This window comes from Danio rerio, chromosome 10, assembly GCF_049306965.1.
Source record: "Danio rerio strain Tuebingen ecotype United States chromosome 10, GRCz12tu, whole genome shotgun sequence".
NCBI lineage: Eukaryota > Metazoa > Chordata > Actinopteri > Cypriniformes > Danionidae > Danio > Danio rerio.
Genome location: NC_133185.1, coordinates 554,605 through 626,336, shown reverse-complemented (window position 1 = coordinate 626,336; position 71,732 = coordinate 554,605). Strand labels below are relative to the sequence as shown.

At 42.3% G+C, this 71,732-nt stretch overlaps 3 protein-coding genes, 1 long non-coding RNA gene and 1 pseudogene across 61 annotated transcripts in view; 4 read left to right on the top strand and 1 right to left on the bottom strand.

Moving 5' to 3' along the window:
* Positions 1-3,726, top strand: part of akt2l (v-akt murine thymoma viral oncogene homolog 2, like) — a 9,121-nt gene extending 5,395 nt beyond the window's left edge. For 4 of the 6 annotated variants that reach the window (XM_073913687.1, XM_073913689.1, XM_073913688.1 and 1 more), the window contains 8 exons: positions 1-65; positions 156-224; positions 661-783; positions 1,270-1,398; positions 1,752-1,966; positions 2,098-2,185; positions 3,051-3,153; positions 3,448-3,721. The exon at positions 1-65 is cut by the window's left edge and continues 1 nt beyond it. In XM_073913687.1, coding sequence (XP_073769788.1) covers positions 1-65; positions 156-224; positions 661-783; positions 1,270-1,398; positions 1,752-1,966; positions 2,098-2,185; positions 3,051-3,153; positions 3,448-3,527 — 872 coding nt within the window. In that variant the 3' untranslated portion in view covers positions 3,528-3,721. 6 annotated transcript variants of the gene reach the window in all.
* A 1,867-nt stretch (positions 3,727-5,593) lies between these two features.
* wu:fj39h09 lies at positions 5,594-7,598 on the top strand (annotated as a pseudogene). The gene is given in 4 exon segments (NR_023334.2): positions 5,594-5,636; positions 6,657-6,812; positions 7,067-7,217; positions 7,347-7,598. The product of NR_023334.2 is annotated as a wu:fj39h09 (transcript).
* A 5,234-nt stretch (positions 7,599-12,832) lies between these two features.
* Positions 12,833-33,125, top strand: emsy (EMSY transcriptional repressor, BRCA2 interacting). Of its 50 annotated transcripts, none has more exons than XR_012385825.1 (22): positions 12,833-12,887; positions 14,402-14,460; positions 15,629-15,734; positions 17,209-17,308; positions 17,813-17,887; positions 18,877-19,052; positions 20,689-20,841; positions 21,037-21,302; positions 21,687-21,924; positions 23,200-23,421; positions 23,629-23,778; positions 23,923-24,093; positions 26,638-26,774; positions 27,294-27,470; positions 27,552-27,765; positions 27,861-28,025; positions 28,164-28,319; positions 28,430-28,548; positions 28,769-29,170; positions 30,486-30,827; positions 31,340-31,814; positions 31,944-33,125. XR_012385825.1 is itself a non-coding variant. In XM_073913534.1 (21 exons), the coding sequence occupies exons 3-21, from the start codon at positions 15,632-15,634 to the stop codon at positions 31,514-31,516; spliced, it is 3,543 nt and encodes a 1,180-aa protein (XP_073769635.1). In that variant the 5' UTR covers positions 12,833-12,887; positions 14,402-14,460; positions 15,629-15,631; the 3' UTR covers positions 31,517-33,125. The 50 variants fall into 50 exon arrangements, 31 of the variants coding, with proteins under 31 accessions (XP_073769635.1, XP_009303312.1, XP_009303314.1 ...); XR_012385826.1 differs by having other exon boundaries at positions 31,340-31,833; positions 32,165-33,125; XR_012385828.1 differs by having other exon boundaries at positions 31,340-32,747; positions 32,801-33,125.
* Positions 33,126-33,176: 51 nt separating this feature from the next.
* LOC141376279 (uncharacterized) lies at positions 33,177-43,108 on the top strand. 3 transcript variants are annotated; one of them, XR_012386045.1, is made up of 3 exons: positions 33,177-33,247; positions 42,697-42,871; positions 43,007-43,108. It is a non-coding gene; the product is annotated as an uncharacterized lncRNA (long non-coding RNA). The 3 variants fall into 3 exon arrangements; XR_012386044.1 differs by lacking the exons at positions 42,697-42,871; positions 43,007-43,108 and adding an exon at positions 37,113-38,539; XR_012386043.1 differs by lacking the exons at positions 33,177-33,247; positions 42,697-42,871; positions 43,007-43,108 and adding exons at positions 33,407-34,824; positions 37,113-38,539.
* Positions 43,109-57,807: 14,699 nt separating this feature from the next.
* Positions 57,808-67,933, bottom strand: lrrc32 (leucine rich repeat containing 32). Its single transcript, XM_001920541.8, has 3 exons — positions 67,859-67,933; positions 64,352-64,442; positions 57,808-61,712 (listed from the first exon to the last, which is right to left on the bottom strand). Exons 2-3 carry the CDS (start codon positions 64,436-64,438, stop codon positions 59,820-59,822), a joined length of 1,980 nt encoding a protein of 659 aa, XP_001920576.2. The 5' UTR covers positions 64,439-64,442; positions 67,859-67,933; the 3' UTR covers positions 57,808-59,819.
* Positions 67,934-71,732: the final 3,799 nt, after the last annotated feature.

Sequence of the window (71,732 nt, the reverse complement as noted above, 5' to 3'; positions counted from 1 at the left end):
ATGAAGTGGCGCACACAGTCACAGAGAGTCGAGTGCTGCAGAACACTAGACACCCCTTCCTTACGGTCAGCTGTGTGTGTGTGTGTGTGTGTGTGTGTGTGTCAGGTGTCTCTGTGTGACACACTCCTTCATTCTGTCATGTGTTTGTGTCGCAGACCCTCAAATACGCCTTCCAGACTCATGACCGTCTGTGTTTCGTGATGGAGTACGCCAACGGTGGAGAGGTACATCATGCTGGCTTCACACTAACAATTTTCTGTGTGTGTGTGTGTGTGTGTGTGTGTGTGAGTATTTTTGTTTATATGAGTGTATGAGAGTGTTTGTGTTTATGTATGTGTGTGTGTGTATTTGTGTTTTTGATGGTTTCTGTTTATATGAGTGTGTTTGTGTATTTGTGCATGTGTGTGTGTGTATTTGTGTGTGTGCGTGTGTGTGTGTGCATGTGTGTGTATTTGTGTGTGTGTGTGTGCATGTGTGCATGTGTGTGTATTTGTGTGTGTATTTGTGTGTGCGTGTGTGCGTGTGTGAGTGTGTGTGTGTGTGTGTGTATTTGTGTATTTGTGTGTGTGTGTGCGCGTGTGTATTTGTGTCTCTGAAAATCTGTTTATATAAGTGTCTGAGATTGTGTGTGTGTGTGTGTGTGTGTGTGTGCGCGCGCAGCTATTCTTCCATCTGTCTCGTGAGCGTGTGTTCTCTGAGGATAGAGCTCGCTTCTACGGCGCTGAGATCGTCTCTGCTCTGGACTATCTGCACTCACAGAACGTGGTCTACAGAGACCTGAAGGTGAAACACACACACACACACACACACACACACCCCTTCTCGCCTCTCGTTCTGCCTCTCAGTCTGCTTTGGTCATTTGCTCATCTCATATGATTCAGTTTGTTACTGATTCAATTTGGTGCTGATTCAGTTTAGTGCTGATTCAGTTCATTGAGATGTTGATTCAGTTCAGTGAAATGTTGGTTCAGTGAGGATTCATTTCAGTTAGATGATGGTTTAGCATTGATTCAGTTCAGTGTTGGTTCAGTTCAGTGCCGATTCAGTTCGGTGCTGATTCAGTTCAGTGTTGATTCAGTTCAGTGCCAATTCAGTTCGGTGCTGATTCAGTTCAGTGTTGATTCAGTTCGGTGCTGATTCAGTTCAGTGTTGATTCAGTTCGGTGCTGATTCAGTTCAGTGTTGATTCAGTTCAGTGTTGGTTCAGTTCAGTGTTGATTCAGTTCAGTGTTGATTCAGTTGCTGATAATGCTGTTCTCTGTTGCCTCAGCTGGAGAACCTCATGCTGGATAATGACGGACACATTAAAATCACAGACTTCGGTCTCTGTAAAGAGGGAATCACAGACGAGGCCACCATGAGGACCTTCTGCGGGACCCCAGAATACCTTGCGCCGGAGGTACTGAACACACACAAACACACTCAGATGGACGCAGAGGTCCATCATGGAGTCAGGATGATGCATTCAGTTCATTAAATCTATCTAAACGATACGGTGTTTGAGCTGCTCAGCAACTGTAGACATCTGTGGAGATCCAGGATCCACCGTCTGAGTGATGGAGGACGAGTCCAGCTGTCCTTTCTGAACACACTCTAAACATGTTTCCAGCATCATCAACAACATTTCAATGGATTTTCTTCTGATTACTGTTGTGTGTGCGTGTTTGTGTGTGTGTGTTTGTGTGTGCGTGCATGCATGTTTGTGTGTGTGTGTGTGTGCGTGCGTGCATGCGTGTGTGTGTGTTGGTGCAGGTGCTGGAGGACAATGATTACGGCCGTGCGGTGGACTGGTGGGGTCTGGGTGTGGTGATGTATGAGATGATGTGTGGCCGTCTGCCGTTCTACAGTCAAGACCACGAGCGTCTGTTCGAGCAGATCGTGATGGAGGAGATCCGCTTCCCCCGCAGCCTGAGCACACACGCCAGAGCACTGCTGACCGGCCTGCTGAGGAAAGAGCCCAAGCAGAGGTACACACACACACACACACACACACACACACACACACTGTAACTAGTAAACTGTGCGATCTTTAAATAAAACATGTGTATGTCAGATATTTATAATTAGATATGTGTGTAAAATGCTCTGTTTCCCCCAGGCTCGGCGGAGGCCCAGATGATGCCAGAGATGTGATGATGCACAAGTTCTTCAGCGGCGTTCAGTGGGACGATGTGCTGCAGAAGAAGGTGAATAACAACAAGAAGAAACAGCATCACCACATACAGATCAAGACAGAACTATCAGCCCTCCTGTGCAGCTTTTCATTATTTCCCAAGAGTCTTAATGCAGAGGAGATTTCAACACATCTCTGATCAGAACAGTGTTCATAACTCATCTCTGATAGCTGATGTGTTTCCTCTTCTCCATGATGACAGTAAATAATATTAGACTAGATATTCTTCAAGACACTAGTGTTCAGCTTACAGTGGCATGTAAAGGCTTCACTAGGGTAATTAGGGTAAAGTTAGGGTAATTAGGCAAGTCATTGTAGAACAGTGGTTTGTTCTGGAGACGATTTAAAACAACAATATGCAGGACGCTGACCCTTCAGGATCGAGATTTGAACAAAACCAAAGCTAACAGCATCTCAGTTTTAAACGTAGTATACTGCCTGAAACACACACACACACACACACACCAAACTATTAACAAACAAACAAACAGTCCAACTGCTTACCAACTGTTTAAGCAAACAAGCCAAAACTCCTTGTGTAAGTTGGACACCTAGTGGTTGAACTGGGTATTGCACTCCTGCTTCAAATCACATGCAAGCGCAGGTTGCCAGATTGAGGACACCAACAGGAGTGTGCCTGACTGCCGAGCCTCAAGGCTGATTCAAACCGTGTTCTGAATAGAACGGGGCACACGACAGAAGGATTTTTTGTCCTAACTAACAGCTGAAATGGATATATTAGAAACAGCTTCTATTTCTCACAGACTTTTCTATTTCTCTGACTGTGTGTGTGTGTGTGTGTGTGTGTGTGTGTGTGTGTGTGTGTGTGTGTGTGTGTGTGTGTGTGTGTGTGTGTGTGTGTTTCTGTGTGTCTTCAGCTGCTGCCGCCCTTTAAACCGCAGGTGACGTCAGAGACGGACACACGCTACTTTGATGATGAGTTCACTGCGCAGAGCATCACTGTGACCCCTCCAGACAAGCGTGAGTGTGTGTGTGTGTGTGTGTGTACTCAATCTCCGTCCTGATTTCTTCTGTCTCATGTCTTAACTATAATTATACAAACTAAAAGACTTTTAAAACGTGTAAAAGACGATAAAATACAGTCGAATTTAAAAACAAAGTGCTCATGGAAGCCTAATGGATCAAACTTGACACGCACTCAGCCTGTTTCATACAGTACAAGTACAGTATAAATGTTTATTTGTGTGTGTTTGTGTGTGTGTGTGTGTGTGTGTGTGTGCGTGTGCGTGTGTGTGTGTGTGTGTGTGTTTTCAGTGAGCTGTCAGGACGTGGAGGAGTCTGGGCCGATCGCACATTTCCCTCAGTTCTCCTACTCCGCCAGCGTCCGAGAGTGACGCCTCATCCCCAGGACCTCCTATTATGCATCATGATGGATTCCCATAATGCACTGCACTCTGAGGGAAGCATAAAGTTGGATGTGTGTTGTGTTTAAACGCTGCCGAACACAGCGCTGTCAATAATCAGCAGGAAAACTCTTTCTGTCAGGATCACAGTCAGACATGGGCAGGTATTAAAGACTATCAGCTGCTGTCAGACTCCGCCTCTTCCTGCACACGCACAACTACACTGTGTGTTAGGGATACAGTACATCCAGTGCAGATTATTACACGGCTGTCAGGAATACTGAACTCTGAGTGGCCAGTCTGCACTTACTAGATCTGTAATTCCCAGATAACAACTGCTAAATAACACAGACTCATGCAGGAACTGAGAATCACCATCAGAGTGTACGTTCATGACACTAGATGGAGACAAACAGTCAGAAACAGCTGATGGAGTATACACTAACCTGCGCATTATTCAGACACTAGATGGAGACAAACAGTCAGAAACACAACAGAAACTAAAACAGCTAATGGAGTATACACTAACCTGCACATTATTCAGACACTAGATGGAGACACACAGTCAGAAACAGCTGATGGAGTATACACTAACCTGCATATTATTCACACACTAGATGGCGCCAAACAGTCAAAAACACAACAGAAACTAAAACAGCTGATGGAGTATACACTAACTTGCGCATTATTCAGACACTAGATGGAGATAAACATTCAAAAAGCACAGTGTGACAGACAAGCAAATACATATGAATGTGTATGTGAGTATATTTACATTTAAATTTAGTCATTTAGCAGACGCTTTTATCCAAAGCGACTTACAAATGAGGACAAGGAAGCAATTTACACAACTATAAGAGCAACAATGAATAAGCGCTGTTGGCAAGTTTTATGTGTGTAAAGTCTAAGAAGGAAAGCATTAGTAATGTAAGAATTTATTTATTTATTATTTTATTTATTATTTTTTTTTAATATGGAGTGTATTACTGACAATGATTCTCAGTACACAGATGAACCGGTGTTATTCAGCAGTTGCCATCTGGGAATAACAGTCCTTGGAATGTAGCGACTGACCAATCAGAATCCAGTATTCCAGTCAGCCGTGTAATAAATAAATGTGAACCACTATTATTAAAAAAACATTTGTCAAATTAGTGTACTAAAATAACTCAAACTCAATGAAAGAGCAGAATATGGAGTTTTAAAAAACATCTATATTTTTAATAACACATTTCAAATGAAAACTTCTTTAAACTCTTTATGTCAAATCAGATTTTCTCAGTGACACTGATTTGCACGCATGAGCTTTTGGCCAATCAGGTGACATATGCAAATGCATATTTTTCCATGATAAATGATCCTCACAGACTCTAAGGGCCAGTGTGATTTGGATCACATTTATGCACGTACATCTTTCATAGTTCGTGTAATTAAAGCGACAGTTCACTTTACAAAAAAAATATACAACATTTTTTTAATTCACACTGAATTGTTTGCAGTCCTTTATGCATTTGTTTTCTCTGCTGAACATAAAAGAAGATATGTTAAAGAATGTTCAAAAACCTGTAACCATTGACTTCTAAAGTAGTAAAAACAAATACTGGAAGTCAAAGGTTACAGGTTTCCTTAATGTTTAAAACATCTTTTGTTTTCAGCAGAGTATAGAAACTCAAACAGGTTTAAACAAGTGAAGAGAGAGTAAATATTGACAGAATTCACATCTCTTTACCCTTGTAAAACTAATCTATCATGTTATGCATTAATATCTAAGGCCTCTAACTTTATTCCACTTAAACACCATGATATCAGCTAAATGACTACATCTTTATAAATAAACACAGAAATAAATGACTTGAGGTAAACGCGTCTGATTGAGAAGCAGCGATGACAGATTTCTCCGCCCACCTGACCTCACCGCTGTCAGTGTGGACCAATGAGAGAGCGAGCGGAGTGGCGGTCATGTGATGAAAACAGGAAGCGCCGATTTTTGGTTATCGATCATCTTCATCGATCTCTATGAGGAGGCGCAGTTTCTGCTGTATCTTTGCTGGGATCATGGTTCTGCTCTTCATCATCTTCATCTGCACATTCAGCTCTCACGTGAGTCTCATCGATCAATCCACCGATTAATGATCCGCGCTGCCTGAGAGAGTCACAAACATCAACACTCGTATCAGGCTGACAGTGATTAGCAGACCGTGGTACATGTCTGATAACAGGGTGTTTTACTGTGGTACACTAATATCAGGCTGACAGTGTTTAGCAGACCGCTTTAAACCGCGGTACATGCCTCTTTTACTGTAGTAACGTTACTATAATATCAGTCTGACACAGCGATTAGCATACAGCTTATAACAGTTAAATACTGCAGTACAGTTCTGATAACAGGGTGTTTTACTATGGTACAGTAATAATATCAGGCTGACAGTGGTTAGCAGACCGCTGATACCACGGTACATGTCTCTTTTACTGTGGTACAGTAATATCAGTCTGATACAGTGATTAGCATACAGCTTTAATCAGGTAAATAATGTGGTACATGTCTTAAAAACACGGTGTTTTATTGTGGTAGCATTACACAAATATCAGTCTGACTGTGATTAGTATACCACCTGATTAAATACCGTAGTACATGTCCGAAAACAGGGTGTTTTACTGAGGTGTTATTATGGAAGACACATCAGCAGACTGTAGGAGAGCTATAGTGCATTACCATGGTGTTCAGGCTGATGCTGAAACATTCTAGGATGAGATCCAGGCAGTCTGAGAGTTACAGTATTTCAAATCATGGTTTTATTTGAAGATACTAAAGGATAATCAATAAACAGGTTTGCTTAAACGACATTAAATGTATATTATAAGTACATAATATTCATATTCATATGCATTTTTAGATATTAATTTTATGCATTTAAAAATCTAAATAATTTCAGCAATGTTTCATATATAGAGTTGAAAGCAGAAGTTTACATGCATTTTGTTTAAATGTCTGAATCTTACTAAACGCTTCCTCTTTTAGCTCAGTTGGGATGATTTATATTTGTTAAATGCTGCAGTAATGACTCTGATATATATTCAGCTCTGCAGCTGTTTGAGTGTGTGAGTGTGTGCTGTTCTCAGGTCAGTGTGGCGTGGAGATCTCAGACTGAGTTCAGTGTTTCTGGACGAGCGCTCTACAAACTGGACCTGTCCTGGCCCAAGTACCCAGAGTTCTTCACTGGACAGGTGTTTGCGGTGGCCGTCAATCATCTGGCGGGGCTGGTGTACGTGGCGCAGGTCAGCATGATTCTTGGTTCATTACAAGTTTATTACAAGACAGGTCTAAACTGGGGTGGGGGGGGATTCACTCTGCAATTATTATTGGATGTGAAAAATCTACACTCACCGGCCACTTTATTAGGTACACCTCACTAGTAGCAGGTCGGACCCCCTCTTGTCTTCAGAACTGCCGTAATCCTTCATGGCAGAGATTCAACAAGCGTGTGTGTGTGTGTGTGTGTGTGTGTGTGTGTGTGTGAGTGTGTGTTCAGAGAGGTGAGAATGTCCCTAAAGTGTTAGTGTTCAGCACAGACGGAGAGTTTCTTCAGGCCTGGAACTCCAGCACTCTGGAAATGCCTCATGGAATCTTCCTGGCCGATGCGTCCACCGAGCCCACACTCTGGGTCACCGATGTGGGGAACGGTGGGTGTGTGTGTGTGTGTCAGTGTTGGATGTTTATTGTTACAAAGCCACTAGTTACTCTAAGTAAATGACCTTTCTGTGTGTGTGTGTGTGTGTGTGTGTGTGTGTGTGTGTGTGTGTGTGTTGCAGGGCCGTTCGGGCACACTGTAAAGCAGTACTCTCCATCTGGGAAGCTGCTGCAGGTTTTGGGAACTCCAGGTACAGCAGGATCGTCTCTCAGTCCGCTTCAGTTCGATCAGCCGGCAGAGATATTCGTCCACAGCTCTGGAGAAATCTACATCGTGGACGGAGACGGAGGAATGAATAACCGCCTCATCAAACTCTCCAAAGGTGACACTAACTAAAATATGAATCATTTATTAAAACATGCCGGTTTACCTTAAGTTAGGAGTGAGTGGTGTGACCAAGTTCAGATTTAGGGATTGAGTGATTTAATTTCCTCAGTGCTGTGATCCTCATTGTGGCGTTTTGGTGACTGTCCCTTTAAATGCAAATGAGATTGTGCTCTTTTCAGAAGAGGGCGGAGCTACAGACAGCTGTGCGTCAGCATAACAACAGATGTAAAACAGCACTGGTGTTCTCAGGCCACCAAAAAAACATGTTTAGAGCCAGGTGCAAAGAACGATTTTGGTTCATATAGCTGATATTACCCTTCATGACAGCTGTGAGGGGGTGAATTTCTTTATAACTCGTGCGTTTCATTTATATTAGGTCTGCATAATTAAGGGTGTGGCCACTTGAGTGACACCTAGGTCTCGCTGGTCGTCGTCACCTCAGCTGATTCCGGCTGATTAGCTGCTGAACTCGGCATATTCATTGTGTTTTTGTGTTGTTGTTGTATGTGGCTTTACACAGTCAGTCGCCTTTTGGAATTATTTCCTACAATTTTCAGATGATATAGCATGCTGTGTGCACTAAACTGGGCTCAAACCATTCACGTGGCCTCCATTTCCCAGCTGAGTGAAGTTATATACTCATACACCTTCTCTATAAGTGTGTTTGTTTTATTTAAGATCATTTATAATGTTCTTTAGAGCTGTAATGCGCTCCAGAATCTGACAGATTGATGAGCTGTGGGCTCTAGATCAGTCATCTGAAGTGTTGTCAGACAGTGTTCTGCTGGAGTTCATCAATAGTCCTGCATTTACTAACACACACACTATATCTGAAGTGTTTGGAAGTAATTCAAAAAACCTATGGGTGACTTCACGGGTACTACATCTATATCTTTTACAGTCTATGGTTTAAACCCCACGTAACAGTGAGTTCTGCATAATAGGTGGCTTTTAAAGGGGTCGTTCACCCAAAACTGAACATGTCCTGTTAGGTTACTCACCCTCAGCTCATCTACGATGTAGATCTATTTCCTCCAGGCTGTGGATTAAAGCTAATAATATTATAAATAATATTACATTTCTAACACTAGCTAATAATTTTGCTTCAAAAGACGTTTCCAGTGGACATTTTTGTAAACATTACAGGTGTTTGGGTTTCCCTCTAGTGTTAGCATGTGACACTGCATTCAGAGACTGACTGAAAGAGAACAAGGAGTCCGTCTACATATAACAGCAACACAAACATCACTCAGACAGAAGTGAGGGCTGAACAGGGAACAGCTGTATGCTAAACCAACAGTGAAGCGGAACACAGACGGCTGAGCAGGGGGAACAGCACTACAGCATGTTGACTTTAATACCGGACGAGCCGGAGCAGCCATTGTGGCTCCAGACGTGCGCTCTCATTCACTGCCCTTCAGTTTTAGACAGTATTAGAGCTCGTTCTGCTGCTTGATGAGGAAAACTGCTGTTGTCCAGCTATAATATTACTCTTTTGTGTGTATAGTTGTGAACACACTTGTTTGTAGAGCGAGTCGTTTGACTGTTTGTTATTCCAACTGATTTCTTCTGCAGGCGACTGAATCAGAAGTACTAAACCAATCACAGATATAAGCACACTTCCACATCGCAGAATAAGCTCAATAAGGGCTTTACTAATGACAGTGTTTGTGTGTGTGTGTGTGTGTGTGTGTGTCTCAGATCTGCAGGTGCTGTGGATGCATGGAGAGAAGGGTCAGGGTCTGGCTCAGTTCTACATCCCTCACAGTGTGGCGGTGGACAGCTCTCAGAGGGTGTGTGTGTGTGTGTGTGTGTGTGTGTGTGTGTGTGTGTGTCTGCTCATTCTGCTGCAGCTCTCATCGACTAATCTACTGTTGACTGTAATGTGTGTGTGCGTGTGTTTCTGTGTGTGTACATATGTGTATTGTGTTGAATTGTGTGTGTGTGAGTGCGTGTGTGTGTGTGTGTGTGTGTGTGTGCACAATGTGTGATTGTGCTTGTGTCTGAATTATCTGTGTTTGTGTGTGTGCGCACATGCTTAATGGGTGTGTGCATGCATGTCTGTGCACTTTGATGTGTGTGTGTGTGTTTTGTATGTGTGTGTGTGTGTGTGTGTGTGTGTGTGTGTGTTTTGTGTGTATTGTGTGTGTGTGTTTGTGTGTGTGTTTGTGTGCATGAATTTTTGTGTGTATGTGTATTGTTTGTGCATGCCTGTGTGTGTGTGTGTGTGTGTGTGTGTGTGTGTGTCTCTCTGTGTGCATGCATGTGTTTTTAGCATGTATTGTGTGTGTGTGTGTGTGTGTGTGTGTGTGTTCCTGTGTGTATATGTGTGGGCGTGTGTGTGTATCCTTAATTGTGTATAAGTGTATTATGCGTGTGTGTGTGTGTGTGTGCGCATAAGTGTATTGGGTGTGTGTGTACATGCATGTCTGTATTATTTGTGTTTTTTAGCATGTATTGCGCGCGCGTGTGTGCGTGCGTTTGTGTGCATGTGTGTGTGTGTGTGCATGAGTTTCTGTGAGTTTGGGTGTGAGTTTGGGTTTGTGTGTGCGCACCCTTGATTGTGCATAAGTGTGTGTGTGTGTAGTTCTATATATGTTTTATGCCTGTTTTTTACTAAGTGTGTGTGTCTATATATGTATTATGTGTGTTTTTTAGTAAGTAAGTAAGTGTGTGTGTGTGTGTGTGTGTGTGTGTGTGTGTGTGTGTGTGTGTGTGTGTGTGTGTGTGTGTGTGTGTGTGTGTGTGTGTGTGTGTGTGTGTGTGTGTGTGTGTGTGTGTGTGTGTGTGTGTGTGTGTGTGTGTGTGTGTGTGTCAGGTGTGGGTGGCTGACAGAGGGAACAAGCGTATCCAGGTGTTTAACTCCGTGACGGGGGATTGGCTGGGCTCGTGGGGCAGCTGCTTTAAAGAGGACGCGCCGTACTCCGTCAGGTACCCCAGTACACACACACACACACACACACACACACACACACACACACACACACTCACCCCATAATTAAAAGGATAGTTCACGCAAAACTGAATGTCCTGTCATCATTTCCTCATCCAACACTTGTCCAAACCTTTATGAGTTTCTTTCTTATGAGTTGATATTTTCCTGGAAATCGGTAACCATTGACTTCTGTAGCGTTCGTTTTTTCTACAATGGAAGTCAATGGTTACAGGATTTCAGCATTGTTCTAACAAAAGAAAGCAGCTCATCAGGGTTCCACACCTCTCCATGGAGAGTAATTGGAGTAGATGCTCATGTAATGTTCATGTTCAACACACAGACTCACTCCTGATCAGAAGTACCTGGTCGTGGCTCAGCTGAACACTAATCAGGTGACGCTGCTGGAGGCTCCACCAGTGGGCATCATCGGTCAGTGTCAGGTGATCAGCTCCATCCACCTGCCCGAGGACGTCAAACCACACCTGGTGGAGCTGGACCTGAAGAGCGCAGCGCTGTACGTGGCAGAGATCGGGGCCAATCAGGCGCAGAGGTTCATCCCGCTGACAACCAGCAGCGTGTAGATGCTCAGAGCTACAGCAGAGAGAAGAGCTGATGAGAAGATCCAGACGCTTCATCTGTCCGCAACACTGAGCTCATCTGCACTCTCAACACAATCACAATCAGACATAGCTCCTGGAGTTCAGATGGTTATCAGAGCATTAAAGGGGCAGAGTAATTGTGGGTTGCTGCACTGTGTTTGGTGTTTGTGTTTACGACTCGTGACTCAGTCCTGTGTTTTTAATGTCTATCAGATTCTATATGATCATAATTTAAGCTCGGTGAATGGTGTTTACATGTGTTCTTGTCCTCTCGAATGTCAATTTCTCATGATTTGAATGATTTTTGGGGCCAATGGCGTAGCTCAAAATGTGCAGGGATCACTGACGGGGCCCCCTGGTGAAGTGATCACAAACTGCGGAGCAGGTCCACTGTTTGGGGTGTCACGGTGGCGCAGTGGGTTGAACAGTCAATGGGTTGCAGCTGAAAGGGCATCCACTGTGTAAAACATATGCTGGAATAGTTGGCGGTTCATTCCGCTGTGGTGACCCCTGATTAATAAAGAGACCAAGCCGAAAGAAAATGAATGAATGAACGATGCTTGTGTGTGTTTATGAGGACACTGATTTGTACATCATGGGTATGATCTAGGTCAGGGGTGCCCAAACTTGCTCCTGGAGGCTCAGTGTGCTGGATATTTCAGTTCCAACCTCAATTAAACACACCTGAACCAGTTAACCAAGCTCCTTCTAGGTAAACTAAAACTTCCAGGCAGGTGTGTTGAAGGAAGTTGGAGCTAAACTACGCAGGACACGAGCCCTCCAGGACTGAGTTTGGACACCCCTGACCTCAGTTTTACAACATTGAGGTGGTTTATGAGGACATGTTTTGTGTCTTCATAATTCAGGACTGTTAAAATCATAACTGGGGTTTTTTCTATTCATATTTTGCTCAGTTTTCAGGGAGGGTTGGGTTTAACCCCATAATATAATCAGTTTTACAGTATAAAATACACTATGGCTTTGGAGAGCCCTCTTAAACCACCATTATCCACATGTGTGTGTGTGTTCTGTGAAGAACTGTTCATATCCTGCAATGTGCCATGATGACTTTACTATCATTTGAATAGTTTGATTCTCTCATTGATGTACAGTGTCGCTGTGCTCAGATCAGTCATTATTATGATCAGTGATTGTGGTGTAAGTCAGATCGTATAACTGAAACGCATGCGAGGTTTACATCCAGTAAACAGTGTTGATGTGGAAAGTGTTCATCACTCCTGAATTGTATGTGGTGTAAATAAAGACATTTGGGTATTTGAGTCTGTATGTGTGATTTATCCCAGAATTAATAAGCTTTATTAGCATTCAGCTACACTGTCAGCTTGTCCTGGATACACTATAGAAATGACGAATGAAAGCTGAAGGTTAAATGAAACGCACATGAACCAAAATATGAAGTGTGTCATCTCCTGTCAATCTGACAACGCGCATACACAAAACAATGAAGAGCGCGCGCCCTTGTGAACGCGCGTCTTTCCTGCGCACAAAAGAATGTCAACAATGACGGCGGACCCCTTTTGCGAGCTGCCCGCAACTCTGCCTGATCAGTCTCATGCGCATGCGGGTGCTCTATTTGTACTCACCAACGTTAACCAACAATATAATAAACTGCATTAGCAGCGTTCAACATGCATAGATCGCTTCCGCTTATTTAATATCATCCTTTGTAGTCTCAGCTCCTCCGGTGTGTCAGGTGTTTCCTTCGGGCAGGCGTGCGCGCGACCCAAGTGTTTTGGCGTCGGATAAACATGGCGGAGCTGAAGGACTGTACAGAACTGAAGTAGGTGCAGATTTAAACACACAGCAGGCTTTCTGAATGACACGCTGAGGTCTGCACGGATAATAAGCGCTGCTTTAACACACATATCCGGCGGATTTGTGGAAGCGGCGGCTCGGGTATGTGTGTGTTTGTTTGTGTTGAGGGAAACTCCACCGAGGCTAACGGCTAAAGCTAACCCTTCACTGAGAATAAAACACAAACACCAGTGCGGTACTGCAGAAGCGTTAATGTGTGTGTGTGAAACATCACGGCTGTTCCTCATCAGCATATCTGCACAACTGCTCTGAGTTGACGAGATGGAATGTAGCGGATGACGGTTATGTTATTGATTGGCTTCGATCACTTCAGATCTGATCAGATGATTGTCTAATTGTAAACGTCACTGATCGTAACGTCAGCGTATCACCGATAAGCACTATAGCGACTTCTTACATGTTAATCAAGCACCTGTAATAAGCTCATGTTTATGTATTAGTGGGCGGGGCTGGCTGTGATGATGCGCAGGTGTGGGCGAGAATATGTTAATGAGCTCAGAAGACAAACGATGTAAATCTGTTCGTTCATTTTCCTTCAGCATAGTCTATTTAATTATCACGGGTCGCCACAGCAGAATGAACCGCCAACTATTCCAGCATATGTTTGATACAGTGGATGCTCTTCCAGCTGCAACTCAGTACTGGGAAACGTCCACACACTCATACACTACGGCCAGTGTAGTTGATCAGTTCCCCTATAGCACATGTGTTTGGACTGTGGGGGAAACCGGAGCACCCGGAGGAAACCCACGCCAACACAGGGAGAACATGCAAACTCCACACAGAAAAACCAACTGAGCCAGCCGGGACTCGAACCAGAGACCTTCTTGCTGTAAGGCAACAGTTCTGACCACTGAGCCACCGTGCCACCCATTAAATTTGTTAATTTTGTAAAAAAAAAAAAAACTAATGAAAATAGGTGACAATATTCTCTATTTTTAATTTAAAGCTAATTTGCGACTCTGACTGGTTTTTGGACTGGTGTAAGCAAGTTCCAGCCTTGAAGAGTGATTCACTGAATGATTCGTTTAAAGCAACTGATTCATTCAGGAACTGATTCATTCCGTGTTGATCTGTGATGCACAAGCGTTCTGCTCCGCTTTTGCTTGAACTATTTTCATTGAAAAAAACCCCACAAAGCTATTATAATGTCTAAAATGTGAGCGACTCAATGTGAATTTCATATGTTCAACAGTTATCGAGATATTGCATATCATAAAAATCACACAATCCTAATGAAGCTGTTTAGAAATGCTGAATATCTTCTGAAAGATCGGTCTTGTCGACATCTGTCCAGCTGCTGCTTTCACACTCGAGTTCAATGAATTTCTATTGAGTGTGAAAAGAGGAAGAGGTGTGTTGAAGAAGTGTTGTTTTGCTCATCAGTAGTCTTGTTCGTGTGTGTGTGTGTGTGTGTGTGTGTGTGTGTGTGTGTGTGTGTGTGTGTGTGTGTGTGTGTGTGTGTGTGTGTTGAAGTAGATCCTGAAGATCGCTGGCTCTTCCAGATCAGAGGGAGTGTGTGTGTGTGTCTGTCAGAGGTGAGTGTTTCTCAGACCGAGCAGAGCTTTTCATATATTGAGGTACAGTTGGTCTTATAATAATAATACGTTTTATTTATAACATTCTTTTCTAAAACCCAAAGCGCATACAAGAAAGTAAAAACTTCAGACTAAGCTGAGAGTCCAGGAGAACACCGAGATTACGCACGTGCAGAGATGGTGATAAGACAGACCCATCAACCGTTAACCCAAATTCTCTACACCTCTTGACGTTAAAAGGAGTGCCAACCAATAAAATCTCTGTTTTCGAACTATTTAGTTTAAGATAATTAAGTTGCATCCAAGCTTTAATTTCAGTTAAGCAAGCGTTAAGCGATGTCATTGATGCTGATGAATAAGGAGAAGTGTTAATACAGATCTGTGTGTCATCGGCATAACAATGATATCTAATCCCAAATTTTTGCAGGATTTGACCAAGAGGCAACATATAAATACTAAATAGAAGTGGACCAAGTACTGACCCTTGGGGGACACCATGAGATAAAGGAACAGTGCGTGATCTGTGACCCCCCATTTAGATAAACTGTGGACGTCCAGAAAGATAGAATTTAAAATAATTTAGCACAATCCCATCCACACCAACCCAGTTATGATCGCACACTCAGAATTTCTCCTTAATAATATAGTTTTTGTAAAATATTCTTTGCTGAAGCTTAAAAGTGCAATCATATCCGCAGCCAACGTCTGTCTGGGCGTTCACTGACCAACTACACCTCCCTTTCTTCATGTGTTCAACACTTCTTCCCTGCATCATTAGTTTCATTACACAGAACTTCATTTGTAAACTGATTAGATGTGTTTTCTTTGCATATATGGATTTCTTTGGATTTTAATCAACATCCAGTGAAAATTTCAAGTCAGCAGCACCTTTAGGAATATGTTTTCTGAGAGAAATGGTGACGTGTTCAACACTTATTTTCCCCACTGTATGATGCAATTTGGGCTCTTAAAAGTACTTCAGGATAATTCATTTTAATTGGCCTTTTTTTTATTCTGCTTTACTATTTTATTAAACACAAAAGTCAGAATGTGTGAATATAAATCCAACTTTATTTCAGTAGTTATAATGTCTTCATGACACTTGTGTGGGTGTCTGTCTCTCTCTCTCTCTGTCTGTGTGTGTGTGTGTGTGCGCGCGTGTGCGCAGTTGATGATTCAGCAGGAGAAACCGCTGGCGGGCAGCATGCCGGTGGTTTGGCCCACGCTGCTTGACCTCAGCAGAGATGAATGCAAACGGATCCTCCGTAAACTGGGTGAGTCCTCTGACCTTTATAATAAACTGAACTTCCACAGTGACATTCAGAATAGACTGAGCTGGAGCGCTTTTCAATGACTAGACCCACACCAGCATTATCAGGGTGTCCAGGGCTTTCAAAAAGTCTCAAATGTCTTGAATTCCTAAAGCTAAATGTTAGGCCTTAGAAAGTCTTAAATAGACTGAAATCTTGTGTTGCAGGTCTTACATCATTTTAAACAGGTCTCCGTTTTCTTATGTCCGTGAAAAGCTTCTCATTCAGGCTGACATCATCCAATCCCCAGCAACCCATTCCAGTACAACTCTTGCCAAATAGTTTAATTTTAACTCTATTTACAGGTATAGTTTAATTATCTTCCTTACAATAACATCTGTTTAAGAGTCATTTATTTATGGTGATCTGGAGAGACAGTTGTTGCGTAAATTTAACTTTTTTTTTTTCATAGAAATGCTATGTTAGCTGCGTCCCAAATGGCACAGTATGCACTTACACACTCAACAGAACATGTGTGTAGTGTCGTCCCAAATGGAGCACTGATGTTTTTTTACTAAGCGGAAATTCAAACCGTTTTCCCGATGATGTCTGACGGTTGCCAAATCAGTGAAATAAATGACCAAACTACTAAATAAAACCTGCCATGAGTATTACTGCATTCACCATCAGGAGGCGCTATAATCACTCTCGTAGGAGAATACTGCTCTTACAATTAAAAATAAATGAAGCAATCAAACATGTGCGCGCGATAGCTCCGCTACATGAGCAAAGCTGCGGTCATTGTGTGTGAAGTGTCCAACATTACACACTTCATTTTACCGGTTGAATAAGTGCATCATCTGAGTAATTAAAGTGCATTTATTATTCTTAGAGTGTGAACTCACTACTCACACTATTTACACTACAAAATGGCGTAGAATACTGTGTAAGTATATGATTTGGGATGCACCTGTAGGAAATAAGTGCATCTATGAAAGCTGAGTGAACTTGTTTTGTTAAATTATTTAAAATATGTGGCTAAGCAATAAGTCAACTAGAATGTCTTTGATGAGGATAGTAAACATCTTTTCCATTAGAAAAAAAATCCTCATAGTGTTCATCCCTGTATAAGTCTTTAATATAATTGAATACGGCCCTAAAATGTCTTCGATTGGACTTCATGAACGTTGCAGAAACCCTGATTATACAGCACTCTCCTGCCTGCCCGAGCTGCTGGAGTGTTCCACTGATTGAATATTAGTGTGGCGTTTACTCACTGTTCTTCAACTGTGTTCAGCTGCTGTCTAATCTACATCGTGAACAGTGCTACAGAAATAAAGATGAAATGAATTGAACTGAGATGATGCGTGTATTTCTGCTGTACTGATGTGTGTCTGTGTGTGTGTGTGTGTGTGTGTGTGTGTGTGTGTGTGTGTGTGTGTGTGTGTGTGTGTGTGTGTGTGTGTGTGTGTGTGTGTGTGTGTGTGTGTGTGTTCAGAGCTGGAGGCGTACGCCGGGGTGATCAGCGCTCTGAGAGCTCAAGGAGATCTCACTAAAGACAAGAAGGAGCTGCTGGGAGAACTGACACGAGTGCTCAGGTGCTCACACACACACACACACACACACACACACACAGTCACTCTTCACACACATGATCAAGTTCATTTTCATGCACTCATCACATAAGGTCAGCTTTATACACACGCTGACTAGTCAGTACCAAAGACAGAATTGATCAACTAATCTAACAAAAACACTGAAGGTCACAGTCCCAAATGCCCACACCCATATTATAATGTTGGGGGAAAATCTAAAATCACATTTAATAAACAGGACAAATCTGGAAAACATAAAAAAATAACTGGTTTGAATGTGAATGTATGATCTCTCTATTGCTCAAGATGTTTGGTGAGCAAACCCTTATTATAATGAATACAGCTGTTTAATAAAACTGATCTGTTTTCTTCCACCTCCATATATAGCCCATATTCACTGAGAAATAAGAACTGGGAAAAGAATAATGATTTAATAAAGGCGGTGTGTGTGTGTGTGTATATGCAGATTGTGGATGTTGAATGTTGTGTTTGTTTGTGTGTTTTCAGCATCTCCACAGAGCGCCATCGGGCAGAGGTGCGCAGAGCCGTCAATGATGAGCGCCTGACCACCATCGCACACCAGTGAGTCTCTCTCTCTGTCTCTCTCTCTCTCTCTCTCTCTCTCTCTCTCTCTGTCTCTCTCTGTCTCTCTCTCTCTCTCTCTCTGTCTCTCTCTCTCTATTTCTCTCTCTCTCTCTCTCTCTCTCTCTGTCTCTCTCTCTCTCTCTCTCTGTCTCTCTCTCTCTATTTCTCTCTCTCTCTCTCTCTCTCTCTCTGTCTCTCTCTGTCTCTCTCTCTCTCTCTCTCTCTCTCTCTCTCTCTCTCTCTCTCTCTCTCTCTCATTGAATTTCAATTCAATTCAATAATTGCTTTATTGGCATGACAAATGTTACAAATGTGTTGCCAAAGCACTTATAAAGTAACATATATAATAAAAACAGTACAAACAGTAAATAGTAGTAAAAAAAAGATATTTATATATCATAATTAAATAAAAAATATCAACAATACATCATATTATTCAATATATCACATTAACATTCAATATATTACATTATTAGTCAATATATCATATTATTGATACAAATCAATACAAAAATAGATCAGAACAATCTGTACATTTGACAATCAACATTTTAGGATAAAACAGTAATAATTATCTCTCTTTATATATGGATAATTGTCTGAATTATTCATGTTTACCTTGTCATGTTTTGGCTTCATTGTTTTTTCAGGCTAATGTTTTATTTTTATTTCTCATATTTCTGCAGGAGTGTGAATATAAGCTTTTAAACCGTAAACTCTGCTCTGGTCACTCTGATAAACTACAATTACTGAAACCGAATATATAAAAGCGAAGCGCACAATAAAGACTGAAGTAAACCATTTATCAAACAAACTGAAACTGAACTGACGTTTACAGCAAATTAAAAAATAGTATTGAAATAAAAAACTATAATAACTGAGTGTGTGTGCGCTGAGTGCTAATGCTGACCTGTGTGTGTGTGTGTGTGTGTGTGTGTGTGTGTGTGTGTGTGTGTGTGTGTGTGTGTGTGTGTGTGTGTGTGCAGCATGTCAGGGCCGAACAGCTCCTCTGAGTGGTCGATTGAGGGCCGTCGGCTGGTTCCTCTGATGCCTCGGCTGGTTCCTCAAACAGCTTTCACGGTGATGGCTAATGCGGTGGCTAACGCTACAGCGCACCAGAACGCCTCGCTGCCACTACCAGCAGAGACCGCCAACAAAGAAGGTACAGATAATTCACAAGTGTATTAGTGAAGTGCTTTTCACAGTAGTTATTGTTTGTGTACAGAGTCAACACCTGCTCACCGGACACACCTCAGCTCATGCATATTCATGAGTTCATTATACATGCATTTGAGCAATTCCAGCCCTATATTTGCAGACAGAAACATAAATTCACAAACTTATAAATAAATTCACATAAGAAGTTATGGATTTGATCAACTGGTCTCTGAATTGAAACCATCCTCTGAGTTCGGGGGAACCCAACTGATGCACGGGTGGGAGAAGTGGTGCATCTTGTGTCGGGCTGCTCTGTCCCTGGAGGAGGTTGAAATTTATTTGGAACTTTGATTACAGGGTTTCAGCTGATGGGCTTAGGCGGAGCTCTGAGGTATGGACAATTGATAAAAGTGGTCAGTGCGGCTCAAAACCCCACCAAGCTGGCCTGCTGTATTAAAACAGTGGTGAGCTGAGCTGTTAGTCCTCAGATACACAGCTACACATAGACAATCACTGGCTCCCCCCGCATCTCAAATAAAAGCTCATCATCTTCACAAGTATACATTCAGAATGTACAGTTGATCTCTGAATTAGCAACCTCCTGTGACTATATATTTTATTAATTTCCCAAGTGACGTTCACCAGAGAAAAGCCATCTTTACCATATTTTTTATTACTTTTTTTAAAGTTTAAACTTTTAAAAACAAATTATTTGGTTATTATTATTATTATTCAAATATTATTATTATTATTATTATTTGAATATTTTTATTGATTTCCAGTAGTCTTCAATTTTCCCACAACACACATATTGAACAATTATTACTATTACATAGCTACAAACATACACTCCGTAAAAAAAGAGGGAAAAAAATAAAATTAATTAGGAAATAAGGGATACCCTACTGAAAAAAAAACTGCTTAAACCAGCCTAGGCTGGTTTTCTGGTTTTAGGTGGTCAACCAGGCTGGTATTAGAGGGGTTTTGGCCATTTCCAGGCTGGTCTTAGCTGGTCAGGCTGGGAGATGACCAGCCAAAACCAGCTATGTCCAGCCTAAACCAGGCTGGTCAAGCTGGTTTTAGCTGGATTTAGCTGGTCATTTTCCAGCCTGACCAGCTAAGACCAGCCTGGAAATGGCCAAAACCCCTCTAAAACCAGCCTGGTTGACCACCTAAAACCAGAAAACCAGCCAAAGTTTGGGAACCCCTGGTCTAATAGATATGGTTAATATTATTAGCCCCTTTATTAAATGTAATTTGTTGGTTGTATGACAGTGGTTTGTTCGGTAGACAATGGCTTGCCTAATTACCCTAGTTAGCCCTTTACCGTTGTGCTGTTTTCATCCACTCTGAGGTGATTTTGAGTCTTAATTTGGCCTCGTCTTTCTCTGTGTTCCAGCAAATGGGATGATTTTTACTGACAGATCTATATTTTGGGAAAAGCTCTGGGCAGATTGAGTCCGCTTTAGTTCTGTTGGTGCTGTTTTCCCTATTGACTTCCATTATAATCTCTGTCTTTGATTGTAAAGCCGGGACCGCATATAATCATGCATTCTTGATTGTTGCTGGTTCTTCCTGTTGGTAAATTTGTCATTTTTTACTGCTGAACTGTTGTTGTGTGTGTGTGTGTTGTGTTGCAGTGGTAGTGTGTTACTCCTACACCAGCACCACCTCCACTCCCCCCAGTGCTTCAGCTCCCAGCAGCAGCAGCGCAGCCGTCAAATCACCCAGACCCGCCAGCCCTGCGTCTAATGTGGTGGTGCTGCCCAGCGGGAGTACAGTCTACGTCAAGAGTACGACACACACACACACGCACACACGCATGCATGCATGCTGGAGTATAATCTACGTCAAGAGTACGGCACACGCACTTGTGTATATAAGCACACACACACACACAATTTGTCCAGTGTTATCTGTTTCTGTCACACACACACACACACATACACACAGTCTCCAGTATGAACTCTCTCTGTCTCTCTCTGCAGGTGTGAGCTGCTCGGATGAGGATGAGAAGCCCCGTAAGCGGCGCAGGACCAGCTCCTCCAGCTCATCCCCTGTGCTGCTGAAGGAGGTCCCCAAAGTGGCGGTGACGGCCCCAGGCCCCAAGACCATCACGCTACCCGTCAGCGGCGGCCCCAAGATCAGCAACCTCATGCAGAGCATCGCCAACTCCCTGCCGCCGCACATGTCTCCGGTCAAGATCACCTTCACCAAACCCTCCACACAGACCACCAACACCACCACACAGAAGGTCAGACTCCCCCCGCGACCTTACTGGAGTGAAATTAACGGCTGAATATTGATTTGAAGTGTACATGACTAGATACTGTGAAAGAAGCCTGTATTCAGTGCCTTAAGCCAGGGGTGTCCAAACTCGGTCCCGGAGGGCCGGTGTCCTACATATCTTAGTTCCAACCTCAATTAGACACACCGGAACCAGCTAATCCAGCTCTTTCTAGAAACCAGGCAGGTGTGTTGAAGCAAGTTGGAGCTAAACTCAGCAGGACACCGGCCCTCCAGGACCGAGTTTGGACATCCCTGCCTTAAGCATTACATTGAATTAAATAATGCAACTCATGGACACTGATGGCACTGAATGGTGTGTGTAAAGCTGACGGTGTGTGTGTGTGTGCAGGTGATAATCGTGACGACGTCTCCCAGCTCTAACTTTGTGCCGAACATCTTGTCGAAGTCTCATAATTACGCGGCGGTGTCGAAGCTGGTGTCGAGCGCAGCACTGACGGCCTCCAGCCAGAAGCAGACCATGGTGATCTCAGCCGGCGGCTCCAGCGTTGCCCCGGGACCCGGACCTGTGGCCGTCACCACTGTAGTGTCCTCCACACCCTCTGTGGTCATGTCCACCGTCGCACAGGGTCAGTGTGTATGTCTGTATGTGAAATGCTGTGGTGTTTGTATACACTCACCGGCCACTTTATTAGGTACACCTTACATGTACCGGGTTGGACCCCTTTTGCCATCAGATCCTTTGTGGCAGAGATTCAACAAGCTGCTGGAAATATTCCTCAGAGATTTTGCTCCATCACACAGCTGCTGCAGATTTGTCGGCTGCACATCCATGATGCCAATCTCCCGTTCCACCACATCCCAAAGCTGCTCTATTGGATTGAGCTCTGGTGACTGTGGAGGCCATTTGAGTACAGTGAACTCATCGTCATGTTCCAGAAACCAGTCTGAGATGATTGAGCTTTATGACATGCTGCGTTATCCTGCTGGAAGTAGCCATCAGAAGATGGAGACACTGTGCTCATAAAGGGATGGACATGGTCAGCAGCAATACTCAGGTAGGCTGTGGCGTTGATGCTCAATTGGTACTAATGGAGCCAAAGAAAATCTCCCCCACACCATTACACCACCACCACCAGCCTGAACCGCTGATACAAGGCAGGATGATCCATGCTTTCATGTTGTCTGAGCCGAGCATCCGAATGTGTGAGCAGAAATGGAGACTCATCAGAGCAGCAACGTTTCTCCAATCTTCTATTGTCCAGTTTTGGTGAGTCTGTGTGAATTGTAGCCTCAGTTTCCTGTTCTTAGCTGACAGGAGCGGCACCCGGTGTGCTCTTCTGCTGCTGTAGCCCATCCGCCTCAAGGTTGGCCGTGTTGTGTGTTCAGAGATGCTCTTCTGCAGAGCTCGGTTGTAGCGAGTGCTTATTTGAGTTACTGTTGCCTTTCTATCAGCTGGAATCAGTCTGGCCATTCTCCTCTGACCTCATCAACAAGGCATTTGCGCCCACAGAACTGCCGCTCACTGGAGATTTCCTCTTTGTCGGAGCATTCTCTGTAAACCCTAGAGATGGTTGTGCGCGAAAATCCCAGTAGATCAGCAGTTTCTGAAATACTCAGAGCAGCCCGTCTGGCAGCAACAACCATGCCACGTTCAAAGTCTCTCAAATCCCCTTTCTTCTCCATTCTGATGCTCGCTTTGACCTGCAGCAGACCATGTCTACATGCCTAAATGCAGTGAGCTGCTGCCATGTGATTGGCTGATTAGAAATGTGCGTTAACGGACAGCTGTACCTAATAAAGTGGCCGGCGAGTGTATGTGTCTGGGTGTGTGTGAGATGCTGCAGTGTTTGTGTACTCATTTATATCTGTGCGTGCGTGCGTGTGTGTGTGTGTGTGTGTAGCCGGCTCCGCTGCAGTGAAGGTGGCCTCTACGCGTCTGCCGTCCCCAAAGGCTCTGATTGGCTCCCCGTCTCAGATCCTGCAGATCCCCAAAGCGCAGCAGGCGGTGCTTCAGTCTGCGGCTCCTAAAGCTCTGCAGGGCTCCATCAGCACTGCACAGAGCACAGCGCTGGCGGCAGCGGGCCCCGGGGCCAAACCCACCATTCAGATCAAGCAGGAGTCCGGTCAGAGCACACACACACACAGGCACACACAGACACACACACACACACACACACACTCACACACACACACAAACTGTTTTAGATTTGTATATTCTGTTGTGTTTATACTATTCATACATAACGTCATTTATGAACTGTAAATGTCATGTTTTTGCCATAAATTGTGTGTGTGTGTGTGTGTGTGTGTGTGTGTGTGTGTGTGTTCAGGTGTGAAGATCATCACGCAGCAGATGCAGCCCAGTAAGATTCTGCCCAAACCCTCCAGTGCGGCGCTGCCCAGCAGTAGCTCCGCCCCCATCATGGTGGTCAGCAGCAATGGAGCCATCATGACCACTAAACTGGTGTCCACTCCAACAGGTACACACACACACACACACACAAACACACACACATCAGCTGTTGTGTGTTTTAGGCAGTGCCTCCATGTGCACTCGTCTCTCAATGAACCCCACGGGTACACACACACACACACTCACACTCATCAGCTGTTGTGTGTTTCAGGCAGTGCCTCCACATACACTCGTCCCACAGTGAGCCCCATGGGTACTCGTGTGGCCACTTCTCCTGCTGGAGCCACGTATGTAAAGACCACCAGCGGCAGCATCATCACCGTCGTGCCCAAAGCTCTGGCCACGCTCGGGGGCAAGATCATCACCACCAGCATGGTGTCCGGTAAGTGTCATTACCACACTGTCATTAATTAGTGACTTACCATATTTATCAGTCAGGGGTGCGTTTCAGAAAACCATCATGAGGTCGCAGGTTCCATCGTCACAGTTGTAGCCACAGCCATATCACCCTGCAGCGGGAAGCTCACTGAAGCTAAGCAGGGCTGAACCTGGTCGGTATCTGGATGGGAGACGACATGGGAACACTAGGCTGCTGTTGGCAGTGGTGTCAGTGAGCAGGCAGGGGGCGCTCAACCTGTGGTCTGTGTGTGTCCTAATGGCCCAGTATAGTGAAGGGGACACTATACTGTCAGTGAGCGCCGTCTATCTGATGAGCTGTTAAACTGAGCTCCTGCCTCTCTGTGCTTATTAATAACCTCGTGGCACTTCTGGTAAAGAGTAGGGGTGTAACCAAACCCCCTCCATCAGCCCTTACCCATCATGGCCTCCCAATCATCTCCATCCACTGATTGGCTCCATCACTGTCTCTCCAATCCACCTATAGCTGGTGTGTGGTGAAGCTCTGGCGCTGTTGTCCTGTGGCTGCCGGAGCATCATCCAACTGGAGCTGCACTGGTGGTGTTGTGGAGAGACCCCCGTGTTTTTAAAGTGCTTTGAGTGTATGGCTATATAAATACACACATTACATTACATGCTTTAGTCCAGTGATTGGGCTCTCTGACATTAATGCAGAGATGCTCCATATTCATCAGACAGGTGGATTATCAGGCCACAGGAGTCAGAAAGTATGACATGTAAATGATATTTAACATTATACATAGGCTAGGGTTGTTACACTGACACTGTAAAGCATTGATTTTCATGCACAACACTTTGTTTTCGCAATGAAAGAAAAAACATGTCAAGTTCTTGTTGTAATCATTACTCTAAAATGCCTTATGATCATGATGTGTGCACTGGTTTCACTTCCGAGTGCGGCTCATGGCTGCTGTCACTGTGAGAAAAACACACACATGCAAATCAAACCTCCCTCACGGCTCTCAAACGATCGCTCTGTGCAACAAACTGAACGTTATTTACAACTTCATCACCTGTTATTCACAGCATGCGTGCACATGCACGTTCTCGGAAGTAAACAAACAGCTGGCGGTGATTTCGCGACCGTAAATACATCATTACATGAAGCCAGAATTGACATTTCTAGGTGAATTATACCTTATAAATAGAATATGTGACACTTTTAATGCATTTGAAGGTGTCAGTGTTGCTGTTAAGACTTGTTCGACTGCATTGCTTCTCTTCTGATCGTGAAAATATAATTGGCTGAATCGTAGAAAAGCTGAATTATGATCGTGTGTAGGGTTGAATCGAGATTGTGATCTTTTTTCGATTAATCGTACTGCAAGAAAAACACAACGCTATTGGCTGTTTTTTAAGAAGGGGAGGAGCTATTCGATGTCCCGTCCTCTCTTCATGTTTCAGTTTAGATTACGTCAAACATCAAATTAAAAAAAGCACATTTCAAAGCACTTCAGGGGACCTTTGAAACTGTTTATACGTGTATTTTGGACGTATAAGTGTGTGGCTTATTTTGTTTATCTTCCTCATTCTAAAGCACTAGTGATTGAAGAAATGCTTATTATTTTGTTTTGAAGTACTTGAATCCAAATAAACTTCTTTTATTTGTAGTAGTAGTAGTAATTTAATGGACGATGCAGTACAATTATTAATTCATTTTCTTGTCGGCTTAGTCCCTTTATTAATCCGGGGTCGCCACAGCGGAATGAACCGTAAACTTATCCAGCACGTTTTTACGCAGCGGATGCCCTTCCAGCAGCAACCCATCTCTGGGAAACATCCACACACACACACACTTATACACTATGGACAATTTAGCCTACCCAATTTCCCTATAGTGCATGTGTTTGGACTGTGGGGGAAACCAGAGCACCCGGAGGAAACCCACGCCAACACAGGGAGAACATGCAAACTCCACACAGAAATCCCAACTACAATGCAACCTTCTTGCTGTGAGGCGACAGCACTACCTACTGCGCCACTGCGTCGCCTGATGCAGTATAATATATCTGCAATTAGCTATAGTCGATGCACCACGTTTAGACTTTTATCCAAAGCTTAATTCACAGCCCAGGTGCCTTTTTAGGCTGTTTATACAGTAATGAAACAAACACAAATATCTTGAAAATATCTTTTGAACAGTGACTATAGTTTAGCCAGAGCTGCTAAAATATCAGTTTTAATTGTTTTTATTCTCCAGGGTGAAAAACTGCAGATTATGTGAACATTATTATATTAAAACATGAATTATTGATTATCGGAATCTGCCACGAGAAGGACTTAATTATCAGCTATCAGTATCAGTTAAACTCTTTCATATCTCTAGCGTTTAGTGTAATTTTGAATATGACAAGAGCTGATGTGCACTGCTGAGTGTGTGGATTAAAAGAGAGCGTTTCATGATGTAAATGAATTAGAGTTTCAGTGTGTAGAAGCATCCAGAGACTGATGTTTGTGTGCGTTTGTGTGTGTGTGTGCGTGTGTGTGTGTGTGTGTGTAACATTCACAGGAACCACTACTAAGATCACCACCATCCCCATGACGTCCAAACCCAATGTGATCGTGGTGCAGAAGACCACCGGGAAAGGAACCACCATACAGGGTCTGCCGGGGAAAAACGTGGTGACGACACTGCTGAACGCCGGGGTGAGACACGCATGAGTGTTTGTGTCTCTTTGTCTCTCTTTGGTGTCTCCAAAATGTGTCCGTAAAGTTTCAGCTCAAAATCCCCATCAGATCATTTATTATACCCTGGGGTCAAAGGAAAGTGTAGCTGTTTTTGTAGCCTGTGCCTTTAAATGCAAACGAGTTTGTCCCCGCCCACAATGTGTGTGTTTCTCCTGCGTTACATCAGATAAACAGCAGTCAGTGACAGAGACAGACACTGATTAATCCCAGTATCTTTGCAACGTCCTGTGTTATGGACATGTGTATACGTGTTACTATAGAGACATGTTAATTTACGCCTGTCAGTCAATTCAGTGGGCGGGGAAACTGCACTCCTACATCACATTGCGGTGAGCTTCAAAATGGGAGGGGTTTGGATCCTTTAAAGGATTGTCAAAATGATATAAAAATAAAAGTGTTTGTGTGTGTGTGTGTGTGTGTGTGTGTGTGTGTGTGTTTGTTTGTTTGTTTGTTTGTTTGTTTGTTTGTTTGTTTTAGGGGGAGAAGACCCTGCAGGCCATCCCCGGAGCGAAGCCTGCCATCATCACAGCCTCTCGACCCATCACTAAAATGATTGTGACGCAGCCCAAGAGCCTCGGCGCAGGAGTGCAGCCCTCCACCACCACCAAGATCATCCCCACTAAGATCGTCTACGGCCAGCAGGGGAAAACACAGGTCAGAGACACGCTGCGAAGCCTGCACACAGAACAACACACACTGCAGATTAGTTCGACATCATGTGTGTTTGGTGCGCAGGTGCTGATCAAGCCCAAGCCCATGGCCTTCCAGACGGCGGTGGTGAGTGAACAGACCCGTCAGCTGGTCAGCGAGACGCTCCAGCAGGTCAACCGCAGCGCAGAGAACAACACCACCAGCACACACACCAGCGCTGCTGCTGCGGGACTGGAGAACAGAGACGACACACACACGTACACTGAGGGAAGCCCAGTGCCCAGCGACAGCACTCACGGTCAGTACACACACACACACACATACATATAAATATAGTCACAGACACACACACTCTCTCTCACACACTCATACACACTTGTGTGTGTGCTGCAGACGCTCCTCCAGTGGTGCACCTGATCAGCAGCAGGGGGCAGGAGTGGGCGGAGCAAGAAGTGTCTGTAGAGTCAAGCCCCGCCCTCATTTACCAGGAGCTGACGGCGGAGTCTCAGTCGGCCACGTCCACCATCAAAGCCCTGCTGGAGCTGCAGCAGACCAGTGGTGTGTGTGTGTGTGTGTGTGTGTGTTAGGACTGTTTGTGTGTGTGTGTGTGTCATGATAATGCTGCTTTAACATCTCTCTCTCTCTGTGTGTGTGTGTGTGTGTGTGTGTGTGTGTGTGTGTGTGTGTGTGTCACAGTGAAGGAGAAGAGCGAGGCTAAGCCGCGTCAGCACACTATAGACCTGAGTCAGATGGCGGTGCCGATCCCGGTGTCAGCGGAGCAGCGGGAGTCTCCAGAGCCGTCGGGTCAGAGCGCAGCGGAGAGCGACGCACACACAGAGTTCATCCCCATCGGTAACACAACACACACACACTCACAGAGTTCATCGCCATCTGTAACATAACACACACACACACAGTTCATTGCCATTGTGGGTCCAGAGTGTGGTGTGTGTCTGTTTCAGGTAAAGTGAGTAAGGCAGCAGAGGTCTCCGCCTCCAGCACTCCGGGTCAGTCAGCATCTGCGGTGTCAGCAGCGCCTCATGTGGTCAAGATCAGCACTGCAGCCGTCACCACACAACAGGTCAGTCACATGACCCTGAGCCACCGCACACACTTTACACACCCTCCAGCATCTATACTCTTTGTGCGTGTCATCAGACTGGGAAAGCCCCGCCCTCTAGTCTCCCTCATTAGCATAAACATTAGCCATAAACCATGTGATCTGAACCGTGAGATGTGTGATGCGTTACACCACTACACACAGGTGTTTGTGTGTGGAGCTGATGTGTGTGTGTGCGCAGGTGGAGGCGCAGGTGAAGCCGCAGCAGGAGCAGGTGTTGGTGGAGGAGTGTGAGCTGGAGGGAGACACTCTGGACCCTCAGACGGGCCTGTTCTACCGCTCGTCCCCGCAGCAGCAGCTCAGCAGAGTGTGTGAAGCAGCATCATCTTCATCATCATCATCATCTTCCTCCTCCAGGAGAGCAGAGCCGCCGCTGACAGTCAAAATCCTCACACACAGATCATCCTCCAGCGCCCCTGCAACCGCAGCCTCCGCAAACACTCCACACACACCGCAGCTGCCCCGGCTGCAGCAGGCGCCCACCACACACAACAGACCCAACACACACACACAGCTGTCACAGCCGCCGCCGCTGCAGGCGCATCACCCTGTGGGCTCCAGCAAGACCAGCAGCGGTGCTCAGGTCAGACACACACACACTGCTCATCACACACACACACACACATCACAAAATAACTACACATTGTGTGTAGCATCTGTGTGTGCATGCATTTCTGCATGTGTGTGTGCACATCTGTGTGTGCATGCATTTCTGTATGTGTGTATCTGTGTTTGCGTGAATCTGCACATTTGTGTGTGCAACTCTAGTTGCAACTTCATGTGTGTGTTGTATGTGTGCAACAGTGTGTGTGGTGTATGTGTATGCGTGCATCTGTGTGTTTGTATGTGCGTGTACTTTTGTGTGTGCACAAACATCTGTATCTGCATCTGCATGTGTGTGTGTGTGCGCATCTGTTTGTACATGGGTGTCTGTGCGCGTGTATGTGTGTGTGTGTTTATGTTTATGTGTGTGTGTGTATTTGTGTGTGTGCATGCATCTTTGTGTATGCATGCATCTCTGTGTGTGTGCGCATATGCATCTGTGTGGGTGTGTGTGTTTGTGTGCGTGCATCTTTGGGTCTTTGTGTGTGCACATGCATCTGTGTGTGTGTGTGTGTGTGTGTGTGTGTGTGCGTGCACACATGCATCTGTGTGTGTGTGTGTGTGCGTGCGTGTGCACATGCATCTGTGTGTGTTTGTGTGTGCGTGCGTGTGCACATGCATCTGTGTGTGTGTGTGTGTGTGTGTGTGCATGCATCTTTGTGTCTGTTTGTGTGTGCATGCATTGTGTGTGTGTGTGTGTGTGTGTGTGTGTGTGCGCGCATGCATATATGTGTGTGTGTTTGTGCATGCAACTTTTTAAGTGTGTGCATGGATCTGTGTGTGTACGCGTGCATCTGTTTGTGCATGAATGTGTGTGCGCGTGTGTGTGTGCGTGTAACTGTTTGTGTGTGTGCATCTGTGTGTGCATGCATCTTTGTGTGTGTGTGTGTGTGTGTGTGTGTGTGTGCATGCAACTCTGTGTTTGTGTGTGTGTGTGCATTCATCTCTGTGTGTGTGTGTGCATGCATCTTTGTGTGTGTGTGTGTGTGTGTGTGTGTGTACGCGCATGCATATATATGTGTGTGTGTTTGTGCATGCAACTTTTTGAGTGTGTGCATGGACCTGTGTGCATCTGTTTGTGCATGGATGGATGTGTGTGTGTGTGCGTAACTGTTTGTGTGTGTGCATGCATCTTTGTGTGTGTGTGTGTGTGTGCATGCAACTGTGTTTGTGTGTGTGTGTGCATTCATCTGTGTGTGTTTGTGTGTGCATGCATCTTTGTGTGTGTGTGTGCGCATTCATCTGTGTGCGTGTGTGTGTGTGCATTCATCTGTGTGTGTCTCTGTGTGTGTCAGGTGCAGCAGCCGATCATCACACAGGGCGCGACGGTCACCAAGATCACGTTTGGCGCTCCGCATGTCCCGCGGGCTCCAGTGTCCAGCAGCAGCAGCAGTGAGGCGGCCCTGAAGCTGCAGGCCGAGTCCAGCTCAGAGAAGCCCTCGGTCTCAGACATCCTGAAGATCTCCATGATGGAGGCGGAGATCGACCCCGGGGCCGAGCCCATGCTGGTGGACTCCTCCAGCGACTGCGGACCCCTCACCAAGGCCCCCGCCGGCCCCTCGCTCATCAGCAGCTCCAAGCAGACGCTGGCACACGGGCCCTTCAGCCGCAAGAGCAAAGAGCTGGACATCATACAGGTGCGTCTGCTGTAGGACATGGCGGAGGAGTGATCATGATCTCACACACCGCTGCTGAAGACCGCTCACACCACGCAGGATCACTGCACACTCTACACTGATATAAACACTGACACGGGATATTACTGAGTGCTCAATACTGACGTGTGTGTGCGTGTGTGTCTCTGTGTGTGTCTCTGTGTGTGTGTGTGTGTGTGTGTGTGTGTGTGTATGTGTGTGTGTGAATGTGTTTGTGTGTATGTGTTTACATTTGTGCATGCATGTCTGTTTGTGTGTGCTCATGTATGATTGTATGTCTGTGCGTGCGTGTGCGTGCGTGCATGGGTGTGTGTGTGTGTGTATGTGCATGTATCTGTCTGTGTGTACATGCATGTACGTGTGTGTCTCTGTGTGTGTGTTTGCACGTTTGCAATTGTGTGTGTGTGTATTTGCATGCTTGTATGTCTGTGCATGTGTGTGTGTGTGTGTGTGTGTGTGTGTGTATGTGTGCGTGCGCTCAGGTGATCCCGCAGTACTCCATCATGCCGGACTCCAGTCAGTCTAATGTAGTGGTGGAGCCCAGCGGTTTCCTGGAGATCAGCGACTACACCAGCCAGCGTCTGGACGAGGAGCAGGCCATGGAGCAGGAGGTGGACAGCAGCAACGACGAGGGGGCGGCGGCCAGCCCCAGCGCTGACCAATCACAGTGAAGCACCCGGCCGCATCATCCCTGCTCCATCATCATCATCATCACTGTATAATAATAATAGAGACACATGGAGTGAGTTTGTGCTTTAGAGAGAAACGTTACTTCAATCCCACCGGGAACCCTCGCGGGCTTTGTGTTCATTTCTACTTAAAGGGTCAGTTCACGCAAAACATGAACGCTCTGTCATCATATACTCTCCCTTTACGCGATACAAACCTCTAGAGTTTCTGTCTTCTGTTCAGCACTGAAGACATTATTTTAGAAGAATGTTAGAAACTGGTAACCATTGACATCCATTAGTTTTTCCTACTATGGAAGGTAACCATGACCTCCATTTGTTTTTCTTCTTTTTGGAAGACAATGGTTACCGATAACCATTGACTTTCATAGTAAAAAAACAAATGCAAGTCAATGTTTACCTTCCATAGTAGGAAAAACAAATAGATGTCAATGGTTACCGATAACCATTGACTTCCATTTATGTTTCTTTCTATGAAAGTCATTGGTTTCTGGTACCCATTACCTTCCATTTAATTTTTCTACTATGTAAGTGTTACAGGTAACCATTAACTTCCATTTGTTTTCCTTCTATAGAAGACAATGTTTACCGGTAACCATTGACATCTATTTGTTTTTCCTACTATGGAAGGTAACCATTGACTTGCATTTGTTTTTTTTACCATGAAAGTCACTGGTAACCGGTAACCATTGACTTCCATTTGTTTTTCCCTCTATGCATGGTAACCATTGACTTCCATTTGCTTTTCTTACTATGGAAGACAGTGGTTACCGGTAACCATTGACTACCATTTATTTTTCATCAACTTCCATTTGTTTCTCCTACTATGGAAGGTAACCATTGACCTACATGTTTTTTTTTACAATGGAAGTCAATAGTTTTCGGTAACCATTGACATCCATTTCTTTTGTTTTGTTTTTACTATGGAAGGTAACCATTGACTTCCATTTGTTTTTCATACTATGGAAGTCAATGGTTACTGGTAACCATTGACTTCAATTAGTTTTTCCAACTATTAAAGGTAACCATTGACTTCCATTTATTTTTCTTTCTATGAAAGTCATTGGTTTCTGGAATTTTCTACTGTGGGAGTGTTACAGGTAACCATTGACTTCCATTTGTTTTTTTCTACTATGGAAGTCAATGGTTACCGGTTACCTTTGACTTCTATTTGTTTCTCATTCACTTCTATTTATTTTACCTACTATGAAAGGTAACCATTGACTTCCATTTGTTTTTCCTACTATGGAAGTCAATGGTTACCAGTTTCCAACATTCTTCAAAACATCTCCTTTAGTGTTCAACGGATAAAAGAGTCTCAAACATGTTCGACAGCACATGCAGGCGATTAAAGTTGAGTTAATATAACTTTTGAGTGAACTGTCCCTTTAATTTATAGTTTTAAGCAGAGCAGATGACGACTGATGATGATGATGAAGATTGCTGGCTCAGCGTCTGGACTCTCTCAGAGAAGCTGTAAATAGCGCTGCTGTCAGTGTGCCGTGCTCTCACTCATGTCTCCATCTCGTCTCATTGTGCTCTCGATGTAATGCTCAGCATTTTAACTGTATAAACTTTACTACAAAGCCGCTTTGCCGGTGTGTTATTGTGTGTTATTGTGTGTGTGTGTGTGTTTGCACAGGTGACAGTCTGCAGTATTGAGGACATTCATGCACGCTCGGGTTACACAGCTTTGACTGGGAGTGTCAACAGGTGCGTTCACAAAACACCTGAGCACATGTGTGTGTGTGTGTGTGTGTGTGTGTGTGTGTGTGTGTGTGTGTGGAAAGTACCATTGCAGTGTGATTATAGAGGGCTGAGTTTCCCTCTTTGTGTTGAGTGAATGCACTTGTGTTTCTGGGTGGATTCCAGTGTGTGTTGCTGTCAAACAGCAGAGGACGCTCGCGCACACACATACACACACACACACACACAGGGCTGGGACTTTCCTGTGATCCATGCGGGATGGAGAGCTCCTCTGGGACTTCTCTTGATTTCAGTGCTCATTCAGGCTTTCCAGGTCGATCCGTTTCATTTTCTCAGAAGAGCCTCGTTTATGTAACAGCTCATTAGACTAATTTGTTTTCCCCGAAATAATTGAGGTGTTGTGTAATGCGTATGTTTGCTGGGGTGGAGCGTCAGTGAAGGCCCATTCACAGCCAGAACAATCACATTTAACAATCGTCCTTCTTTCAGGATGGAGAACGATAACAATTCATGGTAAAGTTTGAGAGAAAACTAACTCTAAAAACACAACTATAATGATATCGACACAGAGGAGCGATCAAAAACACTGAATCCATACTGCTTTTAAGAGCTCAAGCATTCAAAGAGACTGACGATAATATTGGTTATAATTGAGATATAGTCATTAAATAGTTATCGTCCACTGATATAGTTATAGTTTTCATTAAGGTTATCGTTTGTTATAGTTATCGTCCACTAATATAGTTTTCGTTATAGTTATCGTCCACTGATATAGGTACAGTTTTCATTAAAGTTATCGTCCACTGATATAGTTACAGTTTTAGTTATAGTTATTGTCCGCTGATGTAGTTATAGTTATCCTTATAGTTATCGTCCACCGATGTAGTTATAGTTATCGTCCCCTGATGTAGTTATAGTTATCGTTATAGTTATCGTCCACTGATATAGGTACAGTTTTCGTTATAGTTATTGTCCACTAATGTAGTTATAGTTTTCGTTATAGTTATCGTCCGCTGATATAGTTATAGTTTTCGTTATAGTTATCGTCCACTGATGTAGTTATAGTTTTCGTTATAGTTATCGTCCGCTAATATAGTTACAGTTTTCGTTATAGTTATCGTCCACTGATGTAGTTATAGTTATCGCTTTAGTCATTGGTCTGCTTATACAAGTTCAAATGTTGACTGACGAAATTAGTTGAGTGTTCACTTTATTCATTCATTCATTTTCTTTTCGGCTTAGTCTCTTTATTAATATGGGGTTGCCACAGCGAAATGATCCGCCAACTTATCCAGCATATGGTTTATGCAGCTGATGCCCTTCCAGCTGCATCACTGGGAAACATCCATACACACTCATACACTACAGCCAGTTTAGTTGATCAGTTCCCCTATAGCGCATGTGTTTGGACTGTGGGGGAAACCGGAGCACCTGGAGGAAACCCATGCCAACACGGGGAGAACATGCAAACTCCACACAGAAACGCCAACCGACCCAGCCGAGGCTCAAACCAGCGACCTTCTTGCTGTGAGGGGACAGCACTACCTACTGCGCCACTGCATCGCCCCGTGTTCAGTTTAAATGTAAGTATTATTAAATATCTTGTGCATGAATAGTTCAAGCTCAAATTAAAACAGATTATTCTAATAATTAAAATAATGGACTTATGTGTGTTAAGAATTAATTTATAATAAACTGAGCTCCTGCAATCTCAGTGATGCAAAAGCAGGCCTGCGGTGTGATGACAGGACATTTACAGATGCTTTGATTCACCATGATGTCATCATATATGCGCAGAGTTCCCCGGCTGAGCTCATCTGTAGGTGTTGTGCGTTTACACACCTATAAATAATCGCTGTTGGTGTGTTTAATGCAAATATCCTCCGGGATCCACCAGACATGGGGGTTTCAGTTTCATCTTCAGCTGATCTGGAGTCAGATTCTGGAAAACCCCTTTTAGATGACCTTCATCGCTGTAAATATAGCTGTCTGTGCTGGGCTGTATGAAGAAGTGATAAAGGTGACAATCTTCCACCAGTGTCTGTTTAACACACACACACACACACACAAATATAGACACTACAGCAGAGCTCAGGTCAGTGTGAATGCAGTTCCTAAATGTGTGTGCTGTGGCGGAGGGACATTTGCAAAATCGGATATTGCATTATATATATATATATAGCTCTGTTTGACAGTTTTCTGGGGAGTCTAATAGTATATTTAAGTACAGAAATTGTATAATCACAATGCAAAAAAAAAAAGCTTTTCTCCAGTTTTTGTCTCATTTCATGCATCTAAAAAGTTTTTAATTAATTAAAATATCCTTTCATTATTAAAATAATCTTAGTTTCAGTTTGAAATGTGGATATATGGACTACATAAAAGATCTTGCAGTGCAAATGTGAAACCCACTGTCTAGTCTTCATCGTATATATGATTTAATACAACTAATCTTTGTAGCACCTCCAAACATCATCATTTCTCTTGCCCAAATGTTGTATATGATAAGGCAACATTTGACAGCAATGACAGACTATAGAACTGTCTATTGAAATGCTCAGTCACAGACCTTTAAACTCATGCATGTGATAAACTCTCACGAGCAACGCCACAGCCTACCTGAGTATTGCTGCTGACCATGTCCATCCCTTTATGAGCACAGTGTCTCCATCTTCTGATGGCTACTTCCAGCAGGATAACGCAGCATGTCATAAAGCTCAATCATCTCAGACTGGTTTCTGGAACATGACGATGAGTTCACTGTACTCAAATGGCCTCCACAGTCACCAGAGCTCAATCCAATAGAGCAGCTTTGGGATGTGGTGGAACGGGAGATTGGCATCATGGATGTGCAGCCGACAAATCTGCAGCAGCTGTGTGATGGAGCAAAATCTCTGAGGAATATTTCCAGTAGCTTGTTGAATCTCTGCCATAAAGGTATTAAGGCAGATCTGAAGGCAGAAGGGGTCCAACACGGTACTAGTGAGGTGTACCTAATAAAGTGGCCGGTGAGTGTATATTGAGCAGCTCTAGTGTGTGAGTGTGTGTCTCCACGTGTCTTCAATTAGACTCCTGGTCTGCTCTTACACCATCACTCATGTCCATGCTCCAGCTACAGTCTCACACACACACTTTCTTTCGCACGCTCCTCCTGAATCACACACACACACACACACACACACACACACACACACTGGTCTGCAGATCTGCTTTCTGGCCTCCGGCTGTCCAGAAGACATAAAGCAGCTGTGAGTTTGATTTCTCGCTGCACTGCAGCATAATTCACTCTAAACCTCACAAACAAATAAAGCTAATGGTGTTTGGCACAAACATTGACTTCAGAAACTCTGCTGGAATGTCTCAGAGCGCTCTGGCTGACGAGAACAGGAGAGTTTAGCAAACTTCCAGCGTCTTTAACACTTTGTTTGCATTCAGCATATGGCTAACATGTTAACATAAGTTAGCGTGTCTTAAGCATATTAAGGGTGTGCGTCTTCTTAAAGGTGACCTATAAGGCCTATGCCTCTCTCTGTACACGCGTCTCTGCTGTCTCTCTAGTGTGTGTGTGTGTGTGTGTGTGTGTGTGTGTGTGTGTGTGTGTGTGTGTGTGTGTGTGTGTGTGTGTGTGTGTGTGTGTGTGTGTGTGTGTGTGTGTGTGTGTGTGTGTGTGTGTGTGTGTGTGTTTGAGTGTGTGTTTGAGTGTGTGTTTGAGTGTTTGAGTGTGTGTTTGAGTGTTTGAGTGTTTGAGCTGGGAACAGCACACAGATGTTGTCCTCCAGCTCTCTGAATCTGACGTTTTCAAGCTGTGATCCTCGTTGTGGTGTTTTGGTGACTGTCGCTTTAAATGTAAATGAGATTGTGCTCTTTTCAGAAGAGGGCGGAGCTACAGACACAGACGGGTGTTCAGGCTGACCCGCAGGATCAATGCGGAGACTCGTCTGTCACTGGGGTGTTTCAGGAATCAGTCTCATGCTCTCCACTCCTCCGTGACCACCACAGCATCAGCTCAGGATACGGCCTGGTCCAGGATTATGGAGACCTCTAGAAGTCCTCAATGGATGAGTGCTGGTTTTCTCAGCGAAGCTGAATCAGTGTTTGAGAGTAAACAGGAGTGTGTTTGGAGTCAGTATAGTGTGTTTTCAGTGGTCGAGCAGGACTTGGTGTTTTCACATAGAAAATCCCAAAAATCCCCGGGTAGTTTATTCCAGGATTTGTCCTCTGACTTTGGATCCTCCACACATGCTGTAAAGACACAAGATATTAGCCTGGAGGAACAGATTTGATGATGGAGATCTGCTGACACTTTTCTTGACGTGAGGAGATTCTGGTTTGTGTTCCTCCAGCTTGAAGACGTTCATAATAAAGAGTTCCTTCATGAGCAGTGATAGAAAAGGTCAAAATCAATAATCCGACATCAGTGTCTGATAGCATCTGATATCACCACCATACCCTTAATAGTGCAGTAGGCATTTGCAGTGGTGTCCGAAACCATAGTGGACATTCTGAAGTGCACTCAATCAATCCCACAATGCACTAAAATAACATCTCTGGGCTCTGGGATGGAGCATCACACAGTGGAGACGTGTCCTGCGCTCAGATGAAGCAGTGTTTCAGGTGTTTCTTGGAGAAATGAACACTGTGTGCTCCAGACCAAAGTGGAAGACTATCATCCAGACTGACACCATTAACAGGTCCAGAAGCCCGGCTCTGTCATGGTCTGGGGTTGTGTCGGTGCTCTTGGTGAAGGTGACCTGCTCTTCTGTGATGCTCCATTAATGCTGAACAGCACAGAGAGATTCTGGAGCTCAATATGCTGCCTTCTGCTCCAGAGATGCCCATGCAGAGTCCAACAAGACCATGCAGAACCACATTCAGCTCACATTACCTGCTGCAGAGGAGGAGGAGACAGACGCTGGACTGGCCTGCCTGCAGTCCTGACCTGTCTCCAATAGAGAATGTGTGGAAGAGCCCGTACTGTTGCCCACCTGCAGGAGGAATGAGGCAGAATGACCCTGAAACACTCCAGCACTCGCTGTCTTCAGTCGCTAAATGTAAAGTGTTATGAATGGAACAACGTAACGGAGCGGGAAATGCTTTACTGAAACAACTGTTATAAAGTGTGTCAAAAGAATACAAATTTGAATATGTGTGTATTAATAATAATTGTGAGGAACTCATTAATAAGTGTATTGTCTGCAATCAAACCCAATTCAAAGAACATTTGGAAATCACTACTTTATTTCTATCTTTTCCACACTTTATATATAAATATAGGAGGTGATTTCCGACACAGCCCATGTCTTTACTAATTATCATAATGAGTTCAGTTTTCAGATGTCAGAGCACTCCTAATATGGTGTTGTTTTCCACACCGGTCCTGAAATGAAGCAATCAGATGATATGAACGCATGATGAGTTGCGCTGCATGACATTTGATGATGTGCAGAAAGAGTCGGGTCATGTTATTGTTCGAAGATGAAGTGAATATAGACGAGTGACTCATTCGGCTCCTGCAGGGAGGAAGTGATGTCACTCTGAGAGTCAGTATTGAGCACAGGGCTGCATATATTTCTGTCTGATATTTGCTGCAGTTCATCAGGAAGTGATGATTTTGTTCTCTTTGACTCATTAAATGGAAACTGCTTTATTCACAGATGAGTTAGATCAGTGCGGAGGAATGAAATCTGTCATGTACATGCTACACACATTTCAGAATTTACCAAAAATGATGTATATAATATGCCATGTATGACATATAGCCTATATTTCTGATATCTGCCACGTTTTTGTAACTGTGCAGAGTTGTAGCAGCTTTACTGGGTCTACTATGCTTCTGTATTTCAATACTGCTCATTTTGGTGGTATTTGGAGAGACCATTGTTTTCTGAGGTGGTACTTGATGACAAAAGTTTGAGAGCCGCTGTTTTAGAGGATATACGAGTCTGCCGCTGAAGTCTAGTCGGCATTTCTGCAGTGTGAGCCCTGTGTTTCAGTGGTTTGAGGAGGTAAAACTCCAGTGTTTCAATGAAATCAGTTGTAAACCCAGAGGAGTCTGCGTCAGCGTGGTGTGTGTGCTTTATTTTTCAGACTAAACGCAGACGTATGTGTTTATATCACTGCATTCTTTACTGTGTCAAACATTCAGTGTATTGATAGAGCGCATCCTCATCTCCAGCCAGACAACTGCAACAGTTGTGTGTGTGTGTGTGTGTGTTAGTCTGTGAACCCTGAGACCGCACACACACACACACACACACACTTATGTTTCTCATCAGAGATCAAAGTTGAGATTCCTTTCTAATGCAGGAGGACTCTCTCACACACACACACACACACACACTCTCTCTCTCTGCTGGATGTGGTTTGTCTGGTGGTGTTGTGAATGTGTGTGTGGCTTTGTGGGATCATCAGGGCTTGTGATGTTTGTGATTGTGGAGAAAGCTTGTTTCTCTAATGGATATATCATGTGTGTTTTACGGTCGGCATGTCGGCTGGCTTTATGATCTGTTTGTTTGTGTGAGGAACATCAGAACATTGGAACCATCTGAGGCGTTCTCTCCTCCAGATGTTGTTTTATGGGTCGTGGATCAGATGGTTCGCATTTCTGAGTCGTTTCTCATTACAAAGGCTTCAGAAAAACAACATTGACGGCCAGAAAGCACAGCACCTTCAGACTGACTTCAGCTGGTAAACATCCCACAGAGGGTGAAATTAATGACATGTAACTAGCGGAGCTGCGGTTGAGTTTCAGATGTGGACATTTCCTCAATCACACTCTCATTTGTGTCAGAAACCACCGCACAGACACACAGAACACACCAGTGCTCTTAATGTGGGGCTAATGAAGTGGAGTGAGTTCTGCTTCACTGTGTTTGGGTTTCTGGAGCTCGAGTGCTGTCGTCTGATGTGTTTCTCCACCAGTGCTCAGAGTGGAATTTCTCTCTCTAGGGATCAGGGAACAACCCAGGGCTCAAGGCTAAACTCAGAAAGTTGAGGAAATATTTCTGTGTGAAACTGAAAAACCAGCCTGAAACACGGCAACAGTCCGACACCCACACAGCAAACCTCAGCAGCCTCGTACAATCACACTGTAAATGGGTAACTAGAAATACCCTAGTAACCATGGCAACCACATAGAAGCAGTCTGTATCATAGCAACACTGTTAAACCCATAGCAACAACTTGGCAACCAAATAGCAGTGGTCTATCAACTATGGTAACAATCTGGCAACCCAATAGCAAACTCTCAGCTGCCTCATAACCTGGTAACTAGAGATTCTCTAGTAACCATGGCAACAACCTTGCAACCATAGCAACACTAACAGCCACACAGCAGCTGTCTGACAACCATAGCAACAATCTGGTCACAACAACAGCCTGGCAACCAAATAGCAGCCGTTTGACAACAACAACAACAACCTGGCAACCACGACAACAATCTGGTAACAGCATCAACAAGCAGTCTGACAACCAAAGCAGCAACTGTCAACCATGGCAACAACCTAGCAACCACATAGCAGCTGTCTGACAACCATAGCAACAATCTGGTAACAACAGCAACAAGCAGTCTGACAACCAAAGCAGCAACCATGGCAACAACCTGGGAATCAAATAGCAGCAGTCTGACAACCTGGTAACCACAGAAACAACCTGACAACCAAAATAACACCCTAACAACCACATAGCAGCAGTCTGACAACCACAGCAATGACCTAGCAACCACGTTGTAGCACTTTGACAACCATATCAACAATCTGGTAACAACAGCTACAACCTGAGCACCGCAACAACACCCTGACAACTACATAGCAGCAGACTGACAGCATTAGCAGCAACCTGGCAACCAAATAGCAGCTGTCGGCCAATCTGACAACCATAGCAACACCCTGACAACCACATAGCTGCTGTCTGACAACCATAGCAGCAACAACCTGACAACTATAGAAAAAGCCAGATAACAACACAGCAGCAGTCTGACAACCACAGCAGCGACCTGACAACCAAATAGCAGCAGTCTGACAACTGTAGCAACAACCTGGAAACCCCAACAACAACCCGGCAACCCAATAGCAAACTCTCAGCAGCCTCATACCATCACCCTGGTAACTAGAGATTCCCTGGTAACCATGGCAACCACAGCAACAACCTGACAACCACATAGCAACAAACCGACAATCACAGCAGCTACCTGGCAACAAAATAGCAGCAGTCTGACAACTGTTGCAACAACCTGACCACCACAAGAACACCCTGATAACTATGTAGCGGCAGTTTGACAACCTGGTAACCATAGTGACATCCTGACAACCATAAAAACCTGTTAACAACATACCTGCAGTCTGACAACTGTAGCAACAACCTGGAAACCACAACAACAACCTCTCAGCAGCCTCATACCATCACCCCGGTAACCAGAGATTCCCCAGAGACCATGGCAACCACAGCAACAACCTGGCAACCAAATAGCAGCAGTCGAACAACCTGACACTATAGCAACAACTTGGCAACCACATAGCAGCAGTTTGACAACCATAGCAACAATCTGGTAACAACAGCAACAATCTGACAGCCATAGAAACACCCTAGCAACCACATAGCAACAGTTTGAAAACTATAACAACAGCCTGGTAACCACATAGCAGCAGTCTGACAACCGCAGCAGCTGTGGTGATTCCTGCAGTGTAGTGAGAGTGTCCTCCCTCCAGCAGTGTGTGTGTGTGTGTGTTGATGAGTGTAGTTGAGTAAGAGTGACCTGTCTGACCTCCACAGAGTGAGTCTAACTCTCACACACAGACTCTCACTGACTCACACACACACACACACACACACACATGCGCACATCAGCATCTGTTTACAATCTACTGCCGGCAGGAGCTTCCTGTGCACACCGATACAGTGGAGGAGATGCTGACGCACACTCCACAGCACACATGTGCACAAACACACACACACGCACACGTTCACAAAACACACACACTCCACAGCATACATGTTCACAACACAAACGCATACACACACACACTGAAAGAGAGGGACAGAGACACACACACAGACACAAATGCACACAGACAAATACACACACAGTGAGACAGACAGACACACACAGGCAGACACACACACATACACACACACACACACACAATCCCTTATATAGACAAAATGATATTGAGAGTCAGCAGAAGAATTGCAGCTCTGCTCATCCTCATTGACAACACACACACACACACACACACACACACACTCACTCTACTCCCCCCAGACCTGCTGGGGCTTCTGTAAAACTGTAGATGTTCTGAGGAACGGCGGAGAGCTGTAACCACTGACGCCCACTCACTGTGAGGAAAATACTCTAGAAGTGTGTGTGTGTGTGTGTGTGTGTGTGTGTGTGTGTGTGTGTGTGTGTGTGTGTGTGTTTCTCCAGCATTCTTCAGAGCGTCTTCCTTCGTGTCTTACAGGAGAAACTCAAAGAGGTTTAGCTGGAGTGGAGACGTCAGGTGCTGCTCTGAGGAGAACACACCACACTGTCTGGAGAGGAGGACTCAGCTGATGTGTCTGGAGAGGAGGACTCAGCTGATGATGGTGTGAATATCCAGGCAGATCTCCTCAGATGAGTTCAGCAGTCAAACAGAGGTCAGCTTCAAGAGTTCACACAGGATCTTGGAGGATCAGAATAGCTGGTTTCGTCATACACTAGAGCGAGTGTCATTTCCTTCTTTCTTCTGAGAAGATCTAATAAATATCATTGATTTCCCCTCTGATTTCTAGAAGACGACACACACAGTGAATGTCAGCGAGGGCCATGTTAGTTTCTCACCGTTTATACATCAACAGTATTGTGATGATGGATTACATGTGGAGTTCACACACACCTACACATTATTTCAGACCCTCATGGCTTCTGTTCAACAATGAAGAAGATACTTTGAAGAATGTTGGAAATCTGCTAACCATTGACTTCCATTGTGTTTGTTTTTCCTACTATGGAAATCAATGATCTTCAGCGTTCAACAGCAGACAGAAACTCATAAAGATCTGGAAACACTCGAGGGAGAGTGAACTGACCCTTTAATTAGGAAATTATATATTATATTATTATAAATTATGTTATATTATTAAATATTATATTATATTATATTTTTATAAATTATATAATATTATATTATATTATTATAAATTATATTATATTATTATAAATTATATTATATAATTATAAATTATGTTATATTATTATATATTATATTATATTATTATAAATTATATTATATTATTATAAATTATATTATATTATTATAAAGTATATTATATTATATTATAGTATATTATTATAAATTATATTATATTATTATAAATTATATTATATTATATTATTATAAATTATATTATATTATATTATATTATTATATTATATTATATTATATTATATTATATTATATTATATTATATTATATTATATTATATTATATTATATTATATTATATTATATTACTCACCCGTTGTCCTCAGAAGGGCAGAAGCTGCAGAAACTGTCTTATAAACACACGTCTGGTCTGAACCCCTCCCCCAGAGAATCCTGAGCCCATAGTGATCTCTGATTGGCTCCTGTACTGGTAGGCGGGGCTTCATTCACCTCTTTGACTGTTATGCTTTTCCCCATATCAAACTGTAGGCCATTTTGAGGGATGTAACCAACAACAACAGCCCCAACGTATTTCCTGTGTTACATATTTAATTTCTATAGCTTCTGAGAATCCCAAACGGTCCACATATGATAAATAATGATCCGACAGCTGTTTTAACATCACGTAATGATTGAATCGCCTCTTGGTATAGTTATGAAACAGTTTGACGACATTAGGAAATGTTCACAAGCTGCTGTTTGCTTTAATGTGGCAGAAGACGTCCATGTGTTGGAATCTTGACAGTCAATAGTGATGTTTCCATCCACATATTCTTGTGCACATTTTAGAATATTGCATAAAAATGAGAGGGGTCGGCTGCAGACTTGATGCAGATGCAAGCTGAGCTGCATCCAATGCTTTTTAATGCGCTCACCTAACCCCAGCCCTCACAGTGACATCACTAGCTCCATTGAGTGCATTGTGTCTGACATTGCATCTCTGAGCAATGCAATCTCAGCTTGCATCATAAAGGCTGCATCCAGACACTGTTGGTTATTGGAAACAGCGAGATGTGCATTCATTTAAAAATACACCGTATAAAGGTTTGAGCATAAGCGGGAGTAGGATAAAGCATTGTTTAAACATTCCTGCATCAATTCCTGGAGTCACACAACAGCAGAAGCAACACACACTTTCTGATGAGTGACTAATCAAGCCATTTCAAGAATTAAACAAGAACAGGTTTCCCATAACGTGTGGGAAATGAAGCGCTGTTTTCACTCTACATGAACTTCTCATCTGAAACATGGCTTTTTCAGAACTGAGACTGTAATATTTTGATTTAGGGGTGTTTATTTGGACAGAAGCGCTGCGTCAGGACAGGGTTTCTGCGGTGTGGGAGTGTTCGGGCTTCACATCCGTCGCTTTGTACTGATGACAGAAATATTATCTGTCAAGACACGAGGGCGATTCCATAATAAACCCAAGGTGTGTTTTGCAGAAAGTACCTTGCTCTTTCACAGCGCTCTGGAGTTGAGTTTCAGACAGGAATATCCGCTACAGCTCTGGGTTTTCAGCCTTCTGCCGTTTCTCCATCCCTAGAGAGAGAAACATTCCTGGAGAGAAATAAATCACACGACACCAACACGAGTTCCAGAAACACAAACACACTTAAACAGAGACCGGTTCACACTGCGCCTTCAGGGACGTTATTGAACTGGTACACAGAATAATGACTATATATATATATATATATATTTATATAAGTGAGCGTCACGGTGGCGCCGTGGCAATCACAATCGCCTCACAGCAAGAAGGTCGCTGATTTGAGCTTTTCCGCTGGTCAGTTGGCATTTCTGTGTGGAGTTTGCATGTTCTCCCCGTGTTGGCGTGGGTTTCCTCCGGGTGCTCCGGTTTCCCCCACAGGCCAAACACTATAGAGGAATTAGGTAAGCTAAATTGGCCGTAGTGTATGAGTGTGAATGCAAGAGTGTATGGATGTTTCCCAGTGTTGAGTTGCGGCTGGAAGGGCATCTACTGCGTAAAACATACGCTGGATAAGTTAGCGGTTCATTCCGCTGTGGTGAACCCAGATTAATAAAGGGACTAAGACAAAAATAAAATGAATGAATATATAAATGAGCACACGGTCATCAATAACACAACACAAAAACAAAATAAAAGCAAAACAACAAACAAAAACACAAAACAAAATAAAACAACATAAACAAAATAAAAACAACAAACAAAATCACAAAACAAAAACTAATTTAAAAAACAACAAAAAATAAATAAAAACAAAACAACAAACAAAAACACAAAAAAGCACATGATAACACAACTCAAAACAAAATAAAAACAACAGACAAAAACACAAAACAAAAACAAAATAAAACAAAACAAAAATAAAATAACAAACAAAAACACAAAACAAAAACAAATTTAAAAAACAACAAAAATAAATAAAAACAAAACAACAAACAAAAAGATAAAATAACACAACACAAAATAAAATAAAAAACAAAACAACAAACAAAACACAAAAAAGCAAAATAACACAACTCAAAACAAAATAAAAACAACAGACAAAAACACAAAACAAAAACAAAATAACACAACACACTAATTAAATAAAAACAAAACAAAAAACAAAAAAACACACAACACAAAACAAAATAAAAACAACAGACATAAACACAAAACAAAAACAAAATAACACAACACACTAATTAAATAAAAACAAAACAACAAACTAAAACACAAAAAATAAAATAACACAAAATAAAAAATAACAAACAAAACAAAAATAAAAACAAAACAACAAACAAAATCAAAATAGAAAGATCATACATTTACATTCTATTTCGTTTGCAAAAAGAAAATGTAAGTTTGACATTTTTTAACGTTTCTCTTAATTTTACCTGTTCATTAAAATTGTACTTAATATTTTCACCATGTTAATTTGGCTGGACTAATATTTGCACCGTGATCCTCAGTGTTTTTGTTAGATTAGTTCATCAGTGTTGTCTTTGGTACTGACTAATCTACTATATCTGCACACATATATTACTGTTAATCATCCTGTAGAGATATTAATGATTTACTGACTGACTGACTTTCTGACTGACTGATCGACTAACCCACCCCCCTCCTTTCCTGAACCCAAACAATAGTGTTTTGAAAAGCAATCCAGAACAAGAAAGGCCCTTGTCTGATTTTTACCACGTTTTTCAGATTTTATCACATTCTCACCCTGTTATTTACTTGTTTATTTTAGTTTTCGGGGCTTCTGTTTTTGTCTTGCCTGCCTTCTGTATCCATTCCTCACCAGACTCAAACCCATTGTCATGGTCAACTCCTCTCTGCGTCTCCAGTCTGTCAATGTACATGTTGCTACCCGACAATCTGGTAACAGCCAAAAAGCTGTCCACACGGAGGTAAACGGTCAGCTGGTAGCGCAAAAAGGAATGCCGTCATACCACCCCGTAGTGTTCGTTTTAAAGATATACGTACCTCTGGATACATAACTCGGGATCTCCAGAAATGTATACAGGGCTGCGTTTTCAGAATGAGCCTGGGTTGTTTATAGCATTTGCTGATTCACAGTGCAATTCTGACAGTAATATTGATGGTAATACTGTAAAATATACATCAGTTTTTTACTGTATATGATCGTCATCAATGCTGAGCACTATATATGTGTGAGTTTACAGCATAAGCCTGATGACGGAGCACAAACACAGAGCTGGAGTGTTGAATAAGCTTTTGTGTGAGTTTACGGAGCCTCAGTTTCAGAGCTGGAGGCAGAAGCAGAAACACAAAGAGCTGAAATGTGAAAGACTGACCCGACTCTCGCTCTTTTCTCTCGGTGTAACCTCCTGCTCAAATATCCGCTCGTCTGCTTACTGTGTTTCTGTCAACATGACAGAGCGCGATCAGCACACTTAAGAGGACACTATTGAGGAAACACTATCTGCAGACCTGCTTCCTCCAGCAAACCCCAAAACCTTAGAAGGGCAGTCCATTACAGCTTATCGTCAGTTCTGGGCTTCTTATCTCGTTCTCCAGGGCTGCAGGCATGTGTTCGGCACATTTTTATATCCACTGTCTGCTTTAAGATATCTTTTAGAAAACTGAGGAACTTTAGATCTTCCTTTGTGTCTGGAAGTCTGCTGGAAAATGCAAATGATGTGAGGTTTACGCTCTCAAACCTTTTCTCTGGTCTGAAGCAAAATAATCGATGAAATCAGCCTGATTTCACCAGGAAACGGAAGTATTTTACGTTTTGTCAGTTTGGTGGCTAATTTAGAGTTCAGTCTTATATAAATGTACGATTTTAAAAAGGAGGCGTGGCACCCGACCCCACCCCTAACCCCAGCCGTCATAGGGTGAAGAGCAAATCGTACTCAATAGTACAAACTAGATCGTACGAATCCAAATGAAGTAGCCACTTAATCAAAAAGTTACGAATTGCCGTGAGATTGCGTTGGATAAAGTAGCAGCAATAGCAGGACGATATTTGAATAAATAGCAGTCCCAACTGTTTTCAGATTCGGGGTTGCACATCATATAATCTTACTGTGGTATTTCAGACTCATAAACTGATTCTCTGCTTCATCCTTGTCTTTCTGTCACTGACTGCTGTTTATCTGATGTAACATTGGAGAAGCACACACACACACACGTGAAAATGGTGGGCAGGGACAGACAGCTCATTTGCATTTAAAGGCACAGGCTACAAAAACAGCTACACTTTCCTCTGAGCTCAAAATGGGTATATTCACCATCTGATGGGGATTTTGAGCTGAAGCTCCACAGACATATTCTGGAGACGCCAAAGACTTCCTTATGAAAGTGGTCAAATAGGAGCCATGTAAGTGTTTCTAAAATGCACATATAAACAGCTGGATGGAAACAAAGCGCTGTTATAAATAACTCAGGCTGTCATCAATGGCTCACTCGTGTGTATTCGTGCACGTGTGTGTGTGTGTGTGTGTGAGTTCAGGATGGGTATAGCAGACAGAGGGAACAGCTAATAGTCCAGCACATTTCCGATGGATAAACAAACATGAGGACTGATGTATTTAGATGCGTGAGGAGGTCTGATGCCGACGTCTGATGTCTGATCTCCAGATGTTTCTCATTTCTGCCAGAACTCCTTTGATTTCACTTCAGCTCTTTGATACTGGAATGATGTTAGTCATTGCGCGTGTGTGTGTGTGTGTGTGTGTGTGTGTGTGTGTGTGTGTGTGTGTGTGTGTGTGTGTGTGTGTGTGTGTGTGTGTGTGTGTGTTAATAATGCCTGCACTGTTTAAAGACGTAAGTTCTCAATTTTCTGCTCAAATCATCTGTTGTTCTCGGTCTTCATTCTCTGATGTTTTGTGCATCAAAATCCAGAATGAAATCGCCCTAAAGTCATTAATCGCCAACGCCAAAATTAAGTGAGTTTTTCTCCTTGAAGGGCTCCTATTTACCCCTTTTTCAAGATTCAAGATAAGTCTTGTGTCTCCAGAATGTGTCTGTTCAGCTCCAAATACCCATCGGATTGTTTATTAAACCTTTATTCATCTGGAAAGTTTGAGCTGTTACGTAATTGTAGCTGTGTTTGTGGCCTGTGCCTTTAAAGCTGGTTCTCCCCACCCACCATTCCCACATGTCTGTCAGAGCTGCAGCAGGGTATTCACAGTGTCTTAAAAAAGTTTAATGTCAAAAGCTAAGTTTCAGGCCTTAAAAGTCTTAAATCTACAGAATTATTGTGTTGTAGGTCTTAAATCTTTTATAACAGGTCTTCATTTTCCTTTGTTCATGTATAGCCACTCGATCTGGCCATTAACACACACCCAATCACCAACAAGCCATCTCAATAAAACCTTTTATTTAAAAAATATATATTTTTAATTTAAACTTTCCGTTTAAAAATAGTATTGAACTGCTTTTCTTACAGTAACATTGTTTAAAAGTTCTCAGTTTATTTACTGCTGAGGATACTGAGCTGACCTGTATTATCTATTATTAATTAATTAATTAAATGTATTAAATTATAATCATTTTTGATTTGTCAAGTGCAAATCTTTTCCAACTGGGATATTCGAAAGCAATCCTTAGCATTTAGTCTTGTATAAGTCTAAAATGTAAGTCATAATGGACTTAAAAATGTCTTTAAAAGTCTGCGTCGGCTTCTCGTAGATAAGCAGCACAGTGACAGACAAGATTGAAGCAGATCTCCTTTACTACAGTAAGAACTTTCCCAACGGTTATTTGTTATATTTTTTGTGGAGTTAATTCAAGCCTTTCTGCAACGATAAGTCACACACTATGTCATTATTAAGAATGCTCGTGTGCACACACACACACACACGTTTAGCTTTGCACTGTTTTTGCACAGCAAATGTGACAGGATACAGGTTAATATCCAATGCTGTATAGTTATCCTTTATGTTAATGTACAAAATAAGCCTGATGTTACGTCCACAAACCGGGATTGAAGCGGGATTGTGCTGACATGTGGATGTGCTGATGAATGACAGTGTTTTTATTGTCTTTATTACATCATGCACAGTTTTAAACACATTTGAAACTTGTGAAACTCACTCTTGATCACATTTGATGATGACTGATGATCACAGAGAGCTGAACAGATCTTTTATTCCCAGTTGATTTGTGCATGTCCTGTCTTGTTGACAGGCGTATTGTGTTTCCATCATCTCCATATGACTGTGGGCGCACTATACCTGCACACAGTTCTGTCCAAACAGCTTACAGAAGATGATTTTCATCATAGGTGCCCTTAATAATCTTAATAAGCAAAATAATCTGCCAATGGGGGAAGTGAAATAATCTTAAGTCAAAAAGACAAACAAGATTATTCTGCTTCCCTCATTGGCAGATTATTTAGCTTGTTTTAACATAAAACTTACACTCAATGTTTCTGAAAGCAACACTATGTCTAGAAAATGCTTCTTGATTAAAGAGTTTTTAGATATTTGGACTAGAAACAAGACAACATCTGTAAGTAAGAAGAATAGAGTCCACAAACACTACATTTCCAGCAGTTCAGTAATGTAAGTGTCCATTTCTAATATACAAGATGGCATTTTTAAGTGTAACTGTACGGTGCGTTTGAGTGGCCAAATGCTTTAATAATAACTTTAGCATTTTTTCTATAATGATCTAATCCAGCCGGGGGATTTTAATGTGTGTGGTGGGAGAAAAACACTGACATTCTGCATTGAGAGATCACCAACGACCTCTGTAAATAGTACAGTGAAAACCCCTGAGAAACAATTACCATGAACACAAGACTTCTGAGGCTAACTGGACTGAAATAATAACCGTAAAGTAGTGTATTTCATTAGTTTTCCCCGTTTGTTTATGCTTTTCAATTGCATTATGCGATCTTAATCTTTCTTCCAACAACTTTTAGTCTTGTAAAGTTGTAAAAAGTGACGTTTGTAATAGTTTGCAGTGCTATATTTTCTTCAACCTAGGCACATTTTGAAAACATAGTCCTATAAACATTTCTGGAAATTGTGAATAATGTCTCTAGAGGTACGTATGGCTGCATTTCATCTTTAAAATGAATGCTATGAGGCGGTAAGACGCCGTTTCCTTTTCGTGATCGCAGCTGACTGCATGCTTACCTCAGTGTGGGCGGCTTTCCCACTGTTACCAGTTTGTCCAGTAGCTCGCCGCATATGTTGGAGGATTTGAGATGCAGAGCTGAGTAGACCGTGACAAGAAAGGTGGTGATTGGGTCAATCTGTCCCACATAGCAAAATTTCTCTGGCCCAGCTCTGGCCCACACAATCAGGTTTTGCTTGGCCCACATGCCGCAGTGAATTACGGTACATGACTGGACCAAATCTGGCTTCCAGACAAGGGCGAAACACAGACCATATCTGGGCCAAGTCTCAGCCAAGTTAATAACTCATAACTGGGCCTGAACTGGGCCAGAGAGGTTGGTGTGTCACGATTGCAATGAAATTGATACACCCATGGAGTGATGCGCTTTAGGCACACTATGGGCACGCTTTTTCTCAAAGTGACCTGATTGGTAGAATTTTTTTTCTTTACTCAAAAATGATTTTAGTGTATTTTAAATGTGGGTCAAGACTGGCCAAACTCACATGGCCCACTTATCAAATTTTTAAATCTGGGCCAAATACTACATTTTTCATCTGGCCCAAATCTTGTGTGCCGCCTTAAAAACGATGCCACCTCTGCCAAACCCGGGCCATGTTTGGCCCACATGCTGTATGCCAGTGCCGGATGAATGCCTGCTGTGCCAGCTTTTTGCCAAATCTGGGCCAGAATTCTTTGCTACTAGGGGTGCTTTTTAAAACACTATTGGTTGGGTTTAGGGAAGGGGTTGGGTACGGGGTATCAATCGGTCAGTCAGTCAGTCAACTGCAGCCTCAGGTGGATTTACATGAGAACAGCAGGCGTGAATGGCACTCGCGAGGTAAATTTGAGATCTGAAAAGCGTTCACAGCGCCCTCTGGTGGATTCGCCAAAACAAAAACTGCAACAAAAAAAAATGTAGCTCCTGGGATGTTTTTAGCGATCTCCAGAAATGTATATAGGGGTAGGTTTTCAGAGTTAATTGTGTGTGTTGGTGTTGTATATTACGCTACAGAAGCCTTGTAATAAACTGCAGCACATGTTCTGCTATTTCACACACTTATGTTCTTCTTATATTATTTAAACCACTATAATGTCAGTAAAAGTCACTTTGTTGAACTGTAGAGTTGATTTTACAACATCAGAAGTGGACAGAGCAGAGATCAACATCCCATAATGCAGTTCACAATTCATAATTACAGCGATTCATTGGATTTACTACAATTTTTTAAAGATAAGCGGTTGTGAACTATTAATATAAACTGAATTTAATCAAATTCATTAAATGTAGTAATGTTCAACTTAATTTGTTTGCTTAAATTCAACCCATATCAATTGTTTGCAACCACTTACCGTAAAAAAATGCAGTAAATGTAATGAATCATGCTTATATTGTGAATCACTAATTACCAAAACGTTTATTCAGCAGGTGTTTTTCACAGTCTACATCCTTAAAGTGCGTCTTAAGTGGCCGTTAATGTGTAATGCTGTCTAATGTGATGCTCTGGTGACACTCCAGTTTGGGGTTTCCTCATTCCTGACAGAGGCAGATCTGGGCAACACACAGACACACACACACACACACACACACACACACACTCGATGATGATGATGATGAACGTTGCTATTGTTTCTGAGATTCCACAAACACAAAGCCTCTCTTCTCGTCTCTGGTAATTACGTCTTCATGTAAAAACAAGAATCTCTTCCACATCACAAAGACGGGATTTACCGTAATTATATAAATAACACTGCTGCTATTATCAATGCGTAATTGTCCCTCTTCAGCGTATACACAAACACAACCTGATATAGAGAGAGAGCCGGAAACACTCATGATAGCATCCTCCACACAGAAAAACACCTGTGACATCATCATCACGATCACACGACCTCACCTGCATATCCACCAATCCGGTCTCACTTTATAATGTAAATATGCACTCATCGGCCACTTTATTAGGTACACCTGTTCGTTAACGCAAGTGTCTAATGTCATGTAAACATGGTCAAGAGGATCTGCTGCAGGTCAAAGTGAGCATCAGAATGGGGAAGAAAGGGGATTTAAGAGACTTTGAACATGGCATGGTTGTTGCAGCCAGATGGGCTGCTCTGAGTATTTCAGAAACTGCTGATCTACTGGGATTTTCACGCACAACCATCTCTTGGGTTTACAGAGAATGCTCCGACACAGAGGAAATATCCAGTGAGCGGCAGTTCTGTGGGCGCAAATGCCTTGTTGATGCCAGAAGCAGGGTTGCCAGATTAGCCGGTTTTAAATTTGATTGTGCGGCTAAAAAAAAGGTGCGTTGACATAATTTGGGCGGTTTTGAAACATAATTTTTATATGCAACTTATTAAACAAAACGTAACTGTGTGCATTCAGTTAGTAGTGACCAGTGCATACAGCGCAAACAGAGTGGACTCACCCACAAGAGGAGGTGAAGGAAAGTTGTATTAAACTCTGACTCCCCTTTACTTGCATGCGCATTACGTCAACATCATTTGGGAAATATTTAAAACAGAAATTTAAAGGGGGTGAATATTTTTGACTTCAGCTGTATCTCCACTGGTGTTTTTGCCTATTCATCTTTAGCGATAAACTTTAGCTCCTTCACTGTTTCTCAATTGGGTTTATGTCAGGACTCTGGCTGGGCCACTGCAAAATGTTAATGTTTTTGACTGATGGCCACTTCTTCAACACTTGTGCTGTGAGTTTTGGGTTGTTGTCATGCTGAAATGTCCACTGGTGCTCAAGGCCAGGTTTCTCTACAGACTACCTGAAGCTTTGATTTGTTTCTCTTTTCTCATAATGTTGTTTACTGTGATGAGCTTTCCTGGTCTAAAACACCCCCAAAACATGAGGTTCCCACCACCATGTCTGACAGTGATGGTATTCTTAGGGCTTCTGCTTTTTTGATGCCAAATGAAGGCTACATTATTGTGTTTTTCCACAGTGATGCCTCCTGTGCATCCTCTAATGATCGTATTATAATATCTTATCATCTTCTGGGAAAATGGTGACACGGTGGCTCAGTGGTTAGCACTGTCACCTAACAGCAAGAATGTCACTGGTTCACGTCCCGGCTGGGTCAGTTGGCATTTCTGAGTGGAGTTTGCATGTTCTCAGAATTGACCAGGGTGTGAATCATATCTGGTTTGACTATATTTCTGTTCATATATGGGCGTATATCAGATCTCTGTATGGGGAAGCGCACCGTCCAGCGGTGTTACTCATCACACACATAAAGAGAAAGCAGAAACACAGAGTAGAGGAAAAACTCCTCCAGAGTTAAAGAGACGTATAATGCAGTCGAGGATTGTGGGAAACTGAGCAGAGAAATGTGGGGAAAAAATCTATCCCTATCTAGAAGGGATACAGCTGCAGACATGCACATCAATATAGCATCATTTAATATTAATAATTGTACATTACTGTGAGGGTAGATGTTAACAAAATACAATTAATATTTAATTTAATAAATTAAAATAAATGATATTCATAATTATTAGTTTTATAGGGCTGCTTTAGGGTAGGAGTAAACGCTAATAAAATACAAGTAATGGATAATTTAATAAATAATATGAATAATCCTCTGTATAATTAACATTTTTACAGTACTGTGAGGGTTGGGTTTAGGGTTTGATGTTAATAAAATACAATGTAATGGGTAATTTAATAAATAAAATGAATAATCCTCTATATAATTATTGTTTTTACATTACTTTACGGGTTGGGGGTAGAGGTGGACGTTAATAAAATACAATTGAATGTGCAACTTCATAAATAATATGAATAACACTGGTTATAGTTCTGTTGTTTTGCATTACAGTGAGGGGTTTAGGATAGGGGTGGACATTAATAAAATACCATCACATTTCATTAACGTCCTGCCACAGCTGTATCCCTTCTAGCCACCACCCTCAACTCGCCGGCTCCATGTGTGTGATCTGTGTTTCCTCTTGCGATACTTCCTGTTGGAGCCGATGGCCTTGTTTACGCTTTCTTTGTGTGCAGTTTGTCCATGATTACAGCTGAATTTCAGCATTTCCGACTGATCCTCTGAGCTGATTCCAAACTCTTTCACACAAATTAGGATTGTCTGATCATCAGATATGTCTTGTTTGTACACTAACATGTAATCAAAAGATCATAAATTATTAATGCAGTCTTTAAACTTTTGGCCTCTGGATGCTGTAGTTTAGTAAGTGTGTTCAAACTGACTGTAAATATGATTCATGCACATGCACATCCTGTTAAACTGTTAAATATTTCTCAAGTGCTGTTTAACACATGAAATGAATGCATAATAGTGTTAATAACTCATCTCTAATAACTATAAGAATATTTTCTCTTTGTCATGATGACAGCACATCATATTAGACTAGATATTCTTCAAGACACTAGTGTTCAGCTTACAGTGACATGTAAAGGCTTCACTAGGGTAATTAGGGTAAAGTTAGGGTAATTAGGCAAGTCATTGTATAACAGTGGTTTGTTCTGGAGACAGTCCAACAGTGCTTTATTGTTCAGTTGTTGTTCAATTCATAATGAGGCAAATACTGTTGAAAATTGGGTAGAAATGCTTTTATTCCCGTCAAACTAAAAGCAATAAAACTTTCCCCAGAAGGCAAAATATAACAGGAAAATACAGTGACTTTTTCTTCGCTCTGCTAAACATAATCTGGGAAATATTTGTAAATAATAAATGTGTACATTAGAATGTCCAGTTTATTATGATATTTATTTCAGAGAAAATGAATCACTGTATTTTCCTCCTGATTTCCAGAAAACAACCAGTAAATGTCATTGAAGGTCACAGTGTTTCTACATGCAAAACTATATGTTCATTCATTTACCTTCAGCTTAGTCTCTATTTATTGGAGGTTGCCACTGCGGAATGAACCGCCAACTGTTCCAGCATATTTTTTACACAGTGGATGCCCTTCTGGCTGCAACCCAGTACTGGGAAACACCCATACACTCATTCAAACACACTCATACACTAATACGGCCAGTGTAGTTGATCAGTTCCCCTATAGTGCATGTGTTTGGACTGTAACCGGAGCACCCGGAGGAAACCCACGCCAACACGGGGAGAACATGCAAACTCCACACAGAAACACCAACTGACCCAGCCAGACCTCGATCCCAGTACTAGGTGTTTCCCAATTCTGGGTTGCAGCTGGAAGGGCATCCGCTGTGTAAAACATATGCTGGATAAGTTGGTGGTTCATCCCGCTGTGGCGACCCTGATGAATAGGGGACTATATTGTATGTGAAGGAAGGTTTTTCTCAGAATCCTGTTATTGGAGCTGCAGTGTTTTTAAGTGAAGTTTCACAGACTAATATCAAGAGGAGCACGTGATATGACTGATCACAGCTGGTCTCTCTTCTGTAATTATTAGTAAGCCAATCAGATCAGTCCAAACTCACTATGAATATCCCGACACGCATGACTGCCTTTGTTTTTAGAAGAACCCTCCGTCCACCCCATCTCCACCTTTCCTCCTTTACCAGGGGGAGCTCTCCAGATCAATTCATTCATTCATTTGCTTTTCAGCTTAGTCCCTTTATTAATCTGGTTTTACACAGCGGATGCCCTTCCAGCTGCAACCCATCACTGGGAAACACCCATACACACTCATTCACTCTATGGACAGTTTAACGTTTTTGGAGTTGCAGGGGAGCCAGAGCCGCCCGAGGAAAGTCACACAAACACAGAGGAAAAAACATGCAAACTCCACACAGAAACACCAACTGACCCGGCCGAAGCTCGAACCAGCGACGCTCTTACTGTGAGACGATTGTGCTTCCCACTGCGCCACCATGTTGCCCCTCTCAAGAATTACCAGATCTCAATTATCAGTTATCTCCGAGCTCATGGTTCTCTTCTGGCACAGCATGCCAGACCTGCTATTACTATCAGTAATCAGTATCTGATATTGAGAGAAATAGAGAACACTGAGTCGTAACACAAAGCTTTTATTTAGGAAAATACATCTTATAAATAGATTTACACTGTGTTCATCATACAAATATTGTGGAAACAGTTCCTTCATGTAGTATAGTGCCGGCTGATGCGTGACACGTGTGTGTGTGTGTGTGTGTGTGTGTGTGTGTGTGTGTGTGTGTGTGTGTGTGTGTTTTTAAGTGTGTGTGTGTGTGTGTGTTTATGTGTGTTTTAGTGTGTTTTTAAGTGTGTGTGTGTGCATGTGTGTGTTTGTTTATGTGTGTTTTTGAGTGTGTGTGTGTGTGTGTGTGTTTGTGTGAGTGTGTGGATGTTTTAGTTTGAGCAAATTTGTGTGTGTGTGTCTGTGTTTGCGTGTGTGTATTGGTGTGTGTTTTCTTGTGTCTGTATTTTAGTGTATGTATGTGAGTGTATGCATGTCTGTGTGAGGGTGTGTGTGCTGTTAGTGTGTGTTTTGTGTGTGTGTTTTTATGCATGTTTGTGAAATTGTGTGATTGTTTGTTACTAGTTTGTGATTGTGTATCCCTGTTTTTTTTTGCGTGATTTAATGTGCATGTATGTATGTGTTTTAAAGTGTGTGTGTGTGTGTGTGTGTGTATGTGTGTTATTTCTGTATGTTTTTGACTGCATGTTTGTGTGTATATTTTAGTGTGTGTGTGTGTGTGTGTGTGTGTGTGTGTGTGTGTTTGTATTTACTGTGTGTGTTTTAGCGTGCACATTTTTTATTGTGTTTATACGATTGTTGCTTACATGTGAGTGTTTCAATGAGTGTGTGTGTGTGTGTGTGTGTGTGCGCACTACAACGCCAGCTTCAGTCATGTGTGTGCTACAGCTCCTCCCACTTCAGTCATGTGTCGTGTGTGTGTGTGTGTGTGTGTGTGTGTGTGTGTGTGTGTGTGTGTGTGTGTTATTTCTGTATGTTTTTGACTGCATGTTTGTGTGTATATTTTAGTGTGTGTGTGTGTGTGTCTGTGTGTGTCTGTGTGTGTGTGTTTGTATTTACTGTGTGTGTTTTAGCGTGCACATTTTTTATTGTGTTTATACGATTGTTGCTTACATGTGAGTGTTTCAATGAGTGTGTGTGTGTGTGTGTGTGTGTGTGTGTGTGCGCACTACAACGCCAGCTTCAGTCATGTGTGTGCTACAGCTCCTCCCACTTCAGTCATGTGTCGTGTGTGTGTGTGTGTGTGTGTGTGTGTGTGTATGCATGTGCGTAGCTGACAGGAGGAACTCCTTTCATCAGTGCGTCAACACTGAAACTCAAAGCTCTATTAATATCTGCACTGCTGATGTGTGTTTCCTCAGCTATCTTTATCTCTATCTGCCTTATATAGACACACACACACACACACACACACACACACACACACACACACACGGTCATGCAGCTGGAAATATACTAATAAAACACCTCACTGACTGACTGACCAAACACACAGCACAACCAGTATATATATGTGTGTGTGTGTGTGTGTGTGTGTGTGTGTGTGTGTTCGCGCATGTTAGTGTGTGTGTGTATATATATATATATATATATGCATATATGTGTGTGTGTTGATGTCTATCTACATGTATGTCTGTGTGTGCGGATGTGTATTTGTGTGTTTTTATTTGTATGTATGTGTGTGTGTGTGTGTGTGTGTGTGTTTGTGTGTGTGTGCGCTAGATCTAACTCAGACCAGCAGTCTTGCACAGTTGTGTGTGAGTGAAAGAGTGTGTGTGAGTAAGTCCTCGGCAGCAGATGAACGGCTCGCAGCCTTCAGGAAACTGAGCTCAACAACAGGAAAGAGTCTCTGAGCTGCAGGTGCTCCAGTAAAAACACTTCCTGTGCCCCACAAAATTCCTTCAGCCAACACACACACACACACACACACACACACGCTACGATCACGCCTCCGTCCATCTGTCCAGTGAGTCTCGTGTTAGGTACATTCATTCTCAGGTGCGTCTCTTCAGTAAAGTGCTTTAGAAAGCGTAGTGTGTCGTGGAGTGTGTGTGTGTGTGTGTGTGTGTGTGTGTGTGTGTGTGTGTGTGTGTGTGTGTGTGTTCGTCAGTGTGGGGTACAAAAGTCATTACAATCTTAAAGGCACAGTGCACCCAAAACTGAACATTCTGTCATCATTTACTCAACCTTGACGTGTTTCCAGACCATCATGAGTTTCTTTCTTCTCTTAAACACTAAAGAAGAGATTTTGTAGAATGTTGGAAACCGGTAACTATTCACTTCCATTGTATCTGTTTTTCCTACTATTGAAGTCAATGGTTACAGGTTTTCTTCTAAGTATGTGCTGAAGTGTTCAACAGGTAACAGAAACTCCTAGAGGTTTGGAAACACTTGATTAATCAGTCTCTTTATTAATCAGTGGTCACCACAGCGGAATGAACCACCAACTATTTCAGCATATGTTTTACACAGCGGATGCCCTTCCAGCTGCAACCCGACACTGGGAAACACCCATACACACTCATTCACACACACACTCATACACTAGTGCCAGTGTAGTTGATCAGTTCCCCTATAGCGCATGTGTTTGGACTGTGGGGGAAACCGGAGCACCCGGAGGAAACCCACACCAACACGGGAAGAACATGCAAACTCCACACAGAAATGCCAACTGGCCTAGTCAAGACTCGAACCAGCGACCTTCTTGCTGTGAGGTGATCGTGTTACCCACTCTGCCACTGTGACCCATCGTTAAAGTAAGTGACGTAATATTGTGATATACACCTTTCCCCCAGCACTGGTGTGTGTGTGTGTGTGTGTGTGTGTGTGTGTTAGCGGTGTGACGTGTGTTTCCAGATCCGCTCTGAGCGTCACACACTGAAAGCCACAGTCAGGTGAGAGCGAGTTTATTTCCTTCTTTCAGCTCAAGCTTTGAAGCCTCTCTTGAACCTGTGTTTTCTGCTGTGGCAGAGCTTCAGGCTGACGGTCAGCACCAGCGCCAGCCCCAGCGCCAGCGCCACCATCAGGCTGACCCACAGCACTCTGGAGTCCGCAGACGAGCAGAGCTCGGGCAGCGCCGCGCTCACACTGACCTCCACCTGCTCCACGTCTCCACTGTACCAGCAGGTGGCGGCGGCGAGGTCCGGCACGTGCAGACGCTCCTGCTGCAGCAGATCCAGGAGCTGCGGGTTCCTGCAGCAGCTCAGCGGGTTCCAGCCCACATACAGCGTCCTGAGCCGCCCCTGCAGCAGCGCGGAGCCCAGCGCCTCCACACGGTTATTCTGCAGATTCAGGATCTCCACTGATGAGTCCTCGCTCCACGGAGACACACCTGACAGACGGTTCACCGACACATCCAGAGATCTCAGCTTCTGGAAGACCCTGAAGTCAATGCTGAGCGAATGCAGCTGGTTTCCTCTCAGAGAGAGATGAGTTAGAGACGTCTCCACACCTGACAGAGACGCAGCGGTGATGTCGACGCCGGGGTTCAGGGATAAATCCAGGATGAGCAGGGGAGATCCTTTAAATGCTCCATCAGGGATGGAGGATAATGAGTTCTCTGAAAGGTACAGGTAGGTGAGGGATGGGATATCAGAGAGATGCACGCATCCACTGGAGATCTGCGGGTCGGCACAGATGCTGAGGAGATTCTGCTGGAGGTGGAGGCTGCGGATGCTGGGGAGGCTGGAGAATATATGAGCGTCCAACAGATGGAGAGCGTTTCCCTGCAGGAGCAGCACCTCCAGCGCCGGCAGAGCGCCTCCGCTGAAGGACAGGTTCTGCAGGTTATTAAAGCTGAGGTCCAGAGTCTTCAGGGAGCGCAGAGAGTCCACGCTGAAGCTCTGCAGGCAGTTATTGCTGATGTTCAGGCTCTCCAGAGCAGCCATGCTGCTGAAGAAGGAGGACGAGAGCGTCTTCAGCTGGTTGAAGCTCAGGTCCAGGTACAGCAGCCTGCCGAGCTCCTGCTGCCGCTCATTGGCACACAGAGTCAGCGGTTTATCGTGAGCCGTCAGCAGATACCCGCTCTCCCGCAGGCTCTCCAGCTCCTCCAGCGGACCCGAGCAGTTGACGCTGCGCAGCAGGTTTCTGGACAGATCCAGGTACATCAGTCTGTTCCTCTGGGGCAGGACAGGGAAGTAGAGCAGCTTGTTCTCCCTGAGGTCCAGATGCTGAAGCTGGAACTCGTCCTCCATGTCCAAGCTCTGGAAGTTCGTCAGGCTGTTTCTGCTTAGGTTCAGCGTTCGGAGCTGAACCAGGTTGAAGTCTGTGATGCAGGAAATGGAGTTGACGGACAGATCCAGCTCAGAGAGCTCCGTCAGGAACTCAAACGCTCCCTCCTCGATCTCTATAATCACGTTGTTGTGTAGGTCAATGTTCTGGAGCGCCTGCGAGCCGTTGAATGTGGTTCTGCTGATTTTGGTGATGCTGTTTCCATCTAAGGAGAGGTTAGTGAGGGCCGGGGCGTCGCTCAGGAAATAATCACTCATATCAGTGAAGAGCCCGTTACCGGAGAGGTCCAGGCGACGCAGGGCCGGCAGCGGGCCGAGGGGGGTGTGCAGAGCGGCGTACAGGTCCAGCGCGTTCCCCGACAGGTCCAGATCCTCCAGATGCAGCAGGTCCCGGAAGAGCCCCGGCTGCAGGAACTGGATCTGGTTGTGATGCAGGTCCAGACGGCGGAGGCTGGAGCGGGACGGCAGATCCTGAAGGGTCAGGTTCTGCAGGAGGTTTTGGGACAGATCCAGCAGGCGGATACTAGAGGGCAGCGGCGCCGGGACCCGTCTCAGACTCAGACTGCTGCAGTCCACATCGTCCTGATGCTTCAAACACACACAAGAGAAGACGTCAGTGTGATTAGAGTATGATTAGTGGACATCAGTGCTATCAGTCAACTCTCAAAGCACTTCAGTATTATTACACAACCCCGACTGACCACAGATCAGTGACGCCTGTTCAGCAGGACAGTGTTCAGGACAGATTCTGATAGCTGCTTTAGTTTAGAGGTTCATTTTTGACCTGAAGAACAGATGATATATGCATGTACATTAACTAAACCGCCTTTTTTAGTTAATCAAATGAACTTCTCAGGCCATCTACACTGACATCAGTCCGACTGACAAAAATATTAGACTTTACAATTTAGTGTAAACTTGATATTAAAGTAAGTTAAAGCAACAGTTGCTGTCTTTTTGTCATTAAATTGACAACACAAAGCTTAAATAAACATTAAAAAGTAACTTTTCTTAAATTTCACGTGTCATATTTTCATGCATTCTGGATAAACCTGCAGATTAAAGCAGCTCCGCTGTGATCATCCACACATGATTAATGCTCTTCAGATAACCCAAGGATGCCGGAGTTCCAGGATTTTCCCTCATCTCTGGGACTATCCCTTCATTTCCACCAGACTTCAGGATGGAAACATAATGGAGCGCTGATGTGTTTCATCCTACACACACTTCCTGTGCACTCGCTCATTAGCATATGTGTCACTGACAGCCAATGAGATTTCCGGCCCCGTCATCCTGACCTCACTGACTCCGGCTCATCTTATCAGTTAAACTCCAACATCCCTGCAGAATAGTTCACCCTAATATGGCTCTAGATGAACAATCCATCTGTCTATTCCTGGGGAGAGTTTAAGCAGCTAAAGATTTGATTTGGTCATTTTTTTCATTTATATTTAGTCATTTAGTTATAAATATATTTAGGGAATACTGGAACACGAGTGATTAAAGGGTCAGTTCACCCAAAAATGTTAATTCTTCAAATATGTACAGAAAAGTTATTCTGTTGAACACGAAAGAAGATGTTTTGAAGAATGTTGGAAACTGGTAACCATTGACTTCCATAGTATGTTTTTTACTGCAATGGTTACAGTTTTCTGGCATTTTTTTAAATAGTTCCTTAATAGAAACCTGATAAACATGTTAATATATAGAAAGTGTATTTTTAAAATGACTCGGATCATAAAACCAGTCATAAGTGTCGATTTCTGGCAACTGAGATAAAGGGTTTGTGAATTGAAGTTACATTGCATCTACATGCCAACTAATCCTCATTAGATTATCAGTAGACTGTTAGGTTGGGGTTGGGGTTAGTTGACGTACTTTCTAAGTTTCTTATAGTCAGTTAAATGTCTGTTGAAGGAGCAGAATCAGCAGATATTAAGCAGACCGTCGACTTATAATCAAATGGAGCATCAGAAATAAAGTGTTAACAACATGAGGAAATGTAAGTATTTTACGTTTTGTCAGTTTAGTGGAAAATTTGTATGAATTCATACCAGTTCAGTCGTGATGTATCAATGTATAATATATATTCATAGAAAATTATTTGATTTTACTCAATGTTCTAATGATTTTAGGCATTAAATAGAAGTGATATTTTTTTTTTACACATTCAGTGTATTAGCAGTGTTTCAACCAACAATATAGCAGTACTATAAAGTAAGACTTTAAGGGATATTTATAATAATTGTTGATTTTTTGGATGCAAAAAATAAACAAATACATTTTTAAAAATCATATGCAATTGAAGTCAGAATTATTAGCTCCCCTTTTTCAAGTCTTTTTTATTTATTTTTAACGGAGAGATTTCTCCAGCACATTTCTAATCATAACAGTGTTAATAACTCATCTCTAATAACCAATTTGTTTTCTCTTTGTCATGATGACAGTAAATAATATTAGACTAGATCTTCTTCAAGACACTTCTATACAGCTTAAAGTGGCATGTAAAGGCTTCACTAGGGTAATTAGGGTAAAGTTAGGGTAATTAGGCAAGTCATTGTATAACAGTGGTTTGTTCTGGAGAAAATCCAAAACAAATATAGCTTAAAGGGGCTAACAATATTGACCTTAAAATGGTGTTTAAAAATGTGAAACTGCTTTTATTCTAGCTGAAATAAAACAAATCAGACTTTCTCCAGAAGAACAAATATTATCAGACAAACTGTGAACATTTCCTTCTTCATTGAACATCACTTGGGGAATAATTTAGAATTTGACTTCATATACACTGTAAATGCTCGATATTTTGTAATTCATGTTTTTATTTTTTATTTTCCTCATTTATTTCTGCTTCTGAGCTGCATTATGGGATCTTGATCTGTAACTTTTAACCTTAAAAAGTGTGTAAGTGTGTGTTCTGCACATGTGTATAGTGTGCAGTGCTGTATAGTGTGTGTGTTGGTGTTGTATATTACGCTACAGAACGCTTGTAATAAACTGCAGCACATGTTCTGCTATTTCACACTCTTATTCCTCTAGATATTATTTCTGATATTATTTCAAACCACTAAAATGTCAGTTAAAGTCACTTTGTTAAACTGTAGAGTTGAATTTAGCATCAGAAGTGGACAGAGCAGAAATCAACATCCCATAATGCAGTTCACCACCACTAATAAACACAAAATATGATTTAAAAAAATAATCTAACATATAAGTGTGTAACTCACCACTCGACAGGGTGAATCCTCAGCTGGACGTCTGTACGGTGAGACCTGCGACACCATGAGCATCAGTATCCAGAGACACGTCCCCATGATGCTGCACACACACACAGATGAGTGAGCAATGAGAACTGCACACACACACTCAGCGGTGACATCAGGAGCCATGCTGTCACGTCACTGTTTCTGTTTTTATCCGCTATGACGTCTGACAGTGGAATCTTTCTCAGTGTCCACAGATGTGTCACTGTCTGAAGCCTGATCTACAGATCTCACATGAAGACTGACACCCACACGCCACAAATATTAAAGGTTAATCGTCATTTCCACACAATGTGCTGAGTACATCAGTCGGGGATTACTCACTATTGTGCATCTGTGTGTGTGTGAGCGTACCTTGTGTTATTTACATTGTGGGGACACCACGAGTATTGCAATATCAGTAAATCTGGACTACGTTTTGGTCTCTGTGAGGAAAAGAGCTGATAGATCAGGCAGAGTGAAGGAGAGTGAGGATGTAAAGTGCAGAGTCTGCTGTGAGGGTTGAGTTTAGAGAATATACCCACTGATCAGTATGTCAGGTGTATTTGTTTATATATGTATATACAGTGCATCTGGAAAGTATTGATTGCACTTTCCACATTGTTTATGTTCCAACCTTATTCCACAATTGATTAAATTGATTGATTTCCTCAACATTCTACACACAATCCCCCATAATGACCATGTGGAGAAAGAGTTTTTGAAATTGTTGCACATTTATTATAAACAAAAAGCTGTAAAATCACATGTTGATCCCCCTTTGGCAGTGATTACAGCCTCGAGTCTTTTGTTTGCCCGTTCCTCTTTGCAGCTCCTCTCAGGCTCTATCAGGTTGGATGGGAAGTGACGGTGTGCAGCCATTTTCAGATCTCTCCGGGGATGTTCAATAGGATTTAGGTCTGGGCTCTGGCTGGGCCACTTGAGCACATTCACCGAGTCATTGTGAAGCCACTCCATTGATATGTTGGCGGTGTGCTTTGGCTCATTGTCCTGCTGGAAGATGAAGCGTCGCCCCAGTCTGAGGTGGAGAGCACTCTTGTGCAGGTCTTCATTCAGGATGTCTCTGTACATCGCTGCATTCATCTTTCCCTCTATCCTGACTAGTCTTCCAGTTCCTGCTGCTGAAACACATCCCCACAGCATGATGCCAACACCACCATGCTTCACTGTAGGGATGCTGTTAGCCTGCTGATGAGCGCCGCCTGCTGTTCTCCAAACGTAACGCCTGGCGTTCACTCCAAACAGTTCAGTTTGAGTCTCATCAGAGCAGAGAGTTTAGTTTCTGATGCTCGGATGATGGAGGCCGCTGTGCTCACTGGAGCTTCAGAGCAGCAGAAATGTTTCTGTCACCTTCCCCAGCCTTGTGCCTCCAGACAATCCTGTCTCTGAGCTCTACAGACAGTTCCTTTGTCTTCATGCTTGGTTTGTGCTTTGTCATGCACTGTCAACCCTGGGCCCTTATATAGACAGGTGTAGCCTTTACAGATCCTGTCCATCAGCTGAATTGAGCACAGCTGAACCCCAATGAAGCTGCTGAGACATCTCCAGAATGACCAGTGGAGACAGAATGAACCTGAGCTCAGTTTAGAGCTTCACGCCAAACACTGTCAATACTGATGCACAGGTGATTTATCAGGTGTTTATCTTTAATAAATTTGCAACTATTTCAAAATGTCTTTGTTAACATTGTCATTATGGAGGATTGTGTGTAGAATGTTGAGGAAATCAAGGAATTTAATCCATTTTGTAATAATGCTGTAACATAAACCAATGTGGAAAAAGTCAAGCGCTATGATGTTCAGTAATTTCATAGTTCTAGTGAATAATTTCCATTGAATTGATATTTCTATTGCATTACAGTGAAATATCTGAACATAAACACTGGAGGCTGAGAGAGAAGATACGTTTACATGAAAATGTCAGGCAGCACTGACATTTAACACTCGTACTACAGTTAACTCTTACTGTAAATACTCTTTCCTGCATCTGAACTCTTCATATAAGCACACACACACACACACACACACACACACACACACACACTTCTGTAATGGCACGTGTATGTATGACAGGTTTAGGAGGAAAGCTTTCCTCATGTGTCTGTTCTTCATAAGGCTTATTAATCAAACAGAACAAGTTTTTTTCCTCAGAAATTAAATATTAACTTGGTAACACTTTATAATAACTACACACTATGAATCATTTGTCATCAGCATATAGTGAATTCATAATCTGTTAAGCATTAGCTCTACATTAATAAAGGTTAGTAAGCAGTTTATAACTGCAGCTGCAAATGCTGTACTCTTGACACATTTATAACGTGCTTCATCATTGTGTTCATGATTTGTGAGTGATTTATTTTTCATTACTAAATTAAGTATTGTGTCATTTACAAACCAGTTATTTAAGAGTAGTTGTGTTTTTTAAGATCATTCAGAATAAATAAGTTAATCATTAATAATATGTATAAACATTGATTTCAATACTTTATTATTCAGGCATATATTAATAGTTAATTAGTATGTTAATAAATGTTTTATTAAGTCAACTTGATCCAGCTTTGTGACCTGATCTAAGGACTATTAATGCTTTATGAATCCCTTATAAATGACAATTAAAAGCTCAGTATCGAATGAACAATATTCCATGCAATATTACCAAAAAAATAAAATTTATGTAAAAATTAGAGAAAGCAACAACAATATAATAACTTAACAATATATTATGATGCAACATTTTAATGTTATTTAGTGAAGATTACAGTGTACAGAGGTTTTATTTTAGATAAGGTTGCAAAGATTCCTTTTTCATTTGATGCAGTTTTACTGGTGTATCTTAAAATTAAAATTTAAAAATAATAAATTAAATAAAAGTCATTTATTTTCTGTTTTTCCTGTTTAGAATATAACTGAGCCTTTAATTATCATTTATAAGTCATTTATAAAGCATAAATAGTTCTCTATAGATTAAGTCACAAAACTGGATAAAGTTGAGTTAATAAAACATTTATAAACATACTAAATAACTAATAATAATAATAATAATAATATATAAATGTAATTTGAATAGTTTATTAATCCTTTACTGACACATTCTGAATTATCTTTAAAAACCACCATCTATTCTTAAATGATTGGTTTGTAAATAGTGTAATACTTACTTCAGTCAAAATTAATTATTAATAACATAATGACATGCTTACTAACCTTTATTAATGTAGAGTTACTGCTCAACAGATAATGAATTCACTATTTGTAAATGCTTAATAAATTCATAGTGTGTAGTTATTATAAAGTGTTACCATTAACTTTCCTGTTAGGTGTACAGTTAGAGTTAGACAATAGGAAATACAATATATACTGTGTGTGTGTGTGTGTGTGTGTGTGTGTGTGTGTGTGTGTGTGTGTGTGTGTGTGTGTGTGTGTGTGTGTGTGTGTGTGTGTGTGTGTGTGTGTGTGTGTGTGTGTGTACCTCAGTGCTGCGCTGCTCCTGATCTCCTCCACTCCAGCATCTGCTCCTCTTCTTCTGCTCCTCTACACATCCTGTGAGAATATCCTGCAAATGATCTTGTTTTTTCCTTTTGAGCGGTGTTTGGGGATTGGGCAGATATCTGACCTCCTCCCTCTCTCTCTCCCTCCCTCTGACTCTCTTACTCTCTAACCCAGTCTCTCGGTATCCTAAAACATGAACTCTTATCGCTTCAGAAATCTCCCCTGTGTGTGTGCTGCTGTGTAAATCAGAGTTTCCCGCTGCTCTGCGCTCTCCGCTGCCCGAGAATGAGGCGCTCTGGTCCGGCCGCGGCTGCAGGGATTCCCGGCTGGAGGTAAACTCCGCCTTATATTCCAGAGCTATATCCACACAGGACTGGTTTCTGTGGCTCAATGACACAGAATAAATCGATGTTGAAAAGCTGAACTTGTTTTAAAGCTGAGCTGAGCTTCATCCAGTGTGAGCGTCAAACACGTCCATCCAGCGCACACACACAGTGAGAAGTGAAGTGAGGCTTGTCAACGGTGTCATTCACCCGTACTCGAGACTGGTCCTCTGCTTAGATCAGAAACTACGGGAGCAGAAGTGACGCGTGCAATTTATTTATAAACAGCTGAAGTCAGAATTATTCGCCCCTGTTTATTTTTCCCTAATTTCTGTTTATCAGAGAGCAGATTTCTCCAACACATCTCTAATCATAACAGTGTTAATAACTCATCTCTAATCACTGATGTATTTCTCTTTGCCATGATGACAGTAAATATTAAATAATAAATTAGACAAGATATTCTTCAAGACACTTCTATACAGCCTAAAGTGACATTTAAAGGCTTCACTAGGGTAATTAGGGTAACTAGGCAGGTTAGGGTAATTAGGCAAGTTATTGTATAACGATGGTTTGTTCTGGAGACTATCCAAAACAATAGAGCTTAAAGGGGCGAATAATATTGACCTTAAATGGTGTTTAAAAAATGAAAACTGCCTTTATTCTAGCCGAAATAAAACAAATAAGACTTTCTCCAGAAGAATAAATATTATCAGACATACTGTGAAAAATTCCTCAATCTGTTCAACATTATTTGGGAAATATTAAAAAAAAATTTAATTTAAAAAAAAGTTGTGCAAAGTGCTTCACATCAATAAAACAATAATATTAATGAAATAAAAAACAAAATTTGTTTATGGTGGTTTTATTTATGGTATATTTTAAAAAAGTTTTAAATGAATATATATATATATATATATATATATATATATATATATATATATATATATATATATATATATATATATATATATATATATATATATATATATATATATATATATATGCGCTATGTGTCCTGTAGTAGGCTGTGATTAGAAAACAATAGAGTATTGCTATAGATGACTGCAGCATGTGTATGTGGTAATGTAGTTTTCCATCTAAAGACACTGTTGTTGATGGTCTTCTCACGCTCCCCTGTCTCCATCTAGCGGGCATCTGCTGCAGTTAGGTGAAAAGCTATTGTCGGATCTGAATGAAAAATGTTTCTATTACACCAAACAATAACAATAATATTAATAAATAATAATAATAACTATTTTAACTAAAAACCACTAAAACATCAGTTACATTTAAAAAGCATTTGATAATTCATGATCCAAATAACCTGTAGAGAACAGCTCCTTCAGCTTTCAAAACTTCACATTAACTTGCGTTTAATTTAACACACACCCGCACAGGCACGCGCACACGCGCACTTGATCCCTTCAATATAAGGAATTCAAGGCACACTGTCTCCATCTAGTGGACATCATCAGATCTCAGCTGGATTTTAGTGGAATAAGTGGCTGCTAAATGATACAGAAAATAATAGCAGACAGTCATATATGGAATTAGTAAATAAAGTCAAGCTGAGCAAATATTGCAGAGCAGGAACACCTGTAGATTTTAAATGACTATAAATGACTTGGTTTTGTCTCTGATTGGCCTTTAATATGAAGATAGATGTATACAAACAACAGCAAAGATACATTAATGAAATCAACAGATCATAGCGTACAGTGTTTATACATTCAGTGATGTTAAAGACTGTCAGGGGAATAACAAAAATAGTTATAATAGTTAATACATTTCTCAGTGTTTTGCTTTTCAAGTTTCACAGAACGAATAAGGAAATCAAAATCAATACAATAAAATGGATCTGATGTGAGATGATCTGGCAAATTCTGATTTATGCAGGTGAAATTTTCCTGATAAATTCCAGATCTTTATTGGATTTGGTTGTGTAATATATATATATAATATCTTTCATTGTAAAACAAACAATAGTTTTGTCACTTTAAGGACATATTTTGTTAAATCCACCCAGAAATTGTTTACAACTTTACATTAAGAAGTCTGTCTCTGTGCACTTACAGAAGCAACAGATATCACCCATATCAATGTGTCCTGATAATAAAGCTCTGGCTGGGGAAATTGTATGCAGGATTTTGAAGTGAAGTTTTTATTATTTTATCATTCACACAGTATTTAAAGGGAAATAACAAAGTTCATCTCCAGTCAATATTCTCTATTACAGAATACTTTCATTTTGTTTTTTAAGATTATTACAAATATGTTTGTTATTTAATTTTAATATCTGCTATCTCATTCATTCATTTTCTTTAGCGAAGCCCCTTTAGTTATCAGGGGTCACCACAGTGGAATGAACCACCAACTATTCCAGCGTTCATAACAATCAAATAAATGATGTAAAATGACGTACAAAACAAAACAAAACAGCAAATAAATGTTATAAAGTATAAAGTAATATATGATCAAAGCTGTGGCTTTATCACTGGCATGAGTTTGTTTTTTCTGTTGAACACAAAGCAAGATAAACTGATGTGTGTTGGAAAAAACAAACCAGAAACATTCTGTGGAAGTCAGTGGCTGTTTTATCCAGCATTTTCCAGTATATCTTGTTTTCTGTGCAACAGATGAAGGAAACAGGTTTGCAGAATGGGCATGAGGAAATGACGACAGGATTTACATTTCTGCGTGTATTTTATATTATCGCTTCTCTTCTAGAGTATATTTTGTAAAACAACGTTAATAACTTCTGTCTTCATTTACCACTGTCACTGGTGCTGTTCTGCTTATTTGAGCAAGATCTCTGTTTAATTTGTGCATATTACTGAAACTGTGCGCAGTACACAGGGAAGGAAAGCTTCTATTATTATCATTGCTGGAACTGGCAATACAAGAACATCAGCACAAAGTCCAAGGGATCGCAGACAGATCTTTAAAAAGGTCAATGAAAAAGAAAGTCATAAGAAAAATATATATTAAATCTCATACAAATAACATCAATAGACCGAAAGGAATTTTTTAAATAATAAGAATTACTGCATTTATTCATTTTATTTTCAGCTTAGTCCCTTTATTAATCAGGGGTCACCACAGCGGAATGAACCGCTAACTATTCCAGCATATCTTTTACACAGCGGATGCCCTTCCAGGTGTAACCCATCACTGGGAAACAGCCACACACGCACACTCTACATTCCACACTACGGCCAGTGTAGTTGATCAGTTCCCCTATAGCGCATGTGTTTGGACTGTGGGGGAAACCGGAGCACCTGGAGGAAACCCACACCAACACGGGGAGAACATGCAAACTCCACACAGAAACACCAACTGACCCAGCCGAGGCTCAAACCAGGCTTGTGCTACCCACTGCGCCTCCGTGCAGCCATTATAGTAATTATCAATAATAAAATAATAATACTAAAAATACTAAATTAAACAAACAAAATTAAACAGATTAATCAAATTCCAACTACAGTTAAACAAACAACCATAATGAAAGCAACTAAAATCGAGGATCTT

What these genes read in the sequence shown, in the direction of transcription:
- lrrc32 (XM_001920541.8), bottom strand. Translation starts at nt 64,438, where the DNA reads ATGGGGACGTGTCTCTGGATACTGATGCTCATGGTGTCGCAGGTCTCA. An exon ending in AGGATTCACCCTGTCGAGTG is followed by an intron (nt 61,713 to 64,351) that starts GTGAGTTACACA and finishes GTGTGTTTGAAG; the next exon opens with CATCAGGACGATGTGGACTG.
- emsy (XM_009305037.4), top strand. Translation starts at nt 15,632, where the DNA reads ATGATTCAGCAGGAGAAACCGCTGGCGGGCAGCATGCCGGTGGTTTGG. An exon ending in AGAGACCGCCAACAAAGAAG is followed by an intron (nt 19,053 to 20,688) that starts GTACAGATAATT and finishes GTTGTGTTGCAG; the next exon opens with TGGTAGTGTGTTACTCCTAC. An exon ending in GCCAGCAGGGGAAAACACAG is followed by an intron (nt 27,471 to 27,551) that starts GTCAGAGACACG and finishes TTTGGTGCGCAG; the next exon opens with GTGCTGATCAAGCCCAAGCC.